Source organism: Eucalyptus grandis, chromosome 8 (assembly GCF_016545825.1).
Source record: "Eucalyptus grandis isolate ANBG69807.140 chromosome 8, ASM1654582v1, whole genome shotgun sequence".
Classification (NCBI taxonomy): Eukaryota; Viridiplantae; Streptophyta; class Magnoliopsida; order Myrtales; family Myrtaceae; genus Eucalyptus; species Eucalyptus grandis.
The window spans coordinates 64568749-64638058 of record NC_052619.1 but is presented as its reverse complement, the minus strand read 5'-3'; the positions used below and the strand labels follow the sequence as shown (position 1 = coordinate 64638058).

At 39.3% G+C, this 69310-nt stretch overlaps 9 protein-coding genes across 9 annotated transcripts; 5 read left to right on the top strand and 4 right to left on the bottom strand.

Moving 5' to 3' along the window:
* Window positions 1–2635: 2635 nt before the first annotated feature.
* On the top strand, window positions 2636–9115 carry LOC104414680 (importin subunit alpha-4). The gene is made up of 10 exons (XM_010025838.3): window positions 2636–3038; window positions 4831–4927; window positions 5011–5102; window positions 5208–5339; window positions 6708–6893; window positions 7008–7171; window positions 7384–7462; window positions 7534–7662; window positions 8038–8165; window positions 8452–9115. Exons 1-10 carry the CDS (start codon window positions 2802–2804, stop codon window positions 8834–8836), a joined length of 1629 nt encoding a protein of 542 aa, XP_010024140.1. The 5' UTR covers window positions 2636–2801; the 3' UTR covers window positions 8837–9115.
* A 1397-nt stretch (window positions 9116–10512) lies between these two features.
* Window positions 10513–26834, top strand: LOC104414679 (protein SUPPRESSOR OF QUENCHING 1, chloroplastic). Its single transcript, XM_010025837.3, has 28 exons — window positions 10513–10982; window positions 11693–11793; window positions 11907–11963; window positions 12053–12147; window positions 12540–12639; window positions 13439–13497; window positions 13673–13797; window positions 14122–14245; window positions 15074–15161; window positions 15286–15364; window positions 15553–15613; window positions 15759–15834; window positions 18014–18124; window positions 19310–19405; window positions 19888–20010; window positions 20173–20370; window positions 21127–21231; window positions 21441–21505; window positions 21742–21835; window positions 22001–22158; window positions 22659–22708; window positions 22801–22922; window positions 23035–23142; window positions 23935–24027; window positions 24828–24864; window positions 25028–25275; window positions 25430–25579; window positions 26314–26834. The coding sequence occupies exons 1-28, from the start codon at window positions 10610–10612 to the stop codon at window positions 26473–26475; spliced, it is 3258 nt and encodes a 1085-aa protein (XP_010024139.2). The 5' UTR covers window positions 10513–10609; the 3' UTR covers window positions 26476–26834.
* Window positions 26835–32590: 5756 nt separating this feature from the next.
* Window positions 32591–33940, top strand: LOC104414676 (transcription factor bHLH149). The gene is made up of 2 exons (XM_010025834.3): window positions 32591–32759; window positions 32977–33940. The coding sequence occupies exon 2, from the start codon at window positions 33025–33027 to the stop codon at window positions 33778–33780; it is 756 nt and encodes a 251-aa protein (XP_010024136.2). The 5' UTR covers window positions 32591–32759; window positions 32977–33024; the 3' UTR covers window positions 33781–33940.
* Window positions 33941–39212: 5272 nt separating this feature from the next.
* LOC104414677 (Werner Syndrome-like exonuclease) lies at window positions 39213–39689 on the top strand. Its single transcript, XM_010025835.3, has one exon. It carries the CDS (start codon window positions 39213–39215, stop codon window positions 39687–39689), a length of 477 nt encoding a protein of 158 aa, XP_010024137.2.
* Window positions 39690–39957: 268 nt separating this feature from the next.
* Window positions 39958–41595, bottom strand: LOC104414678. The gene is made up of 3 exons (XM_010025836.3): window positions 41379–41595; window positions 40690–40838; window positions 39958–40266 (listed from the first exon to the last, which is right to left on the bottom strand). The coding sequence occupies exons 1-3, from the start codon at window positions 41497–41499 to the stop codon at window positions 40189–40191; spliced, it is 348 nt and encodes a 115-aa protein (XP_010024138.1). The 5' UTR covers window positions 41500–41595; the 3' UTR covers window positions 39958–40188.
* Window positions 41596–44230: 2635 nt separating this feature from the next.
* On the bottom strand, window positions 44231–45007 carry LOC120286822. The gene has a single exon (XM_039299362.1). The coding sequence runs from the start codon at window positions 44847–44849 to the stop codon at window positions 44562–44564; it is 288 nt and encodes a 95-aa protein (XP_039155296.1). The 5' UTR covers window positions 44850–45007; the 3' UTR covers window positions 44231–44561.
* Window positions 45008–45755: 748 nt separating this feature from the next.
* LOC104414675 (FACT complex subunit ssrp1-B-like) lies at window positions 45756–47974 on the bottom strand. Its single transcript, XM_010025833.3, has 4 exons — window positions 47805–47974; window positions 47495–47626; window positions 46593–46801; window positions 45756–46398 (listed from the first exon to the last, which is right to left on the bottom strand). Exons 1-4 carry the CDS (start codon window positions 47926–47928, stop codon window positions 46072–46074), a joined length of 792 nt encoding a protein of 263 aa, XP_010024135.2. The 5' UTR covers window positions 47929–47974; the 3' UTR covers window positions 45756–46071.
* Window positions 47975–48284: 310 nt separating this feature from the next.
* LOC120287436 lies at window positions 48285–49210 on the bottom strand. Its single transcript, XM_039300236.1, has 3 exons — window positions 48986–49210; window positions 48518–48593; window positions 48285–48338 (listed from the first exon to the last, which is right to left on the bottom strand). Exons 1-3 carry the CDS (start codon window positions 49180–49182, stop codon window positions 48285–48287), a joined length of 327 nt encoding a protein of 108 aa, XP_039156170.1. The 5' UTR covers window positions 49183–49210.
* Window positions 49211–54512: 5302 nt separating this feature from the next.
* On the top strand, window positions 54513–62984 carry LOC104417303 (probable pectinesterase 55). Its single transcript, XM_039300235.1, has 10 exons — window positions 54513–54633; window positions 56977–57074; window positions 57786–57997; window positions 58080–58239; window positions 58793–59064; window positions 59179–59315; window positions 61791–61911; window positions 61997–62156; window positions 62416–62631; window positions 62736–62984. Exons 1-10 carry the CDS (start codon window positions 54513–54515, stop codon window positions 62982–62984), a joined length of 1746 nt encoding a protein of 581 aa, XP_039156169.1.
* The last annotated feature ends 6326 nt before the right edge of the window (window positions 62985–69310 follow it).

The window sequence follows — 69310 nt, the reverse complement described above, 5'->3', positions numbered from 1 at the left end:
GGGGTCAGGTGGGTGACGGTGGCGGTTCCGGTGGTCTAGATGGCGGCCTGATGATCTGTGATGAGCTAGACAGAGGCTCGACGGTGGCTAGGACACGCGGGGGACAACGAGGAGATGCGAGAACGGGCGAACAAGATCGCGCAGTCTGGGCGAGCGAGTGGATGGCGTGCGACGGTCCGGCAGCTTCGGGCGGTCTATCGACGGCAGGGGAATCCTCTCTGGTTTCTCTCTGGAATTTTTGAGCTTCTATTTGACAATAATGGAGAAAAGGGGTTGAATGAGGAAGAAGAGGCCAGCTGCTGAAGAGAGAGGGCCACCAAACCTTCTAGACAACACAAATGTCCCATGTGTTCATCCAACATGCCCCACCACTTCAACCTTGACCAGCAGCCTTTATCCACTCCAAAACTTCCCCAACAAGCCTTAGTTGAGGTCCCAAATGTTATACACTCCTTGGCCTGACTAATTCCCCCAAATCTACTTTAATTCCCCTCCAATTGAGCCCAATTTGATGTCCATAAATCTAGCCAATGTGCCATCATCAAATTCAACATTTTTTCTTGCCAATTGCACCAACTTAAATCCCAAAAATGCGACAAAAAACGGCTCTATAATTTTCCCGGTCCAAAATAACTTTACTTTGAATTTTCGCCAAAAATCTCAGTTCACAAAAAAATCATTCCTAAAATGACTCGTAACATGACAGAAATTTCAATTTTTGAAATCGTGTTTAAATTCGTGGTTAATTTCAACCGGGCGCGATTTTAACGTGACTTAACCTATTAGGTAGCTTTTAGGAATTTTTGGTACAATTGACCCGTTATTAATTATTTTCGAGCTACATTGTACATCTTCGACACATTGGCGACTCTCGATTGTCCGGAAAATCTCGAGATTTCAAATACGGACACAAGGCATTAAAATGATAGAAAAATTGATCTAATGTCGATCGACGAGAATTTTGCAATTAGGTGGAATCACCCACATTTAATCACATGGCTTTGTCAAATCGACCAATCTTTGATCTCTAATCGATTTTTAACTGTAGCATAACGACCATTATAGATTAGCACGGTCGAGCAATCGATTTCTGGTCAAATTTTCAAGTTTATTGCATTTAGATTCCTTAACGGTTTCATCTAATAGACTAGTTATCTCATGAGTAATCAACTTAATGAAACAAACTATACGCGTGTCAATAAAAGGCCTAACTTATTCAATTGAAAACATGATAAAAAATTCAAGATGTCACACTCGGCCTCGCCTAGGCTAAGTGAGGTCGGCTGGCCAAAAAGAAAAAGAAAAAGGAAAAAATAAGAAAAGAATTAAAAATTAAAAGAAATAAAAAATTTAAGAATTTTACCAAACGTATTTCTATCCCGGGAATAAAAATTTTGGGAAATTACCAGACGCGCTCTTTTGTTTAGAAATTATTAATTTTTTTTTTTTTGTAAAAGGTAAAATTACATTGACTTTAAACTAAAAGCTATATATAGCTATGTAACAAGAACTTAGCACCAAAAACTTACACTTACGAAGACAAAAAGTCAGAGTGAGTGAAAGGGTGCCAAGGTAAAAAAAACGAGGGCAAAGCCAAAACAACGACAAAAATACCCAAAAACGCTGTTAACGAGGAAAACAACCGGCACAAATGCAACCCTTACAACAACACAAGAGCATAGAAAGGATCCAACTCTAAGATTGTTCTGGAGAACGAAACGAAAAAAATCATTTTTCAAAGAAAATTGTTTTCTAAAGAAGCGCTCTACCAAACGGGCCTTACTTGGCTTGGGTTTAAGCCCATGAATGTGAGAAATATTCTATATTTATTTTTTTCTAGACAATAACATCTCATAAGATTTCCTTTTGTTTCCTAAGAAATTAAAAGTATGTTTCTAAAAATAATCATTTGTGTTACTAAAAATAGTTAGCGGAATAGATATATTTCTATTATTGGCAATATTCAAATATTTTTGTGGACGGTAAAAATATTTTTTGCCTATTAATTTTTGTAAGTAATATAAATTATAATTTTGAGGAAAATACATTTTTAATCATTGATCTCCCGTGAAACAAATGAAGTTGAGAATTCTTTTTATTTTGCTTTTTTTTTTTCATATTCCTTCCACTCTTTTCAAGAGTGAATTTGTTTAAGTATGTGCTTTGGAATGGGATCACTTATATAAGATGCAATGGCAATTTCAATCACAATTTGCGAGAGAAATCGCAATATATTAAAACATCAATAAATCTAGAATACTTGGTTGTACGTGTACACTACAACATTAGTAGGTCCACATTGTATGTCAATGATGGATCCGGTATAGTTATTATTACCAACACATCTTAATTTAATAACAAACAATATTTCGTGAATTCATATATATTGCCGATCAAATTGAAATTCTCAAGCAATGATATGCACGATCCGATCCGCTAAATTCATCTATGGAAAGAAATCCGCCAAATTCTCCAATTTGACATGTATGTAAACAATATCAAATGCAAAATCTAGTAAATAGTTAATTTTTTTTTTGTTTGTTTGTTCGAAAAATAGTTCAAATGAAAAGAATTTAGATTGGATCATGCATTTATGGGTCAATCTATGTATTGCATCCATCAGCAGATTAAAAAGATCACCACTACTTCCTCCTTCCTTCTCCGTTCTCTCTTTTCCTCCTCCCAAAAACCGCCTCGTCTCTCTCTTTCTCTCTCTCCAACCTGTCGCGCATTTCATCGAACACTTCGACGGCAGTGGGCGGAGGCGGTCCCCAGTCGGCGCCGGCGGCGAGGAACCCACAATGTCTCTGCGACCCAGCACGCGGAACGAGGCGAGGAAGAAGGCCTACAAGACCGGCGTCGATGCGGAGGAGGCGCGGCGGCGGAGGGAGGACAACCTGGTGGAGATCAGGAAGAGCAAGCGGGAGGACAATCTGCTGAAGAAGCGGAGGGAAGGCCTGCCCCAGCAGCAGCTCCAGCAGCAGCAGCAGCAGCCGCCCCAGCAATTCGTCGATGGATCGCAGAACATCGAAAAGAGGGTGCTTTTCTCTTGACCCATTTGGATCTTCTCTTTGGCTGCGTTTAAAGTGCGTGTCTTGATTCGTTGGCCGGGTCATTTGGATGTTGTAGTGCTCGATCTATCGAGTGAACTGCAGAATTGTGGATCTTAACTTGTCGAAGTTACTGTTTGAGTGCTGCACATTGAGGGTCGAACTGACCTCACCATTTGGGTGATCGATCCATTTTATGAGCGTGAGCTAACATGTATGATCAGATCATGAAGGCTAACATCTATGTGGGTGCATATTGATTCTTGTATGGGATTTGGGATTCGCGATTTCGTGGAGCTAAATGTGAAGCGACGTAAGATGAAGAATTTAGCCAGTGCAAATCTATCTTTGATCACGGTGAAGTGGAAAAGTGACTAGTCACCGGAGCACAACAAAGTCTACTGTGCTCTGCTTTTTTCCTTTTTCAGGCTTCCTGAGACACATGGGCATAATCGCCAGTAGTTTTGTAGGTCTTAAGTAAATAAAGTGCAGATTTTTTTTTTTTTTTTTTGTTATTTGTTTGTATTGTTTGTGGTTGTCGGATGCCCCATTTGCTTTGGAAAAGCCATTTCCGTTATCGGGATGTGTTCCTCAGGAAATATCTTAGATATTTCCTGCCGAGGCTTTTATTCAACTTAAGCTGATGAAAGTGTAATTTTATCATGTTTATGGAGTCAGATAAAGCCAACTGCAAGTCTAGAAATCAAGTAATCTTTTTATCCAAATAGTCACAGTCGCCTAAATAAACCTTCTTGTACATTGCATTATTATGCTGTATGATCCAGAGTCCAGTCACCGCATACTTCATTGTTTTACTCCATTCTGTTCAACTCTGTTGATAGCCTTTTAGCTACTTTTATAATGGGGAAACTATCTGTCAATCTGGAAAATGATCAGAGTAGTTTTAATCTTTTGCTTTTTCTGAAAAGTAAATATCAGATTTGCCTAGAAAGGAACATGAGAACGTTCGACATTGAAGAATGCTTATAAGATGAGTTGAAGTAAAAATCATAATGTTGAAAGCTCTGTTGGAGTAGAATTAAACCTGACCTTTTGGTCTTCATTCTCTTCCTAATCCTATAAATGCCATTTTTCAAATCCAAGCATAGTTGTGAGGAGTGTGAATGGATTGAGCTACTTGCAAGTTCTCAAGCTTGACTGGACTTAGTTCCTCTCGAGTTTGAGTTCCAAACTGAGTCGACTTAAGAAGCTTATGATTTTTGTCAAGTGGTTGAGTTATATATCTGATAATAGTGAACATAAGGATATATGAATCATGTTGCTATCCAAATTCTCATTGCACTTTGGAAAATTGAATTCTAGATCGACTTGAGTTCATATTATAAGCTTTTTTGGGGGAATCAAGCATGTGGAGTTGGGTTCAAGCACACGGAACGTGACATTTAGTCGAGCTTCTGCTTAGAAAAATTCAAGCTTGATCAAGCTCGAGTTGAGTATTGAGTCTAGACTTTCTAGTCAAGTCAAGTTTAGGATATCGGATTGTGTTGACTAGTCTTTGCATTGGCTCAACTTGGATCAATTATCCCCCTAATGGACATGTTATCTGAATGCATGTGTGCTGTTGTGTTCTTTAATGGAAATTTCTTTATTTTGGGCCCAGTCAACATATTTGTGTACATTTACCTAGCCCTCCAGGGGTCCTGTGTTTCTCAGTATGGTTGTGTGGGCTAACTATGATGGATACTGCTACTATGTTTGACAAATGGCAGATTATCTACTTATTGTTTCCATCTCCTTCTCTATTGTTTCTGTCATGCAGTTGGAAAGTCTTCCAACATTGGTTCAAGGAGTATGGTCAGATGATTCTGCCTCTCAGTTGGAAGCTACCACTCAGTTTAGAAAGTTGCTGTCAATTGGTGCGATGGTTGATCCTGGGGTGCTTTCTATTACGATAGTTAGTCCTGGCATATGTTGATTATGTTGGTGCCTTTATCTGCAGAGCGCAGCCCACCTATAGATGAGGTGATCAAAGCTGGTGTTGTCCCGAGGTTTGTAGAATTTCTACAAAGGAATGATCTACCACAGCTGCAAGTAGGGCTCTCTTTGCTGCTCTTGTTTCTCTATTTTATTTTATTGTTGAAGTATAGTGGAGTGCATGCCATAGTATCTACATAACTTACTTTCTTCAATCTGCAGTTTGAGGCTGCATGGGCATTGACAAATGTTGCTTCTGGCACATCTGAGCATACCAGAGTTGTCATTGAAAGTGGTGCAGTCCCAATGTTTGTGCAACTTCTTAGTTCTGCCAGCGACGATGTTAGAGAGCAGGTACTTCTTGCTAACTGTTTTTCTTTCTCTTCTTTACTTACTTAGGGCGCTTTTGATAACGTTTCTGTTAAAAAATTGTTCTAGGGAACAGAAATATATTTGTGTTCCGAGGAACAATTTTTGAACAGAAGAACGTGTTTGGTAATTGCACAAATTTTATGTTCCTGAAATAGAAAAAGAACATAAACACGTTTGGTAAATTTGTATAATTTTTTTGTTTCTTTTAATTTTTTAACATTTTTTTTTCTTTTTCTTCCTTTTGGCCGGTCGCCGGCCTCGGCCATGGCCGGCAATCGGCCGACGAGGGCCAGTGGCCTCGCCGGGCCACCGCCAGGCGGCTGGGCGAGCTCAGCCTCATCGGATCTGGCAAGCTCGAGCTCGCCCAACCAAGGTGAGGCCGAGCCTCGCTGGGGGCAAGCGACACTCCGGTGACCAGTCAAAGAAAAAAGAAGAAGAAAAGAAGAAGAAAAGAAAGAGAAGGAAAGAATAAGAGAGAGAAAAATTATTTCTCGAAAGTGTTCTCGGGATTCCAAATTTGTTCCCGGGAACAAAAGTATAAAGAAACGCGTTTTGTTCTTTTTTTGTTCCCCGGAACAAAAGAACAGAAATTGTGTTCCGGGAACAAAAAAAGAACACAAACAAACAGGCCCTTAATGTTCTAGCAGTTTTTATCAGAAGTTTGTTCCTTCGGATTTTATCGTAGCACTTAAGAAATACAGAAGGGACAATAGTTAGCTATACACCTTAAAATTAGTAGCCATCTCAGAAAAGTTAAAGTAAATCATAACAAAATAATCTGTTGACATAAGAAAAAGGAAATTGGGGAAGCATAAAATTGACAAAGAAGGAAAAAAGGTGTTATACAGTGTATTGGGACATACCGTCGCATATTGAGTTATGCTTTGGAGGGCATTGCCACCTCTGGGAATGAAAGAACTGCCTTAGAAGTATTTTCCTGATGGCGTATACCCATGCCACTGAAATTAGGGGTGCCTTTACCTTTACCTTTACCACTTCTACCCCTTCCTGTTGTATGCCTTGTTTATTAGAGATCATCCATGAAGTATGTTGTCCTATTTCTTTATTCTATTATTATTTCCTTTTTCAGTTTTTGGATTGGAAAGCTTCCCAAACTGTCGAATGACTTTTGAGTTATAGTAATTTTGTGTGCTTTTTACCCCTTCAAACTCGTTTTTTACCCCTACTTGAATCGTCATGTTGTCAGGATTCTGTCAATAACAATGCTGATATCATCTTGTTACATGTTTTTCAATTACAATTATATCATTATGCCTTTTTCATGCAATTGCAAACCTTCTAGGTATGCTTGCTGACACATACGGTGCGTGTTTTGTTTTGATGAACCAGGCAGTGTGGGCTTTGGGTAATGTCGCTGGTGATTCTCCAAGTTGTAGAGATCTTGTTCTGGATCATGGTGCACTTGTTCCTTTGTTATCGCAGTTAAATGAACACTCAAAATTGTCCATGCTGAGGAATGCCACATGGACTTTATCTAACTTTTGCCGGGGCAAGCCACCTACACCTTTTGAACAGGTATTCATGCTTATGTAGGGGCAGACTCTTTGTAAGAAGCCTTTTTGTAGCACGTGTTTTGCATGATTACTTTTGATAAGTTACTCCATTGTTGGTTGGCTTTGTTTAACTCAGGTGAAGCCTGCATTACCAGTTCTCCAGCAACTGATTCATGTGAATGATGAAGAAGTTTTAACAGATGCTTGCTGGGCTCTCTCATACCTTTCTGATGGCCCAAATGACAAAATTCAAGCTGTGATTGAAGCAGGTGTCTGCACACGATTGGTGCAGCTTTTGCTGTAAGATCCATTCTCCAGAATGTGCTAATAGGGCATTTGTTTGCTTTCTGACTTTTTTCCTTCTGATAGTTCTCTTGAATGCCATGGCATGTTGTCGAATCACGTGGTCATTTTGTCTCCAAGTCTACTTGCATGTGTTTGTTCAGTTATTTCTTCTGTAACTTCTAACACGTGCTAAAGCTTATGTTCTGATTAAAGTTATCTTTTGACAGTCATCCCTCAGCTACTGTTCTTATACCTGCCCTACGGACCGTAGGGAACATAGTCACTGGTGACGATGCCCAAACACAGGTATTGCTTTGGTGCCTAGATTTTCAGATTATTTTTTCTCCTCATAGTGATACTCCACATGTCTGTTGCAGTTTGTGATCGACAATGGAGCCCTCCCTTGTCTATATCAACTACTGACTCAAAATCACAAAAAAAGCATAAAGAAGGAGGCTTGTTGGACAATCTCGAATATCACGGCTGGAAATAGAGCTCAAATACAGGTATTGCAATGCGTTCATTGGAAGATTTTTTCTGCATGTTCAAGTGGACCAAATGTTTATAGTAAATCCACACCAAATTGATGATGGTGGGTTACTCTGCCTGATTCAATAATGACCATGACCAGCTTTTAAAAATAAAAGTTAGACATGACTGCTTTGAGTGGAGTGATTGCAAGCTACTCGATTGTGCATATGGTATGTTAGTCTTTCTCGACAGCTCATCAGGTGTTAGTTCTTTTGACAATCTCCTTTTTTTTAACACTTCTTAAGCGATGCAGGAGCTACTTGTCATGTACTCTCTGGATCATCTTATGAACTGTTATTTGAGTGAGGTGGCATGTTTACAGAGAAATTAACACAGTATGTTATGTGTAGGCCGTTGTAGAGGCCAACATCATCCATCCTCTCGTGCACCTTCTCCAGCATGCGGAGTTTGAGATCAAGAAGGAGGCTGCATGGGCAATTTCGAATGCCACATCTGGAGGATCTCATGAGCAAATTCAGTGCGTATCTTTTTGGAACTTGCTTTCTTATTCTTCATCTCATGGCCTGTTGAATGAATTTTTTATGCATAAAATTCAACTTTTATTTCCATTATCTGTCATGTTGTTTGTAAGACAGACAATGTCATACATAGTGTCCTCAAACCTGTGCTTTCTATCGGTTGCATGTGCTGATGATTAGTAGGAGAAATTCTAAAATCTCTATTTCAGCTATGGCTTTCTGAGGAGATATGTGTTCCCGTATCAAGATAACAAAAGCTAACACAAGCTGATTTCATTCCTGCAGATTCTTGGTGAGCCAAGGTTGCATCAAGCCCCTTTGTGATCTTTTGATTTGTCCTGACCCTCGGATAGTAACTGTTTGCCTCGAGGGGCTCGAAAACGTACTGAAAATTGGAGAGGCGGATAAAGAAATGGGACTGAATGGTGGAGTCAATCTTTATGGACAGATGATAGATGAGTGCGAGGGTCTGGATAAGATCGAGAGTCTGCAGACCCATGACAACAACGAGATATATGAGAAGGCCGTGAAGATATTGGAGAGATATTGGGCTGAGGAAGAAGATGGGGTAGAAGATGATACACAAGATGCTGTCAATGGAGATGCACAAGGCTTTACTTTTGGAGCTAATGCACCAAACCTTCCCAGCAATGGGTTCAAATTTGGGTGATCTAATAGTGCGGGAATTCTTTTTTTCTTCTATAGGAAGTTCGTGTCCGTGTCGTCATTTTGGCAATACCTTAAGGATACAATATTGTTTGGCCAAGGGTCAGGGTTTTTTGGTCTGGCATGGAGGCTCTGCTATGCACTTCTTTGTTTTCTCTTTAAACAAGCTAAGGCATTTTAGCTTGCATATACTGTTTGATTTGTGTCCTATAGTACAATGTGAAAAAAAAACAAGCTGCCTTTTATTTTATATTAGCCGATTATCGTGGCTTATTCTTTATCCCTTGACCTCTGTGTTAATACTGCATTTGGAATCTGCTGCTGAGGTCAGAGCAAGTGTTGTACCTGCAAGAAAGCTCTCCAAAAGTATAATGGACTTGAACAGCTTCATATTATACTTGTATGCACAATCTTTTATCAGCGTTGACGTTCAATTTAAGATCTGCTATTAGACTGCTCAACTGAAAATCATGATGTTTGCTCTCATTGCTGAACAGACCCACAACATATCATCAGCCTTTCATTCTACAAATGTATAATCTCACGTAAAGACCACAATTGATCTTCAGACTAACATTTTACCTGTTCCTCTTACTATTATAGTACGCCATACAAAGAAGTGTCATTGCGATACAGGTTAGAGACTATTATACATCGATACGTCATGTTTTCGAGACATTAGACTTGAGTGAACTCTAGCGAGTAAATTACTGATGGAAAAGCCATGCTGTTAATATTTTTCTTAAGCACATTGATCAGAGTTTGAGAAGTGTGTTAAGGGCACTCATAAACATTTCCTTAGTAGAACAACAGATCATGCACTGTTGGAGCTTCAAAGTGCCTGGGCTTGCTGACTTGTCCAGAAACTGTCCGGCCCATTAGCAACAGCCCAAGAAAATGAAGCCGTTGCAAAAGAGAGAAAAAAAAAAAAAAATAGTGGTCAGCAGAGTGGATAATGCAGAGCTATGTCAAGTGCCTCGCCATCAATCCAACTGGACCAAAAATGCTTCTCCACCACTTAAAAAAGGAATTGAGTTTTCTCATCCAGAAATTCTTCATTTAGCTTTACTTCCCTAATAACGCCACAGATCCATGCACTCCTTACATGAATGAAAAAGATGTCCAAGAAATCTACTCTCAAAATCACAAAAAGAGTAAGTTAGATAATCATTTTTAAAATGAAATTTAGTCTATTTAAGGAAAGAAAAAAATAGATTACAATTCAACAATATTTTGGCCACTTATCACTTGTCCAATTAAGTCCACTTTTATGTTAGTCTTTTCCTAATTCCAAACCAGGGAATTTATGAGAAGGGTTAAAAGAATTCTTCCATCTTGGTATTGCTAATTAAATATTTTGTTTTTCCAAGAGAATAACTCAGGTTCATATATTAAATTTGATGTGAGTAAGGTCATCCTAATAAAACAAAAATGGCTTTGTTAATATAACAGTCATTAGAGGTAACGTGAGAATAACAGCTTATTATTGAATCACTAATTCTTAAAAAAATGAACCTCATAATAACTTATAATAATTTATTATTCGATTTTTTATGATCTGAAATATATTGTTATTTTTCAACAAAAATCATATGTCTGAAATATAGATGTTTGGACAAGAGGAAAAAATGATACCAGAAAAAGAAAAAAACAAAAACAAAACCAACACCAAACGGCCAAAAATCGGAGTTCAGAGATTTTCTAATCATCTCCTTCACCCGCCATTCTCTCTCTCTCTCTCTCTACATCCAGTCGCCACTCTCCAGCAGACGCGGCCATGAAGCTCCTCTCCCCTCCGCCGCCTTCCCTCTCTCGCGCCAATGCCCTCTTCCTCTTCTCCGTCTCGTCCTCCGCCTCGAGGCCCCGCGGGCGCGCCGCCGCGGCGGCTCGCGCCGTCCGGTGCCGCCCGCCCCTCGCCGCCGCCGCCGCCCTCGAGCGGAGGAGGATGTCGTCCGTGCGCGCGTGCGCGAGCGTCGAGGAGAAGGCCGCGCCGGCGGCGAGCGGGTGGGGCAAGGTGTCGGCGGTGCTGTTCGACATGGACGGAGTCCTCTGCGACAGCGAGGAGCCGTCGCGGAGGGCGGCCGTCGACGTGTTCGCGGAGATGGGCGTCGAAGTCACCGTGGAGGACTTCGTGCCTTTCATGGGAACAGGTATCGACACGTTTGTTTGTGTATTTATGTGCGTAAAGGGAAGAATCACTACTTGGCTGCGGAAAAATGAAGTCTTGCTTTCATGTTGCTTCATGGTATAATACGATTTAGCTCAATTTCACGTATATTTGAAAATTCTCACGATCAGGATACTGAGGATATTTCTGATTTTCTTGTTAATTTTATCTTGAGCAAAAATACATGTACTCGTAGCTGAGGCATAGGAAGTATTCTTTTGAGTTCCAATTGTATATGAAGATGAGGCGGGTCATTTGTGAAGTTCTAAAAGGTTGGGCACGCAATGTGAAGATTGAAATTTTATCTGAATGTGAAGACGCGGTTATCTGGTACATAAAGTTTTAGCTCGAGCAATTGGTTGTGCACTCTCTCTGCCGTTCTATCAGAGTAGGCTGTCTCTTTTGGCGCTTCCGTGGCTATTCCATGTTCATTTGCCTCCAGTAATTTTTTGTATAATTGCTAGCGACACTCAGTTTTAACATGAATGACAAGTAGTATTCCATTCTGGTCTTTTTCTTATTCTTTGATCCTGTGCTAAAAGTTTTGTTTTGTTTGTTTCGGATTGTTGAGGAAGAAACTTTTGATATTGGAAATGGACGTTTCCATTCATATTATTGTTTCTTTACCCTGAGTCTATTGGTGCAACACTGGAATTTCATTCTCATTTGATCACTTGTTTCCTCATTGATCAGGTGAGGCAAATTTTCTAGGAGGCGTTGCTTCTGCTAAAGGGGTCAAGGAATTTGACACAGAAGCAGCAAAGAAGAGGTTCTTTGAGATATATTTGGATAAGGTAGTGCTTCAAAGTCCTAAGTTGAAGTTATGAACAAGTGAGTACAGTTCATGTGGACTTGCATTTGTGCCTGAAGAACCATTAACGCTTTTATAACTTTCTGCTATCGTCAGTATGCAAAACCGAATTCCGGCATTGGCTTTCCAGGTGCTCTGGAACTCATTTCTCAGGTTTGTGGATGATAAAGCTCAAGGCAATTGTAAAACAAAATTCATTGCTGCATCTGCTAATAAGTTCATTCAACGAAATGTCTATGCAGTGTAAAAGCAAGGGCCTCAAAGTTGCCGTTGCCTCCAGTGCTGATCGCATCAAGGTTGATGCAAATTTAGCTGCTGCCGGTTTACCCTTGTCAATGTAAGCTACACCAGTTACAACTGCTTGATCATAACTTGTGTCTTGATTCTTGTGTGAGCGAAATATTATGGCTAATTTCAGTTGTGCGTGGGATGGAATCTTCAATCAGTAGGAGATGGACAAATATAGTGTGCCAAGATATAAACCAGTTGAATAGCTTATTTATGAACTCTTTCAGTCATACATGCTCCCTTTTTCTTTCTCTAATGGTACTTCTCTCCTCGTTAAACAGGCAGTTGCTAACTTATGTGGTATGGACTTGAATGAGTTTTTTGCATTATCTTTCTGATGCAGTTGTCTCGACAACTATTCAAGCATTGAGAGGGCATGAGACTTTTCTTCTGATGTGAGTTTTAACCTTGTATTTTATTTCCTATTTTTCTTTTTCTCAGGTTTGATGCTATCGTGCCTGCCGATGCTTTTGAAAACCTGAAACCTGCTCCTGACATATTCTTAGCTGCCTCAAAGATCTTAAATGTGCCACCGAACGAGGTATGCATCCCTAAGTTCTTTAGATGCTTAATATGCTCACAGCATCTCAATCAACAGAAGATTAATCATGTGTGACCAATTATGGTTTCTCCTGGTAGAAAATGATCAGCACTCTAGAAAGAAAGCTCCTCTGGAAAGCCTGTCATATTATCAATTGCAGTGCTCAAGTATTTAAGAAAAATAAAAAAAGAAAGCTTATCCTACTGATTTGTTACCAGCTCAGGAGTGATATATTACTAGAAATTGCACTAGAAGGGATTGTTTCATCTTCATATTTCACTATTTATTCACAGAAAAAGATCTACTCTGTCTTGTTGGTCTTTATTAAATGGATTGCACAGACAAGCAAAATTTGAGATTCTCAGTTTTAGGGCAATTTCCAGAACGATAAGAAGTCTTACAGATGTATTCTGTGGTAATGGAGACAAACTCATGGTAGTGAAGATTGTTATGTGTCTGCACAGAAGGACATGTAACGTAGTCATGGTTATAGTCTAACATGATAGTGATACTTCACTGCAATCAGTGTTACATATATTATCGCTAGCAGTTAAATGAAAGAATATTAGAGGTTGAAGTTTGAAGTTGTCAGTTCATTGTTTCACAAAAAGATCTTCTATTAAGAGAAGATTTAGTAAAACTGGCCCACCAAAACAATTTGCTAGAAGAATTTTCAGGTGCTTTCTGTTTTCAAAATCAGAACAAACTGAAATGTTTGCAAAACAGCCATGCAGTTCAAATATTTCATGCAGCATTGGTGCTGTAACCAGAAAAACTGATCTTGCCTGTCCTGGTCCAGTGTATTGTTATTGAAGATGCTCTAGCTGGAGTTCAGGCTGCCAAAGCTGCACAAATGAGGTAGAAGTAATAGTTGCTTTATTCGTTGTAGCTCAATTCTGTTCTTTCTCAACTGACTATATCTGTCTTTTGATGATATAGTTGTCTAGATAGTCTACTGCTTCAGTTTCACTTGAAATAGCAATCATAAGCTATCTTCTCTTGCATACGGTAAATAAGTTTCTGTTGCTTGCAGATGTATTGCTTTGACGACTACATTATCTGAAGAAAGACTAAAAGTTGCTGGTCCATCCCTTGTCAGGAAGGAGATACAAAGTGTTTCGCTTGATGATATTGTCAGTGGTGGTTCTGGTGACCTTAGTATGTAGTCCTGAGATGCTACTGTTGTCTCTATGTAGCATCATTATGATGAACTTTGTATTGGGAACATATGTTTAACCTACTTGCTTGTAGTGGGCATTTCTTAATCAAAGACTTTTGAGATGCAAGTTGATCTGGCTCAGCTTTATTCTGATTTCTTTAACAATGGTTTTATTGCTTACTTCAATAACTTACTCTGGTTGTCAATTCAAAGCCATTATTAATTAGATAGGCCAGCATGTTGAAAGATTTTCTCATATCAAAAAAGTTACAGGCAATGTTTAAAACCCTTGACGTTACTCTAATGAGAATAAATTATTGCAGATGAGAAGATGCGGGAACCTCAGTATTATGAGTTGTCCACTCAAATCTCATCGGAACTGAAAGATCGAAGTGATAATATTCCAATACAGGATAATAACAATGGAAATTTGTCATCCGCTGTAGGGTAAGTCCCCTTGTATATGTTGAACGTTGATGATGTTGAGTAGAATTTATGTTTTCCACAACCCGCTAATTTTCTCAAATATGACCTACGGCTTTTATGTTGTGGATCGAACTTTATTTCTTTCTATGCTACAACTCGAATCTCTATTACTTAGATGTGCATCCATGTATTCATATCTTCTTCAACTAATCTGAATCACCATTTGAAGTGCAAAGACAAGAGAGTGGACTCAAGTGTGAGGAAGATCATTAAGATGATCCAAGCCTTAAAGAAAAATGTTCCAGTAGTCTCCATTCCTTTCAAGTTACTTGCAGTAGATGATATAATAGCATTTGAGATTTACTTGATGTCAGGAACCTAGTAAATTGTAAAAATCAAATAGGAATGCCTTCATGCAGTTTCTTCCTCATTTTAGATGCTAAGTGAAAGATCTCTTTTGGTAACTTCCGTGGCATAATTCCCAAGTGGAAAGTGAACAGATCTTCTTATATTGCTTCTCTTCACCGGTTTTCATAATACTAAATTAGGTACTACTTTGTCATAAGGTTTTCCTGCTAACCTGCATTACAAATCTGTATGCTACATCTTCATCTATGACATTCCACTCTGATTGTGGAGGTTAACCTATTATGTGCTCTGTGACCTCTACTGCTTATGCTATAATTAAAATTAAAATTGAGAGATGTTTGATTATCAGCCAAAGATCCTGTAGTTGTTCTTCTCTTGCATGTTGATGGGTGAAGTCTACTGGAACGCTGTCATAACTTTCCTCTGGAAACTTGCCTCAGTAACATTTTCAGCTTGAGGTTGGAGATAATCTTTGGACAGGTTGCAGGTTTCTCGCCGGGACTTAGTAAGATACGGAAGTTTGGGTGTAGCCTTGTCTTGTCTCGTCTTCACAGTTGCAAATTGGAAGGTACAGCTTCTGATCAAGAATGTCCTCTCATGCTGAATAATTCTATCATGAGCAATTTGGATTAACTCTGAGTGACTTACTACATAGCAACGTTTGCTTTATTGATATGAAGGTATGGTTGTAGGCAATGCAGTATGCATCCCCTAAAGCACTTTGGAATTTGCTATTTGGAGTTAATCAGCCATCTTTTCAGCAGCGTGAAGGTAATAACACGTCTGTTGTGATAATTTATTTGCATTTGCTCAAATTGCACCAATGTGTGAACAGTTGGTATTCTACATTATTTGCTGGCGAAGTTATTTGACTCTGTTCATCCTTTTATTTTCCTAGTGATATATGAATGGTTGATAGAGAGAAATGGTGAAATTGCGTACTTAATATATTTTTTCAGGTGACTCACGCTATTCAAGAGTTCGACAATTTGTGAATTACATCTCAGATCTGGAATCAAAGTGAGAATTTTGAAATTTTCTCTTGATCCTGATTTTTTTTCAGTGATTTGTCATTCATGTGACATACTCGTCATATGATATTTTTCTATCATGGTTATTCTTCATCGCTAGTTGAACTGACGAGGTTTTTATTATCATAATGAAGGGGATCTGCTCCTCTTGTGCCAGAGTTCCCACCTAAGCTCGACTGGTTAAATACAGCTCCCCTTCAGTTTGGCAGGGTAACTACTGCAATAGCAGACCCTTAACTCTCTTGTTTTGTCTTTGTTTTATGATTGTTCTATCACTTAGCACGGTAGTTGACATTACAACGGTTGCTTTTGCCAACCTGTTGTAAATTAATGTGGAAGATATTGGATCTTCCAATTTAATTAATGCAAAATCACTGGAAAAATAAATGATGAACAATAAGGAACACCAGTGATTTACAATTGTTAGAATCTACTCTACGAGGAGAGCTATTAGAATAATTTAAATATTAAACCATGCCTTCATCTAAGAGCTTAAACTTTTAGAATAGTTGACAGTGGTCTTACAAATCTCATATGGTATCAGAGCAGGAAGTTCTGAGTTTGAATTTTTCCTGGCCTCTATTTACCTCCCTAATTAAATATGTCCATGTTTAGTACTAAGCAAAAAAAAAAAAAAAAAAAAAAAACTAAGCATGAGGGAGAGTATTAGAATAATTTAAATATTAAATCATACCTTTGTCTAACAGCTTAAGTTTTTAGAACAGTTGGCAATGGTTCCACAAAATCTTACAAGAGCCAATAACAAATAATTCACTAATAATCGAAAAATTAGAGTTACAATTGCTCCTATGCTTGAGTGTTTGCTATACCTAGATTACACTCCCAAGCCCACAATGTTTACAAATAAACAATTTAATTTCGATGTAAAGCTCACAACGCAAATCACCATATGTTCAAGTTGCTGTTCATTAGCAAAACAAAAGCTCTTTGTACAACTGCACAAGAAACGTCCCTATATTGTGCACCACTTTCTTTTGTGGAAGGATCCACAACTTCTTTTTCCCTTTTATACGGCTGCAGCAGGTTTTGAAAAATAAAAGCAAAACCTGTTTTTTTATTATCTTTCCTTTGATTACTCCGTGGGTGTGCAAGTAAATATATTTTTAGAGAATATATGTGAGTCCCCTCCTTTTTTGTATGGCCAAAAGAAGTTCCTGTGCAGCAATTGGAGTCCAAGAAGTCAAGCCGGTCCAACTTAGATAATCTTCTCCTACAGGAAGAAAAATTAGGTTCCACCACCCAAGAAATCCAAATTTTATTCAGATTATAAAGAACACTGATTTGAACAAGCAAAATCCTCCAAACGGGGTGGGTTTTATACGTGCAAGATTTTGTGAGACCACGACCAACTGTTTTAAAAGCTTAAGTTATTAGATGAAGGCGTGATTTATTATTTAAATATTCTAACACTCCCTCTCACGTTTAGTTTGGTCTGTCTTTTTTTTTTTTTTTGCCTAGTATGAAGTGTACAATTTAATCGGGGAGGCAAATAGGGTTTGAAAATATTCAAACTCAAGACTCGAGCTCTAATACCATGTGAGGATTTATGGAATCATAACTAATGGTTCTAAAAGTTTAAGTTGTTAGATGAAAGTGTAGTTTAATATATATATTCTAATAATCCCCTTGCATGGGTTGATCTTTGGCCTAAGCCTAAAATGTGGAAATATATAAGTGGGGAGGCAATTAGGGGCTTGGAAAATTTGAACTCAAGACCTTCTACTTTGATATTATATGAGATTTTGTAGGACCACAACCAACTATTCTAAAAGTTTGAGCTATTAGATGAATGTGTGATTTATTATTTACATATTCTAACAATACATAGCTTAAACTCGAGACATAATTTAGCACAACCAATCAACTCTGCCACTTGTTCATTCTTTTTTTCCTGTATGCTGTACAAATAGTTTTAGACCTTCATTGACTGCTTGAAGTGGTCCATGACTCATGTCCACAGGACCCAAGACAAGAGTTCAGGTTGTAATTGACTATGGCAGCTATTTTTCTTAAATTTAGGAGCTCACCATTTATGGCTTTGTACCTGGTAATCTAATATAAAGTTGCAAATCCAATGTCCAAACACTGGAATATGATTTTTTTTTTTTCATGTAATGGACTGGAAAGAGAGAGCCATGTATATGGCCCACATACTGGGAACATTAATGAACTTTTGCAGAATTTTTTAGTGCTAGTGCAGTCCCAACAATAATTGTCCATAGATTCTTACTTTCTGATCCTATGATGTTGGATTCTGCTTGTGCTTTTAGCCAGTCAGCCTTCCCCACTGCAAGGTGGCAAGCATAGGCATATGTTGTGTTTAAATCTCTCTCTCTCTCTCTCTCTCTCTCTCTCTCTCTCATTGCAGGATTTGAGAGGAAAGGTGGTGGTGTTGGACTTTTGGACCTATTGCTGCATAAATTGCATGCACGTTTTACCAGATCTAGACTACTTGGAGAAAAAATATAAAGAGATGCCAGTAAGTTTCTGTTCTTTCTCATGTAAAATCCCACAGATGTCCAAAGACGTGTGTTTTCTTGTGATGAACCTTGCTGGCACAAATGTGCAGCTTCTTTGTTTAAAAATAGTCCATGTTAAATCCACTTCTTCCAAGATACCCTCAATTTATCGATCGTGAAATATAGGGATCTAAGTCTAGGGTACCTGATACTTAGATATTCCACAACATGTGTGAAGAAGTGAAAGGCTATGACCAGTTTTTCACCTTAGGATACTCAGGAACAATCCAGTTTCAGTGAATACTGAATAGGCACATCAACATGTAGCCTTTGCTTTTACTCCTCTTTTTCTCTATTTCTTTTCCCCCTCTTTGATTAGATCAGGAGCCTTTTCTTGATGAAGACTGAGGCAGGGAGGATGTGACCTGTTTCTAATTCTCAGTACAGATAAGGATTTTCATCTTTTACTAACTAGCCGTGTTGGATGTACCTTTTCCACTATCCTTAGGCCTCATTTCATTACCCAGATACAGACTACTGGAATAAAATTGAAGTAATTGGAAATTGGCAATAAGAAATTAAAATGTATTCTCAAATGATGATTTTTACTTATTATCAAGCTATTTCATTCGCTTTTAGTTCTCCATGTAATTTAAAAAAAGAAAAAAAGATACGGCTCATTGTCCTCCAAGAGGATTTAGGAATTAGTACCTAACGTCGATTCGGCCTGTAAACTATAGTTCCGATTAGTAAAGGGGTAGGAAGTGATGGACAAAAAAGGGAGTGGTGTTGATGGAGACCTAGCTAAAGCTTTGTCTCCACCTGTTTAGTTGTCTGTGCATTTTGGTTGAGTTGTCTGTGGACCTTTGAGAAGTCTACTCTATACTCTACAATTTATGAATGTAACCTGTTGTTGTTTGTACTTTGTCATTTGTTGATGTTAATATATTTTCTGCTGTGACACATTGCGTGCAGCTTGCTGGGCATGTGTTACGCTACTTATTATGAACTCACTACAGTGTTCTAGCAAGTCATGTCTATGGTAGTAACAATACATAATCTACACCGAATATTCTTAAAGAATTTCAGATAGTATTTGCATTGCGTCGTACTTCCTTGTGTAACTGTTGTTCCCACTTTATTTATTTGAAGAATCTAATGATAATATATTGCTCATTGACAAGTAATCATGTTTGACTTGGCAGTTTGTTGTCGTTGGAGTGCATTCTGCTAAATTCGATAATGAGAAAGATTTAGAAGCCATTCGCAATGCAGTATTACGCTATGACATCAGTCATCCGGTAAGTCCGACATTTTGAATTAAGATATATGACACATTATGGTCTCCCAAAGTAATTATGTTGTTGAGGAGTATAATGCCTTTTTATGTGTTCTTACACTTTTCTGTTGTGAGTTGTTAACATGTCGCTAGGTGTTTCAGTCATCTGCCTATGAAGAACTATTTATGAGCATGTGCATTATCAAGTTGTTATCTGCCCATGTGCAACCATGTTTCAGTCATCTTATCACAAAATACATATCACTCCCTCATACCAAATGATCTAGACCGTGTCTTATTATTTTTCACAATGTTGTGTCTTTCTTCAATAAAGGATTAGATTGAGCTGTTCAATGGGACATCCTGTGAAATGCATTAACTTTAAGAAAAATGTTAAATATCTGATTATGACTCAAACCAGTGTCATCAGAAAAACCATCTTTATCACGCAACTGTATCTCATGCTTTTCTCACTTGCTTGGAGTAAATATCTTGTCTGATTAGGTTGTCAATGACGGAGAGATGTATATGTGGCGAGAGCTTGGTGTTAATTCATGGCCTACATTTACTGTCATTGGGCCCAATGGTAAGATCCTTGCTCAGCTAGCTGGAGAGGGCCGCCGGAAGGTATTAATACCTAATCTCTGCAAATTCATCAGTACCCCTGAATGGTGTTTTTCTCTACCTAAAAGTTATGATAAGTTCAGGACAGTTGTTTGGTTTTGCTATTAATTTTCAGGAGTTGAAAGAATCCACAAAATATTAAAGTTTATTATTTGTTCCTTTTAGGATCTGGATGATTTAGTTGAGGCAGCTCTTCTCTACTATGGTGGAAAGAAGCTCCTAGAGAACACCCCTTTACCTTTGAAATTGGAGAAAAATAACGATCCTCGCTTATCCACATCTCCTCTGAAGTTTCCTGGGAAGTTGGCAATAGATGTCCTCAACAATCGGCTTTTCATTTCAGACAGTAACCATAACCGCATAGTACTCTCTCTCTCTCTCTCTCTCTCTCTCTCTCTCTCTCTCTCTCTCTCTCTCTCTCTCTCTCTCTCTCTCTCAAGCACAGAAGATCACATGCAATAAGAACACCGTACAAACAGCTACAAGGTGTTGAAATAGGAAGACGAAAATATCATGACAGGCATATCGTATTATCCATTTCCATAGCCCAAGTAATTAAGTGCATGGTATTTGGAAAGCTTTTATCAACCTAAATATTCTATTGTTAGAAAACCATCCCTTGATATTTATATTAGGTTTTCTTTAAGATATGACATGATAAAGCACAAAATTTTTGTGCTATTACTGGTCAAATTTCTTTCTTTCCTTCTTTTTCTTATCATAAGTTTTGAAGTGTTGAAAACATTCAAAACAAAGACACAGAGACAAAGCAAAAGCCAACAGACCATGTGTATACCTCGCGTTGCGTGGTTAATGTGAACAAAGTTTGTGATAACTTGTGGGGAATGTCTTTAGCTGACCATAATGCATTTAAATTGCTTAATTACTCTTATTTCACCCCCAAATTACCTAAGCTGCTTCGTGGAACCCATATCTTTGACGAGTCCAGTTTCAGTTATTTAGACTTGCTGAAGTCTTCCAAAAAATTGATAGCTTATTTTGCAATACTTCCATGACACCTTTGATTCCATATTTATGTCTCTCCCACTATAATGATAGCTTTGAAGTTCTTGACATAGGCAGAATAGCATCAAATAATATACCGTGCTTGATGTTCAGGTGGTGACCGATCTGGATGGGAACTTCATTGTCCAAATTGGTAGCACGGGAGAGGAGGGCTTACGTGATGGTAACTTTGATGAAGTCACCTTCAATCGCCCTCAAGTGAGGTTCTAGAATTTTTCATCACCATCATGCTTTCAAAAAAAGTAATAAAATTCATAACCATTCTATTGGTACAATAGCTCACTGTCTCCCAATCTTGGTGAATCTAGTGAGTTGATACTGACATTTCATGCTAAGGTTCTGCACTTATGTTTTACATTTGATATTGACTACTAGTGTGGCAATTTTGGGATATTCTGCATCTGCAGGGCCTCACCTACAATCCAAAGAAAAATATCCTATATGTGGCAGATACGGAAAATCACGCTCTAAGGTAAATGGAAACATCATAGAATTCATTAATCTTTCCAGCAGGAGTTAGACAATTTTGCTGATGTTACTGGTAATCAAGATTTCAAAAGACCTTATTCTTTAGTTAGACAGTGAGCTCTTTGCTAAACTTGTCTGGTTCTTTTATTGTAAAGAAGCATGGAAGTTACTTGTCTTGAAATAAAGAGGAGATTACCAATGTATCATACCAATCAGTTAGGTTTCATCCTGTGGCTGCAGGGAAATTAATTTTGTTAACGAGACTGTGCGTACTCTTGCTGGAAATGGGACCAAGGGTTCAGACTATGAGGGTGGAGGAAAAGGAATGGATCAGGCGAGTTTTAAATACAAATTTCAATTCTTTGAGCTACATATCACTGTGTGCATGCTCAAACTTAAGCTTTCCAGTGCACATTTTCTTTGGTAGACTATAGCTGAACATGACACCTGCTTTTAGATGCAAAACACCTTTTATGCTAAAGTTTACCGTCATTTTCAGCTTCTCAATTCTCCTTGGGACGTTTGCTTTGAGCCATCGAATGAAAAGGTTTACATTGCAATGGCTGGTCAACATCAAATCTGGGAACATGATACATTAGATGAAGTGACCAGGGCTTTTAGTGGCAATGGTTACGAAAGAAATTCAAATGGATCAAGGTACGGTGTAGAGAAAACATGATTTGTACTATTCTTTTGTAATTGGGTTAGCTTCAGCTGATTTGCTTTCTTGAAACTGCACTGGAGGATAAAGTTTTGAATTCTGATGCATTAGACATTTTTACATGGTTTGACAATCAGCTTCTTTCTTACTCTAGTTAGACTTACGCGATTTTTATGGTCACTGTGCTATAGAAAGCTCAACTATCATAATTTGAAGCTCGTTGACTGAACATGCTCTTTACATAATGTCATGAGTTTTGCATGACTTGACTTTGAATTGGACTCTCATTTCCAGAGTCCACTTTGCTTTGCTTATTAGAAAGAATATTGACTGTTTGTAATGTAGCTTCAAGTTTTAACATAGGATTTAGATGAACCTCGAATTAGCCTAGTGTTTACTGCTGTTCTTATGCTCTGCTTTGTTTAGTTCTTTCTTTAGTTTCTTTTATTGTAACACTAGAATGACATTTTCTTCCTTTTGTTTTTAATTAATTTAGCCCTTCAAGCACTTCCTTTGCACAGCCTTCTGGAATTTCATTATCTCCTGGTAAGATCTCACAAAAATTTCTCCACATAAAGCCCTTAGCACATAGATGTGAACATTGAGGATGATGGTCCAAAGTCCATGCTTTCCTGTAGATTTCAAAGAGGCCTATATAGCTGATAGTGAGAGTAGCTCCATCCGAGCAGTTGATTTGAAAACAGGAGGATCAAGATTGCTAGCTGGCGGTGACCCACTTTTCTCGGAAAATCTTTTCAGAGTAAGTCCTACCCTATGTCAAGAAAAGTATTCGGTTAGAACATCAGAGCAGAGATTTTCATCTTACAACTGCTTTTACTCCAGATTCTAGTCTGATAATGTGATTTTTACAGTTTGGAGATCATGATGGGACAGGTTCTGATGTACTTCTGCAACATCCGTTGGGAGTATCATATGCAAAGGATGGTCAAATATACATAGCTGATAGTTACAACCACAAGGTAGTTGAATTCCTTAAGAAATATGAATTTTTTTGACTTCAGTAAACTGACAAGAAGAGGGTAGAATGTGTAAATAAGCCATTATTGCTCTCATTCTTCAGCTGGGCTAGAAAGCATAATTCATATACATTGTTGTGGATCACCATTATTACTTGATCTGCATTACATGATGTTCTGTGGATCGCTAGTAGTGGCCTAAATGCTGGACTATGTACTCGACATACATGGCCAGGCCTACTGGCCAAGTTTGAGAGTCTCTGATATAGCAGATGCTGATTCACTACAGTCCTACTATTCTATTGCAACAACTTTTGTCGAGAAATCACTCTTGCAGCTTCCCTCAATCAGTCTGACTGGGAAAAGTTTCAAATGCCACAGTGTGTCTAAACACCACCCATGAGTGGACAAACCGCAAGATTGTCATGTTTTCAGGGTCAGATATGAACCCTAAATATGAGAACAAGCAGACACTGATGTCATAGGCAAAAAAGCTGCTCAATCTGAGAGCCAGCTGATCTGTCATTTATTTAGAAGAAGAGCTGTCTGATCAAAGATTACTTCCAGTCAATCTGCTAATGACTTTCATCACCCTCTAGGTGCTGTACACTCTAAGAATAGTTCAATAGTCTGATCGGATGTTGAGACTTGGGAGTAATGCACTCTTCACCCAATTTTGTGACTAAGTCTGAAAGGCTCCTCAAGTTATTTTTTAAGTAGCTGTTTACAAGAAAACATTTTTGAATATTCTTATGGAACCAATGTTCATTCCTCAAACTTAACTGACAATCTCAGATTAAGAAGCTGGATCCAGTTAGTAAGCAAGTTACCACTGTAGCAGGGACAGGAAAAGCCGGTTTCAGGGATGGCACACCACTGACCGCTCAGGTCCATATCCCTTTTCTTGCTCTAGACTTCAGATGATTGGCTCAATCTACTGTTTTATGAACTTCTGGAAGAAACTATGTTATATGGAACCAAAAGATTAGTTCCTGAAGTTCTCATCTTATGTAATTCTCTAAATGTTTTTATAACTATGATAACTAAATACGGCAATGACGTGTAAAGTATTGAGTCCTTCGTGCTTTGATTTACTTCCCCAGATTACTCTATAGCCTCTGGCAAAAGCTATATAGTCCATGGAGTCTAAATATGCATTTTGTTGCTCATGTCTTTGTCCTGTCTGTGGAACCTTGCTGATTTAAAGCATTTATGGACTTCATGTGCCATTTATTTTTGAATTAGCTTTGTCTTATTAGTCTTCATTTTGCTGTTCTTGTGTATTCCTTATGTACTTGAACAGTTTTCTCTATTGAACAACTTATTACTTGATCCAAAAATAGAAAAGTGCTATAATTGGTTGATAGATTTATTTGAAACTACTTTGCCTCAGTTTCCTAAGTTGTACTTCAAGAAAACATTTCTAGAAACTACAAATCACAAGTAAAATTCATGAATTTCCTCAATTTATCATGGTCATATTCTGCTGACCACGATATATCCGAAGAACACGAATTAGAATTAACAATAATGTGCTTTTCTGGCATTATTGTCAAGAAGAAATACTCTTTCCTCTTCACTTCTTCCACATGCTGTGTATAAATGACAGAGGAAGATATCTTTTCCAACTTCTGCCGGTTGACTAGTTTGTGGCTTAAACTATAGTGACTCTGTACTTGTTTCTACAGCTTTCGGAGCCAGCTGGAATTACTGAAGGCGGAAATGGTGATGTTCTTCTGGAATGATCTGTGCTCAATTCTGATTAACTGTTTTATAGCTTGTACTAGGAATTTTTGTCATGTAGATATGGTGCCCTTAACATATGAATTTGGGAATTTATTTAGAGAAGCAATCTGATCCAATATGATCCCTTTTTGTATTTTTCCAGGAAGGTTATTCATAGCCGATACTAACAACAATGTAATCAGATATCTAGACTTGAATAAGGAAGGAGCTGAAATTCTTACTTTGGAGCTGAAAGGAGTCAGACCTCCTGTGCCCAAATCTAGAACTTTGAAGCGCCTCAGGAGTCGAACGTCCTCTGAGACACTGACAGTTAAGGTTGATGGAATCTCGTCTAGTGAGGGCAATCTTGGCCTTAAGATATCATTACCTGAAGGATATCATTTCTCAAAGGTGCTGGCCCTCTTTCTGAGATACTTATGGCCTTGAACTGCTTTGCTCAATGGAATTTATTGTGTCTTTTGCTACCACTAAATGTTGAAAATCTGTATGAGATTAATACTCTCTTCTATTACACTACACATTAACTTTCAGTTTTCACATGCAGGAAGCGCGCAGTAAATTTTTTGTTGAAACTGAGCCTGAAGGTGCAGTTTCTGTTGAACCCTTGGATGGCAGTCTTGATTCGGAAGGATTGTGCAATATTCATTTTAAGAGGTCCTCCCCTTCAGCTTCGATGGGAAGGATATACTGCAAGGTACAGTTTCCCATAAAAGTTCACATTCAGGTTGATAACTGAAATTTAATGGCCTTTCTGATGGATATTCATACAAAGGCCTTGCGTGAAAGTGAACGAACTCATGTTTGGAGGTGCAACCTCCAGAGGCTTCAACTGCGCCAAAGGCCTCGATAGACATAGACTGCAACGTAACTCTAGATTTAGATTCTAAATGACGTTCCTCAAAATCAACTAAAGGGTCCATGATATTCCGACATTTCAGGAGAAAATAATTAGCTCTTTGCTGGTAGAATTATGTTGCTGCAGACTTGAGTAGTTTACTAAAGCATTTGGAAAGCATTTGGAACAATGTTAATCAATTGGTAGAGGTCAGAGTTGATGTTTGAAATATTTAATTCTGAAATACATTCTCTTGATTCATACTTCATTCAATTTTATACTTATTAGTTTACTGTGATTGCAAGAATAAGTTCCACCTGTTTTCCTTCTTTCGAACTCTTCATTCTATGAGGAGATTGTTCTCCTAGTCATTCCAATTTGCTAGCACTTTCATTCACATTGGCTTCTGGAAAATTTTGCATTTTGTTTTTCAGCGAAATTTAGAATGGAAACCCATATAATTAAACAGTCTGAATCCAAACCTCATTCAGGGAAGAGGCATTGTTGTTTGTTGGTGAAAATGGGATCTTTAATCACTGTCTTAAGTACTATCTGTCTAAAGAAAATGTGACTAACCCGGCTTTTTGCTGCAGGTCTACTATTGCAAGGAGGATGAGGTCTGCTTATACCAGTCTCTGGTTTTTGAGATACCTTTCCTAGAGGAAACGGACTCTAGCGTGGTAGAAAAAACGCTAACCTATGTTGTTAGGCCTAGATCTCCGTCAAACAGCTTACAGCTTCCTGCCACCACCTAAGAGTCAATATCAGGCAGAATAACACTGGAAGGGAAGCGGGAATTTCTCACTGCGACAAACTCAAACTGATTGGACAGGTAGAACAAGCATGCAGCTGTATGTTTTCTGATTGGAAGGATGGAAGAAGTCAAGTGACTCTAAGTCGTCCTATTTCTTGCTCATTTGATTTCATATTGCTGCAAAATTTTCTTTACAGACTCAAGATCAGAGTTAATTAGTAAATACAATTATTTCCTGTAAGATCACACTGTTATAGATCAATAAATCCCATTGATCGAGAGGATGATCTTAATCCCTCATTGTGATGTAACTTCCCAATATCTGACTTGAAACTCTGCTCTGCACAAATCTACCTCCAACCAATGTCAGGGTTGTTGTTGCCCAATAACTGCTTACGCTGTACTAGAGTTTTAATGTATAGATTAGGGAGCAAACCTGGTCAGTAGCATCCCTGATTTCCATTGTATGGTGGTTTGTTGTTTAGAATGATGTTATCATTATCGTTACAAGTTTCTTATCATCATTATCCTTATCCTTGTTTTCAAGACAAGCAAAGGATCAATTCCTTCAGGAGGCATACACTCGTGCGGCGTTTTCTTTCGATTGGGTATATGATGACCTTTGGATTCAATTATCAGGAACCTCTTAAACTAATGTTAATCCATTCTTGTTCTAGAGCTACAGATAAGTTCCCCCAGCGCCAACCACGGGTGATGTATTTTCTTAATGATTTCGATGCTTGGGCAAAGCCTTCACTTCAAACAAGGCGGCACTGACGCATAGTTTAATAAAATCAACTGACGCTTTAAGGTGGCTCTGTTGGGTGAGGAGTATTATATTAGCCTTTGACAGCGAAAAACGTGTTCGCTCCACCAAATCCCATGTTCATCCAATTCCCAGCATCTGTCTTTCTTTGATCGTGGGTGTGTTTTGGTTCACTGATCCTGATCATCTCACTTTAAAAATAGGTAGCTTCTGCATTCATCTGAGTAGAGAGAGAGAGACTTGGTCGCCACATTTCACACCGAGACCAAATCGCACTCAGGCGGCGCTTTATCTGTATCTGCCAAGTTGGTGTTTAATCAAAGCCCGGTTGAGCGGTCACAGCAAGCAAGAAAACAAAGCAAAAAACAATCATTCGTACCAAAAAAAGGTTGTAATTTAAAGTTCAGGTTGAAGTGAGACAAAATTCAATCATATAGTCCGGCGACGGCAGCACCTCATTGGTGCACAGGAGCATTTTTCTTCATTGCTGACAAAACAAGTGCCTTGCTCCAAGTCAAACCCCACCCCCATAATATAAGCATAAGCACCAATAATCAAAGAGACCCGTTTCCAGACTTGGTGCGATAATGACAAACGGACTTTAGTATTAAAGTAATTGAGGAACCCATGTGAGAGGGACCGAGACACCCCATTTTGTCTAATTGCTTCAATTAAAGACATCGCCGAATGAAACCTGACAGTCCTTTTTCCCATGAATGAGAAGTAACCTAGAGGAATGGATAAGGATGACTCTGAGAGAGAGAGAGAGAGAGAGAGAGAGGACTCAAAGATCAACTAGCATACAAAAGTTAATCATTTGCAGATTGCGTTAGTGTCTTGTTAATTCCATGCACGACATATTATTCTGCTATCATGGAAAGAATCCAACCCATGCCATTAGCTGTTCATGTATCCGAATCTCAAGAGCCCTATCGACTCCATTCCAACTTAAATATCGCACAAAGATCATGTGACGATTGTCTCAGAACCTCAATAATCCCACCTTCAGGATACTACCACAATCAATCGAAAAAAAAAAAAAAAAAAAAAGGAACTAATTCTGGAAAAAAAAAAAAAAAAAAAATAGTTGTTTCATTCACTGAAATCTACTAATTCTAATTGCATGTTTGGGAATTTATCTATTTACAGTTTAAAGGTCAAAATGAGGAGACCAAAGGTTCCATAAAAATTACCCCCAAAGTGCTGGTGTTTCTAGAAGATTAGGTCATTGTACATGATCCTTTCCTTGAGTGTATATATGATTTTGCACATCTATACACGACTAACATTGCATTAATTGATTATCAACCTTTAAAAAAAAAAAAATTGGGACTGACTAAACAAAAATGACATTTAAGCCCTGTCTCAAGCAAGGGGACAAGCTTTCTGGCCTGTCGTTGTCTGGTGCATGTGCTCATCTTATACTTTTCAACCTTATATACTTGTCCCTAGCAATCTTAATTTACTCATTTATATAATATACACCCTCCAAGAATATACTATTTGGGTGATTATTGTCCTTCTTTTGTGGCTCCGCTTTGGTGCACCCTCAACCTAGAGGCTTAACATAATCACTAAAAGCTCTATTATTGGAGATTGAAACATACAGAAATTATTCTAAGAATTTTCACCTCATTTCAACTCTCCCTTAGAAGAAATTGTTCATTTCTTTCTTTTTTAAATATGATGTTAGTAAATTGTGGACTCCACATGAGTAATCTACCAATGAAATATTCATCCTAGGTTCAAAGTGAATTGTGGACTCCACATGAGTAATCTACTGATGGAAGAATCATCCTAGGCTCAAATAAACATCAGAGAAAACTATGCAATGATTGTAGTGTCCATGTTGATTGATACAAGTGATTTTTCAAGGAGATAACCGAAAGTGTTCATGATTTTTCAGGTTCTTCTTTTGGTTTTTAATCACTTATGTGGATAACACATTCTCATTCTGGAAGGAAACTAATTTGAGAGAGAGAGAGAGAGAGAGAGAGAGTGATAATAATGGAGAGGAAAAAGGCAGAAGGTGGAAGCCTGCACTATGCAGGAGCAATGGGGATAAAACCTGTCCACACACAGCAAAAAATGAAAAATCAAGAATAATAAATTAAAAGGAAAAGAGGGCCGCATGAGTCCAAAACACATGCTTTATAAAAAGCCAAAATAGAGGCAAAAATGTTTGATAGAAAGTGTCATGAAAGCAACCCACATGCATTCATCTCCTTCCTCCTCTCTTTATGGTCTCTGTTTTTCTATTTGTTTCTTTGCCCTAATCATTGCCCACATAAATACAAAGCATCAAGCAACCCCACACACCACCCAGCCCCAATTAGTGCAAGCCACCACCACTTTTTCCATCCAATAAACCTTTTCCACATCATCAAAGTCCATTTTTTTCCCAAAAAGAAAGGACAAAAATTTAGGGGTAGAGAGATATGACATATAAAAATTTTCCGCCCCACCTTGCAAGACACGATAAGAGAAGTGAACACATGCTGCCCCATGATTGTGAACACATAGGTAGGTGCTTTCATGGGTGTCAAACGATCTGGTTTCCTGTTTAAGTTCTAATTCTTTTGATTTAGTCATGATTAATTGACCAAGTCAAGTAACCTGTGTAGCTACCATTCTCAACCTCACAGTAAGTACAACTTAGACGGTGGTGCGCAATGAATTTTCACTATTAGAAATCAAACATTTCACCAAAGGTGGGTCCAAGGTTGTGTTAAGTACAAAAACATGTTATTCATCTGCCAGGTGCCAGGGTGAGGTACATTTAAAAATGAGTCAACAAGAGAACCCGGAGTTCATAAGGTTTCACGAGTAAGGTAACAAGAGAACCCAGAGTTCATAAGGTCTCACGAGTGAAGTACCGTGAGTAAACTAACATGACAAAGTAACAGTTCCATCGGGTAAATTTGGAACGATGTTGGAGGGGGTTGCAAGTACTAAGCGCCATATTTTTCTCGCCTTTTTACTTGGCTAGAAAAGATAGAATAAAATAAAGTTTTTAATCCTTAGATAAGCCTCTTGGAAACGGATGGCAATAAAACCATTCTCCTAAAGTTCGTCGGTTCTAGCATCCTATGACTCGATCAAGTGATTATTGGTCCAGCATAACACATTGTGAATGATCGGAATGTCCCAAAAAGATAGTGGAAGTTATGATTTACAAGTGTAGATTTGGCCATCAACCTTCTTTTACTAAAATCTTGCTTGTCTTTGCGATGATTTGGTTGACCACATCCACACATAATTCTACAAGAACATTGATGGAGTTGGGTGAACAAACTATGCCTTCCCAAGATAAGTTATTTTATTCTTCTTCTTTTTGACTCTTCATTTTGAACCTTCACATTGAGAACATATTTAATCGAAGGCAAAAGAGGGTTAAACCAATTATGTCCGATTCATAATCTTATAACTCAGTAAGAGACTTTCAAAAGTTTACAAAGGGGTTGACCACATAATTCTCATAACTTTTTCTAGCACATGGCAGAAAATAAAAGGATCTTTATATCTCTTTATAGCCAAAGTTACCAGGCAGTATCCACAATGAGTAGATATAGTTAAGAAAGGCCCTACAATATTCTTATGTACTTATATTGTTTTATGAGCATATCTTTGTCTGTATCTGCATTGATAATTCATTGTATGTTTTGTTGGGGGGAAATTTACGTGGGTTGTTCCAACTTTCGAAAGACCACTCAAGGTAATCTGTCTGAAATTCTAACACCATTAGCTGATATGACCATATTAAAATGACACTCAAAAAAAGAGAGGAAATATAGATATGATGACCGGGGACAACAATGAGCAAATACTCTCTCTTCTTTTTTCTTTTTCTTTTTTTTTATTAAGACTCCATTTGTTTCAAAAATGAATTTTAATTAAAAAAAAATCCAAAGGAACTTATTTTGAAAAGAAAATGATTTCTCTTCCTATTTTTGGGTGTACTTTGCATGTACAATGGAAGTCGTCTTCTTATGTTTGTTATAGGAAAATGACGGAACACATTTATGAAAAAGTCTCTAGTGTAACCCTTAAGACTTGGGTACCTTTTCTAGTGGGTCAAGGTCCCGGACCCCATTTGCTATATTTATCCTGTGCCACGGATGAGATGAAAACCGTCGCATATAATTGAAGATGAAAATCACCGGAAAAAAAAAAAATAATACTCGTAAAGAGTACAAGTTAAACGCTTAGCTAATGACATTATTGCCCCTAATTTATCATCATTGCGACGAAATGCTAAGGACCATATCAGCAATTGTGAAGAGCGATACGAAACAATGTTCCGACTTTACAATATAAATAGATATCCCGTTAAAAACCAACTATTTAGGAGTCGATGTTCTTGGAAAATCCAAAGTGAGTAAAGAGTACAATAAATGCTCTCGATCATTAGGGCCATGTTTGTTTGTGTTTTTTTTTTTTGATTATGAACACAATTTCTTCTTTTTTTTGTTAGGTGAGCAAAAAAAAAAAAAAGCAACATAAACGCATTTGTTTGCGTTTTTGTCTAAATATATTTTTTTGTTTCCGAAACCAAATTTGGAATAGAAACAAGAAATAAAAAAAGCTTGTTTGTTGTTCTTGGAACACTTCTAAGAAATACTTTTTCTCTCTCCTATTTTTTTTTTCTTCTTCCTTTCTTCTTCTTTTTTCTTTGGCTGGTCGCGCCTTCGCCATGGCCGCGGACAGGCCAAAAAGAAGAAAAAGGAAAGATAAAATTAAAAAATTAAAAAATTAAAAGAAACAAAAAAAAAATTATATAAGTTTACCAAACGCGTTTACATTCTTTTTCTATTCCGGGAACAAATTTACCAAATGCGTTCTTCTATTTAAAAATTGTTAGAATGAAATAAATTTTTCTATTTTTATTTCCGAAAAAATTTTGAATGTAAAACATTATCAAACGCATCGTAAATTACCGAAATAAGTACACCTCACCTCACACGAAAACTTGCCAAATAGATTTTGGGATTTCATTTCGCCCTACCAATAGGAAAATCGAGCGAACTAAAAAAAACTTTGATATTCTTTCGAATATCCCCGTACATAAACAAAAAAGAAAAATTAAAAAAAAAAAAGGTAAATAGTGCGAGTAGTTCCAAACGAAATCCAAATCGATAGATCCACCCCGCAGTACAATTTCCCGCATGCACACACGCAAGCACGAACAGGCCCCCAAAAAAAAAACAAAAACAAAAACAAATTAAACTGAACTAAAAAAAAATCGAAAAAGAAAATAAAGAAAGAGAGAAAGATAAAAAAGAAAAGTAAAAGAAAAGTAAAAACCGAGAAAATCGAGAAAATCCGAATAAATAAGAAGCGAAGAAAAGCCCCCAAACTAAGATGTGATCCCTCTGTGGACGCGTGGTTTCTCGTGATTGTTTTCCCTCTCTCTCTCTCTTCCTCTTTCTCTCTCTAAACACAGAACAAGCCCACCACCTTCTTCTTCTTCTTCATCATCTCTTCTTCTTCGTCTTCTTCTTCGTCATCGCCTCCTTCAGGTACAAACTCTCCTCTCCTCTCCTCTCCTCTCCTCTCCTCTCCCTATTTATGCTCCGTTTCTCCCTCTTCATGCGCTTCTCCTTCCTGGGTCTCCCCCCTTCCTCCGCCCTCCCCGCCGCCGGCACCCGCCTCTCGGCTTGATCGACTGGCCGGACGTTGGGGAATCCCCAGTTAGATCTCCCGTCACCCCAGCTGTGTTTCCTTTTTTTGCCGCAGGCTTCGAGTCCCTCGGTGGGTCTTCGTTTAATCCGGAGGAGGACGTCCATGTCGTCGTCTTCGGGCCCCGCTGCCGCCGCCGCCGCCGCCGCCGCCGCGGATTCGCACCGCAAGAAGCGGAGGAAGATAGAGGCCGACGACGCGGAGGAGACGAGCCGGGGTCGGAAGACGGCCGGCGCGGGGGTTGGCGAAACCACATGGAGGTCCCTCCCGCAGCAGCGGCTCTACTACACCAGGCTCGTGGAGGCCCTCTCGCGATCTCGCCGCAGCTCCTCCGCCTCCTCCGCGGAGGCGCAGGATGCTGCGGCGGCGTCGGCGTCGGCGTCGGCGTCGTCTCCTCCTTCGTCCGGCGCCGGCGAGGTCCGGGGGATCGCGGACCGGGTCCTGGCGACGGCGGCCAAGGGGAGGAGCCGGTGGAGCCGGGCGATCCTGGCGAGCCGGCTGAGGATGAGCCGGCTCGGCAAGCACCACAAGAAGGCGAGGGCCCCGACCGGGCGCGGCCCGCTGAAGAAGAAGCCGCCGCCGCAGCCGGCGCTGGAGGGCGGCGCGAGGAAGAGGAGGCTGCCGGCTGTGGAGCGGAGGGTGAAGGTGTTAGGCCGGCTGGTCCCCGGCTGCAGGGGGATCTCGATGTCGAGCGTTCTGGAGGAGACGAGCGACTACATTGCGGCCCTCGAGATGCAGGTCCGCGCCATGACCGTCCTCACCCAACTCCTCTCCGGCGCACAGCAGCAGCTGCCGCCGACGACGACGACGACGACGAGCGGCGGCCAGATCGGCTCCGGCTCCGGCTCCGGCTCGGGCTGAGCCGAAAGCGACGGCCGCCGCCGCCGTCGGAAAGGTTGTCATTAGTTGTAATGTTTTTTCTCCTCTTTTTTCCAACTTTTGTTTCTCATGAGAGAATTTAAAAAAAAAATTTCATGTTATTCTATTCTATTACTATGTACATGGTCTTTTCTTTTCCTTCTCTCTCTCTCTCTCGCTCTCATCTTTTTCCTTAATCATTCTTAATTAGTGGATAATGTGGTGGGAGGGAGCTTGATTAATTGGGGGATAAGCATGCCACCTAATCTTGATCCCCCCCCTTCTTTGTTCTAGACAAGACTGGCCACCCCATTGCCCTTTGGCTTAGGAAAAAGCTTCATGATTTGTATCGGGGGGTCGCCCGGATCGCGCGCGCGGATTCACTATCGCGATGCGATGTCGTAATTAAGTACAAAAATGTCGTGACCGGGATCGTAGTAGTGGAGCGTTAAACGGTCGGTGAAAAAAAGAAAAGCGAGATTAAACCCGTCAAGGCGACACCTTTGGCCCCCACAATTTTAAGAAAACTAAACTAGGAAAGAAGGGCAAAGTGCACTCTTTAGATGGTTTCACATGTTTGAACAGCGTTTTGCCTAGAATAGCCCACATGATCAGTGTTTTTTCTTCTCAAAGAGCTTTTGGATTTGAGGGGGCAATGAGTGCGACCCTGGAAAGTGATTGTGGATTCAAATGTAGAATTTTTTTTTGCTGGCATGAGTAGTCAGTGCCTGGATCACCTTTAAACTCTGTTGAAAGGGGGTTTACATGTGATGATTAGTGCTGATGACCGACAAAGAGAAGTGGGCGTTTGTAGACCGGGGTGATCTGGTCTGATTCTGGTCTGTTGTTCGTGGCATGTCCTCGGCTGGGTGAGATGTGATTCATCTGTTTGGTCAGGAAAAATTTCGCATGACAGGGTTGTGCCTCGGGTTCACATTGTGAGGTCAAATCCCATGATTGGATCCAATGGAAACTATGGCGGTTTCCAATCCCACTCGGCGCGAAGCATCGGCTTTTTCGTGTTATGGGGTGGTCAATGCATCCAAAATCATAACTTTTTCTTTATTGCGCACACATTTAACAAGTGTCCTAGAAATACTCGTTGACAAAAGTCGTGTAGTTGGAACTTATCGGGAGAGTATTTCTCACGCTGGTCATAAAATGCTGTTGCCCTGTTGCCCTCGGACTAGCGGATTCTTCTCGAGAATCTCTTTCAAACATGGGTTCGAGAGTTTTGAGACAACTGTTGTCATGCCCCAACTCGAAGCAATCCATCACAGCATAAGATTACTAATGTGTAAACATCAGAGAGAGAGAGAGAGAGAGAGAGAGGCGAAAACAAAGACCCAAAAGATTACAGGGGGCGATTTTGAGTTGACAAAATCAGATTTTGGAGGGGAGCGCTGGAAAAGTGGAGAGGCGGGCATGTCATGTGGCAAGCAATTTGGCCCCCTTCCTTTATCTCTTTTTTCTCCTTTGTTTCTTGATTTTTCTTTTGGGGGGGTGTTTCGCCCTTTTGTTGTTTTGCATGAGTGATGACACAAACAAGCACAGTGGCCATAACATGTGCCTCCATGGCCCTACACTTCCATGTGCTCCTCTACCCCACCACCCTTCCTCCCCCAAAGTGACTTGCATGTGACTGGGAGGAAGATAGGGTGTTTTCAAACTTTTAAAAGTCATCAATTCATGATATTTTAATGCCTAAACAACCCATTATATGATTTCTCCAGTTAAATAAAGCATACATCTTTCCTTTTCTTTTCTCTCTTCTTTTACTTTACCCGACCGCGTGTATCTCAATTTGCAATTTACTAGTCGGGCGGCATGATTAATGCTGCGATCAATTTGGAAAACGATAAAGTAACTAAATATTTGTCGAGCGTCTGAATAGGGTTTGTTCGTTTAGACCACTGTTTAGGATTTGTCACACATCACTCCGCAAATCAATTGCTGTGTTCCCAAGGTGCCTCGCGCACCGGCAAACGTAGCAATGGACAACGATGTTCCACGTGGTTATAAACTGACTTCATCACCCCTAAACACAACGCGGTTAGAAGAGGACTTTTAAGGTAGATGCGTTAATTTGATGTTCACATGGCACGACACAAGAAAAGGTAAGGTAGGTTCATGCATTTTAGGCTTAGGATGGTTGAATATATAATTAATCAATGACTCTCTCTCTCTCTCTCTCTCTCTCTCTCAAATATGATACATAATTTACCTGAAAGCAGCTAATTTTCAAGGATAGGACAATTCTTTTTATCTTTTTCCTTAAAATATGATTACCATTGTATTTACTTGAAACCAAGTGGTACAAATGCAAATGACCCTTATTTATCATGGACAGCTACCACACTTGCAAAGGGCAAAAGTTGTCTCATTTTCGATTTAGGGTTGCAATATTGTCGGAAGATCTTGTCCTACCTCTGCCTTTACTCAGGTGACTTGTCCCCATCGCCACATGAACTTGAGAATAATGGGGTCGGAAAATAAAATAAAATAAAAAATCTTTTTCTCCACATATTTTTTTTATCTTACCTAGGATTTCCAACAATGCATATCGAAATTCAATTTTCACACGCCCTGCCCCTCTGGTGTTCCCATATCTGTACGTGGGACGTGTCCTACACGTGAAAAAATTGAATGATTTTGTCATAATTTTGTGTGCCGGCCGACATGGGGGATGGCGAAGAATATATATCTCCATTGAATGCGGGCGGAACTAACTGATGATGAGATCCTTGTTAGCCTTGAATCCTTAGACGTGTCTTTGTGATAATGATTCTTGATGTCGAAGACGCGGAATGATCTGAACATCATTTTCCCCCCTTTTGGCTCTTTCTCTAAAATAAACCCGCTTTCCGATATGCTGCATATGTTAAGCTCGATAGTCACGCAAAGTAGGAGTGTACATGGTCCGAGTGAATTAAAAGTAGGCAGGGTTCGATCGTTGAGAGGGTGAAACGTTGAAGAGTATTCTTGGAGGGTAACCAGAGGCCGATGGGACTAGATCCCGAGAGGCATCGAGAGAACTCACAAAACCAATTTGGCTATGCTTACTCCTCGAGTTGAATCGGAGCCAGTGGCCAGATCCGGAGAGGTATTTAGAGGACTCACGGAATCAATTTGGCCATGTCAGCTCCTCGTGTTGAATCGGGACCGGGGCATCAAACCTACATGGATGGAATAATTACGGCCAACCTAATAAGAGAAAAAGGGGATATGCATTTCCCATTATGGCAGAGCGATGACCCACATAGGTCGGGGAGAAGTGTTGGGACAAAAGAACAATAAACGTGGGTTGACACGAAATGATGTGGGGGACGACATTCTTGGCAGCGAGCGGCGACCGTCGTGGTGTGACGCACCAAACGTCGTTCGTGGCCTCTTTCATATGCACACGTTTTCGTTCCTCCTTGTCCGTCTGTCTTGTTCAATTTGAACTTTTCTTTGACCTCCCCCAGCCTTCACGTGGTGGGGCACCATTCTTTTCTGGTCGAGAGACATTCACATTGACCATACCAGCGATGCTTACTTAAGTATATCTTGGAAATGACAAGATAGGCTCGCGAAATCTGGCGTTACAAAGGGTTTATCTCTCGATAGATAGAGTTACAATCCCCTCCTTATGTTTTGATGTCGAGGGATTGATTGAGTAGTTGAGCGGCTATTAATTGGAAGCTTCAGATTTCCGCTTGGAGCAAATATTGCGGGGCTTGGATCACAAGGAAGGCGATCGGTCAAGGATAATTCTCTAGGCCTCATGTGGATGCATGATGCTTGTTTGATCGAGCTAAGCAAGATAAATTGATTTTGATGCATGGAAGGCCGGTCCGGATGTACCACCTAATAGCAAGATGTGCGAACCTAATTCGATATACCATCACAATGTGTAGCTGCTAATACCCCATTGGCTAAGGAGCTAAAGGAGAAATCCATCCTAAGAGGGGCTTGAGTCTAATTAGCCAGTTGGTGTTGTGAGCGGCACGAACAGGGCATGGTTTGGAAGAAATCAGACGGATTATCAAAATGCCTTTCTAGATATTCCGCTATTCACAAAAGGTGAGAAGGAGATGAAAAATCATCTGATTCCAGAAGAATTTTTCTTTATTAAGAAAAAAAGGGTCATTTGTATTCTTAAAACATAAGTTGGGTAATGCTAAAATAGCTCAAAAGAAAATCCTTACGCATTTAATTTTTTGAGCGATCTCTAACCCCTTTTTCTCTGTCTCATGTAGAATATATTTGGTGGGGAAGAACCCCCAAAGGATCCATTCAACTCTCATCCTTTTAAGCTCATGATGGCCCTGTTTGGTTCAGCTTTGGAGATGAGCATTTGGACTCTAAAGTCCCTTAGCCAAATGCAAATGTATTTGGTTCGAGTTTTTGAGCGACTTTGGCAAGATGCAATTGCATCTCCAAAGGGCTCTAAGGGCCCTTAGGCCTAAGGAGGTCTGGAGGTCCTTTGGAAACTTGCATTTCCGGAATGCAAGTTTTGGTTACTATTCACTTCGTGGTTACTGTTCATCTGCGAAGAAAACCACCGCACGGAGGCCGACGATCGCCGGCCAAGGGGGTTGTGCACGCCGATGACCGCCGCCGAGGGTCGCTTGACCCCCGGCGCGGACCGCCAAACCTACGACCTCGAACCAGCGACGGCCGCCGGGTCGCGCGACGCCCGTCGGGTTTGCGCGACCCGGGCGGCCGTCGTCCCTGGGTCACGCGACCCCGGTGACCCTCCGGAGGCCAGATCCGGCGGTCTAGTGGCCGGATTTCAAAAAAAAAAGTGTATTTTTGCTTTTTAATTTAATAAAAGTTAATTACAAATGCAAATTTTGCGGTATTTTAGCCAAATGCAAATTTTACCAAACGATATTTGCATTTCGGAAAACCCCCTTTACCAAAGGTATTTGCATTATTGCAAATGCATTCCCCAAAAGCCGAACCAAACAGACCCGACGTTGATCTTGCCGTCGACCTTCTCCCCTATAAGCAAATTGGTGGGAAGATAAGTAGGGCTGATGATGAGAACACTAAAAATGCAATTTCCTAGGAATTAATGATAAGCACAGGAGTTCGAACATACATAATCCCATCGATGACGTGAAGAGAGACACAGCTGCAAAATCGAAGAGACCGATTGACAATCACTGCTCACGCTTCACATCCCCAATCAATGCGAATGAAACGAAAAACCAAAGGTCCTTCTTGTGTTTCTTCCACAATCCAAAAGTTCATTATAAATTGCATTCCATGTCCAACCCACTGCATCTGCAAGGAAGAGCCTTGAGATGAAGAGAACGATGCGAACCGCTCGTATGAGACCCCATACTCAATACTGCTTTCGATCCTGCGACCTCCAAGTACAATGTCACCTGTGACAGTAGAACCATCGAAACGACCTTGACCGACAAAGTGGCTGCGGTTGAGCAATGGATCCGAGAAACCTGACCATTGTTGGGTTGGACATAGAGTGGAGGCCTGATGTGATCCGGTGGATGAGCAGCAAGACCGCCACCCTGCAGCTCTGCATTGACAAGAGATGCCCGATCGTTCAACTATTCTACATCGAGTACGCTCCTGAACTGCTGAAGGACCTCGGTGGAAGCCCTGACTTCACTTTCATTGGGGTGGAGGTCGATGGCGACGTGGACAAGCTCAGAGTTGAGTACGGCCTGGAGTGCGCAAAGCATGCAGATGTTCAGGAACTGGCGAAGCTGCGTTGGCCAGGGAGGTTTCGTAAGCCGGGCTTGAAGGATCTAGGGCTTGAGGTGGTGGGTCTTGTCATGGACAAGCCCAAGCATGTTAGCATGAGTAACTGGGAGGCGAGGGTGCTCAATGTGAACCAAGTGGAATATGCTTGTATTGATGAATATGCTTCATACGAGCTTGGCGTTTCACTTCTCTAAGAAACTTAGCTATGGAACCGTGAGCAAGATTGCTTTATGCTTAAGCAAATGTAGGCCTATGGAGAGTTTGTGCAGTGTTTAGAGCCATGTTTTGTTGGGTCATCATCTTATTAATGCAATAATAATGAACTGAGAACTTTTTGAATGCATCTCCACGCGACCTTGACAGAACAGAAAACACAGAAAGGAGACAATTTTCCAGCAAGATGCGTTCACTTAGAGATTCCACAGTCCATAGCACAAAAGAAGTTGGAAATGTGGATGCTTGCAGGGGCCATATCTGTACTTTTTGAAAATTATCACTGAGTGTGGGCAAAGAGAGTTAGAAATGGTATTTTCTCAGCAAAAGGCAGTACAAGGGGATGAAATTTTTCTGAACCAGTAAAACCCGTTTACGGCATTTTCACGTTACTACCAAGTGCAAGCACAGAAGGATTTCTGCAGGTGCACACTAAAGCGTAGTAATGTATATTTGATACTTTCACCAGGAATGCTGTCCTCAAGATTTGACAGGCTCAGCTCGAGGTCTCCACAGTCCGACCCTATATTTGTGGACGTACTTCAATATCAACTTCCTCTGCATAAACAAACAACAACTTAGTATGCTCTTCAGAAAGAGCGTAAATCATATCCTTATTTGCTTGAAGACTAGTCGCACGTTTGGATCCCACATATGGGGCTGGCACTTCTCAACATTGATTTAACTACAGTAAGAGTAATAACATGGATACTGAATAAAGAAACATCACAGAAGAGTGCAACAAAAGACAATTGCATTGCCAACATTATCCAGATGCAGAACTGTAAGGAATTAACCAGAATGAATGAACAAACCCATGATTCCACATTCAACACTTTCATTATCCAATGAACTTGCAAAATATCAAAAGCATGCCAGCAAGATCATCATCCACTAGCAAAATGACCCAAACCTATGGCGAGGGAAGAAAACTGAGGAGTTCCCTGTCTGCATTTTTATGTATCCAAGGGTTTAGCTTACGTGTTTGCAAGGAATGCCGAGCTTCTTGAGCTTGAGTGTGCGGGAGACAAGTAACTTGTTCAAATCACCAATCTCTGACTCAAGCTTCGCGACATGGGCTTCGACCCCTCCGCCAATCCCTCGCAAGAACTCTGGTATTCCCACCTTCACTACACAAACAATGCAGAGAAGACATGTCCTTCCATGTTAAACTGACGCTTCCCGGAAATTTTGCTTCGACAACATGACAACGAGAATCTTTTAAAGCTATAAACTTGTCATCTAATCCAGTATAAAGCGAAGACCTTCCTCAAACCCATAGCTACACAGATAACCACACCACATCAAAGCTATAAACTCTCTCCTCCCGAAGACCAGAAAAACTAAGTGCATCAGAATCAAACCACTCCCAAACTATCACGACAACAATCAAACAGCACAGCGCAACTGCCCATCATCACCACCGCCACCATCATCAAAAAGACATTGCCCTTTTCACTGGTTAAGCTCTGGAGCAAACCCATCATAAGTAACTGAGCTCGTAACAGATATAACTGAAAACCCATCTACAAAAACACATATTTCTAGCTCATTCCGATAAATTCGCCCGGAATTCCCCAGCCCCCGAAAGGAAAAAGCCTCTCTTGCGAAGACCTTCACGGAAAAGAACGAGAAAACAAGAATCGAACCCGCCAAGAAACAGGACCTACCGGCGTACGGAGGCGGTCCGGAGAAGAATCTCGAGAGCACGGGAACGAACGAAGCGGATGGCGCAATCGGCGAACCACTGCCGCCCAATGAGATAGCAGCCCTCCTCAAAGCCATCGCCATCCTCGGTCGCCAGGGAGAATTCCGCCACCCTGCGATGGAACGCCCTCCTCTGTGCTCCGTCCTTGCTTCTGGGTTTCTGGGTCGATGTTCGATCGTTGTCCATAGCCCAAAGAAGGGATCTTTTTGAACTGAAACGGGTTCATCTTGGGCCGAAGCTCTTTGGAATAGTTAAGATAAAAATATAACAAAAATGCTCCATCAACTTTAATTTAATATCAAATATCGCCTCTAAACTTTTAATTTTTTAGTATGATATCTAAATTTTTAAAAAATTTCATATAGTTTAAAGGCTATATTGAATATTTACTCATAATTTAAGAGCATTGAACAAATTAAAACTTTATGGACGATATTGTGTATTGGCTCACCACATTCTATATATTAAAGGTTCAAGACAACATTGCACAATAAATAAAAATTCAAAGACCATTTATGTTATTATCTCTATAATTTACACATGCTCATCCGTATTCGAACACGCAAATCCAATTGTCCCCAAAAACGAGAGAAAAACTCGGCGGAGCATCTGCATTAAATTGACAAGATAAAGTAGCTTTATCATCTTACTTGCTTTAATTTTAATGTACCATGGACAACATTTCAAGACCCATATGTGCAATTTATTAATTCAAACTATTATTGATATTATGATCAATAAAATTAATTTCTATTGTGTTGTGTGATTAAAATTGAACGAGATGGAATCTATTGCTTTGTCAATTTTCTCCAAATATTTATTTGTAAGCATTGTAATCTTGTCACACTCAAATTATTTAGGAAATATTTCAGGGTATTCAAACTCAAGAGTCGATTTTATAAATTAAAACTCCAAGTACGTATTACGGTATTACCACAAAGTTGGGTTACAAAGAATTTATATGGGAAAAGTATACTATCAATACTATAAGTTATGTATGACACCCACTTTGGTGCCAAAAATTTCTATCGGATCACTTAAGTGTCAAATCGAAAAAAAAAAAAAACAATTACTTCAGTGTCATCGATGAGAGATTCCAACTAAAATGATTACGTGACTTTTATATTTTAAAAAAAATCGAGAAGCCTTTTAAACGACGCCGTTTTTCATCCTCCTTAAGAAAACGACGTCGTTTTGCTGTCAAATGTGGATGGCCTCACAAAAACGACGCCGCGCAACTCATTTGGGATTGAAATTATGATTTTTTTTGTTCAATCATCGCCAACCTAGCTTGTTCAGCCATCATTGCTCAACCTCCGTCATAGTTGCTCGATTAGGTTAGCAAGGAGAGGCTAAGGTTGTTTCTTGAGCAAGAAGCGATGGGAAAATAGGAGGTGAGGGCGGAGGAGGAGGAAAAAGGGGGTCAAAGGTGCAGAGAGAGAGAGAAGACGAGGAGTGCAAGGGAAACAAGGAGAGCGCGGATGGAGATGGTGGATTGGGCTCTGTTCAGAGTGGCTGGTGCTGGTGTTGTTCGTTAGGAAAGAAGACAACGCTGCCATGCCTTCTCTCTCTTTCTCTCCCTTTATTTGGAGATTTAGGATTTCGACTTGAGGGAAAAACACCAAACTACATCATTTTGTGATTTACATGCTGATTGTACTCTCCGGCCAGCCACATTAGGTAAAAAATTAATAAAAAACTGTCACATTGGATTTCCGATCAATCAGATCGACATCAACACTGAAACAATCTTTTTTAAAAAAAATTGGCACTTAAGTAATCCGACAGAAATCTTTAGCACCAAAGTAAACGCCGTACACAACTTATGGCACTGATAGTGTACTTCTCCCGAATTTATACTAATATGATTTGTAAGGGAATTATAAAAATAAAATAAAATAAGCGGATTTTTAGAGATGACTACACAAATATGCACTTTACTAATGCAAACACGGATTGCTCTTCTATTCCCTTTTGAGATGAACTGATAATTTTCTCCATTAATTCAATATTCTAAGTTCCTTGGCTTTTACAAGTTGAAAATGACAAGAAATAGCATGCGAAACACGGAAAACAGCTATAACTAATGACATTTCCTTTTTCATGGGTTGGTTAGGTGGGAATTCAAAATCACACTCTACTTCTAAAATGGTCAGTGAGGATCTACCTAAAAGGTAATCAAATTGCAACTAGGGATAATGGCAAAAAATGTCGCCATTTAACGGACAATTATACAGAATACAACTCATTTCACAACATAAGAAAAACACATTGATAATAACAGTAATAATACGAGAAAAATCACGCGACGATTTCCAGAAAATTACCCGCCCGATTTCTAAATGCCTTCGCTATCGATCGATCAACCGGTCAACGGAGGGTCGATGCCAAACCATATCGTCACAATAGTCCTATTGGTGCCCAAATTGGACAAATTTCTATATCTTGCAATGGTCCCTCCATTAAAGCTCTCTTTCGAATTCCAGATTTGGAATCGTCATGCATGTGCCACGTCACCATCAGGAAGAGAGCACCCTTACGTTTTTCTAGCCAATGCGCTGTTCAAAGCTATGATGAGATGCTAATCACGATTTTCATGTAATTTTTTCCGTACTAATTAATGATCTTAAGCCGTTGAGGAAAGATTGGTCAACGGCCCTATTCGTCGCTAATTACTCCAAATTATATTCATTTCATAATAATAATAATAATAATAATAATAATAATAATTGTCCCTCGTTTTCTTCCTTCTAAAGATCACAAGTTCATTTTTTTTTCTTCTCACCAATTAGCAATAAAACAAAGAAAAGAAAATTATACTAAAAGGCAAGATTTAGATTTTCTCACGAGAACCCAAGAATATTACAAGAAGAAGAACACGAATTAAAAAAAAAAAAAAAAAAAAAGCAAGTGCAAAGGAAAATATCGAAAAGCAGAAACAAAGCAACCAAAACTTTTAACAGAGAAAATGGAGAAAAGGGGAGAAAAAGTAAAAAAATTAATCCCAAAAAGAAGGAAAAGACCGCACGTGACCCACGTGCTCCGGCTCATCTGCCGATCCCCGACCAAACCTCAGATGTCCTCCGGACCCGACCGCATCGTCATCCTCCGACCGCCGCCGCCGGGCCCGTCGCCCGCCGGTGGGTCAGATGGTGCATCCGCAGAAGAGGAAGAAGAAGCAGAGCATGGAGACGAGGGCCACGGACTCGAACGCCATCACGAGGCTCCACACGACGTCGTCCAGGATCGAGAAGCCCAGCCCCAGCTCCGGCCACCGGAGGAACCCCCACCCCAGGCCGCCGCCGCCGCCGCCGACACGCCGGGCCGCCGTGAAGTAGGAGGACACGAGCTGGGGCCACCGGAAGATGGAGGATCGGAGAGGGAACGAGAAGTCCAGCCACCGCAGCGACGTCACCGACCACCTTCCCGACATCTCCCCTCCCTCCCTCCGTCTCTCTCTCTCTCTCTAGAGAAGTGTGAGAAGCTTGATTCCTTCTCCTTTAAAATGCGAAGCGCATCTTTGTATACCCTCCTTTTGGGGGGCTCACTCTCTTTATTGTACTCTCTCTCTCTCTCTCTCTCTATAAAGGTGTTGTTCTAGCGTGTCCACGGCTCAAAGTTGGCATTTTTATAGTGGAGATATTTGATTATCGGAGAATTGATTGATGGGGTAGCTTTAGCTGCGCAAATGGAGGGGATCTGCTCCTTTTTTCTTTTTCTTCTTTTTTTTTCGTTTGGCTTCTCAAAACGACAGCTATGCCAGAACAGTTGTGCCTCCTGCATAAGACAAGAAAAATCAGGAAATGCCATTGCATGTATTTCAAAATTTGTCCTTCGGACAGGCATCCGAGATTTTGAAAATTTCGGCCACAGAATTCAAAAGTTTTGACATTTTGGAGGGTTTGGGTTTTGTGCCTTTCTTTTCTTTCCCACTACAAATTTTCCCTCCTGAAGTCAAATTGTCTCTCCAACACCATATTGACTGACAAACCAGATCAGGATGTGAATTCGGATGCTTGAATGGGGAGATAGTGTTTCATTTCAACGGATGAATTAATAATAAGAGACCGAAGTTAGGACATGGGGACCATGGGAGGGACTTGGGGAAACGTCCAGTGCAAATTTATTTCTGTAATGACGGGGAAAATACGGTCTTTCTTGTATTGGCAAATTGAGTTTTGGGACGAGAGGTCACAATCACAGATTTGAATTTCTTATCAAATAAGGAAAATGTCTATCAGCAACAGTTTATGTGGGCAAATTTGGAGATTCCATCCAAGTTTTCACATTTTCTCAATCACTTTAAAAGCAGATGCCATGTTAATTAGGGACTATCCTATTGATGCAAGCAAAGATTACATTGTTCCATGCATTTTTAAGCCTTCCGATGGCTCTATATGTCCAAACCTGTACAGAGCTATTTGACATAGTCCTATGCATCATATGAACAAGACAGAAACAGAGCAACTTAGGAAGTGGACACGAGAGTTGCATCTCCATCATCAACTAAACACACTCCGAGTTGGCAATAGGTGGGACCTCGGCAAAAAGAAAGTGTCGACCTCGTTGTTGACCTCGAAGCCGAACTAACGAGGTCACCCTCGGTCCCATTCTGAGGTCAAACTCCACCAAAAGATTGCTGCTTCTTAGTTCAACTACTTGGCTATATCAAGTGAACCGCAAAACTCGTCCCAGTTGAAGTGAAGCAGCTGGTCTGTCGGTGCATTCTTTGTCATCTCCATGGCTATTTCAACCACAGATTGATCTGCACGTAGAACTAGGGGGTCTTCTAAGGGACTTAGATTGACGACTTTGTAGACATTATCGAGGTGCTTCTTGTGAATGCCGTTCTTATATTGCGTTTTCTGGAAAATGGCTTTCTTTTTCTTGGTAATCTTATCGGGCTTTTTCCCTTGCTCAGCCAAAGCAGCCATCTCTTGCTCGTACCTTCCCCTATCCTTTATACTTTCCTCAGTAAATGGCTGCAAATACATTATCCAAACAAAGATCACCTAGTGTTTGAGAATGAACACGACCTCTAAATGAAAATTGCAGAATCATACCCTCCCGGAGTCTTAAACAAAGAAAAAACTTAAAATTGGACAGAAATATCAGAAGTGGTGTCATGCTGCAGACATGTGCAAGCTAATAAGACAACAAGATCGCAAGTTTGTACCTCCTTCTCTTTCTTGGTAAGTTGTCTCCATGCGTCAATTGCTACCCTCAGAATATTTTGGCCCTCCTGACTCTCTCCTCGGAGGGTTCTTAGCCGAGCGCATTCCTTGCTGAGGAAGAGCTGATATGCACTCCGTGCCGCAAGTGGAGATTTTGGGTTTTTCATGCTCTCCTTAAGCTTCGCTGCCATCTCCTGAACCGGTTTTTCTTCTTTTGTATTGAGACATGCACAAGCATGCAGATCAGAACTTCTGACAATTTTACTTCGAAAATGTGTTGAAATTCATCAGAGAGCAGAACATGCATGTTCTCCATTGTGATTCGAGTTTTACCATGATCATAGGTGATGTAAGTTCAAAATTCTACAAATTCCCCTAGGAGTTCAGTCAGATCTTGAAATTACCATTGAAAGATAAAGTCAACTAACAAGAAACTTATTCAAACAGTTACATGGCAAAGCATATCAGATTCAGCCATGTCCAATAATACCATAGCTCCACAAACTTAAACCCAATATAACAACAAAGGAACATGATTGAATCTTGAGTGAAGAAAAAACATGCTGAAAATGATTAGTTAAATTACTATAACAAACCTCAAATATCATTTACATGACTGCTAAACAGTTGCTTCTTCCAAAAAAGTAAGTTGAAGGAGTCACGAAAGTGGATTGCCATTGTAGATCAAGCAGACAAATATCCTCTAATGCCTAAACCAAGGAAATGGTTGCTTTCATATTGTTAAACTAGATGGCTTAATACATAGATGAATCAATCTTCCGTTATCGTTATATAATGCATAAAAAAAACAATAGGTTGTATTAGGATGCCTATTTTTAATGCAATTAATTGACAACCAAGAGTATGCAAGAGAGAATCTTGTGCAATTAAAAGATTGGTCCACCTATTGGCAATTTGATAGCCTCTGTGCGCAGCTTCTTCTCCCCAGGATGATCCTCTAAATCAATCAGCACAGGAGAACTGTTCTTATTGTTCCGCTTGAGGGCAGGGCTCTTGCTGTTCAAAGAATTAAGGCCTGCAAAGTCATTACACAACCCTATACATCACATGAACTCAAATCAATCTTTCTATATAGACAAAGGGAAGTTTTTCAACCATAGCTTCTTATATTTCGAATGCCCTCTCAGTCAATTACATCCATGTTATACATAATGCCCCGTGAGCCAGGTACATCCATGAAATATAGCAGATACCTGAGAATGAGTCTGAGACTGCTGGCGGTTTGGGAGCACCCTTAGTCCTAGCGATGGACTGCTCAAAGTTGTAAAGAAGATGTGCATAAAGCCTTTGAACTTGAGTAGCTATCGTGGGAGACATGCTTTCCAATTGAAGGGCAGAGACAATCTCGTCCCACTTGCCCCTTCTGTTAATCTGCGAAGCACAATGAAGAGTGAGTCGTGCAAAGTTTACATGCTAAAAAGCAATTTCTAGTTTGCATACAGGATCGACCTTTATAGCTAGAAATCCGGGGTTATCAAGACTTCAATAGTACATGCAGCAGCTAAACAACTGTAACTATGCATGCCTGCCTTCGCAGACAAAACTCCAAAATAAGCCCAATGTACTTTGGTCTTCATTGTGTTTCATCAGATTGTTTGGACGAGATGCACTAGCTCGTGACAAACTATAGATAAAGCACGTTAATTGAATACGGCCGTCTTTTCGTACAAATTTTAAGCACATTGCAAAGACAACAGCAACTTTTTTATTTCTTTCACAAGATTTAACTGATTTTAAACACAGCAGATACGTCAAATCAATGATGCTAATGGGAACGAACACTCGAAAGCCCCTTGAGAGTTAATGTGTTCCGATGATATCGAAAATCATGAGGCCGAACATATAAAGATAGCAAAAAAGAAAATGCCCAGAAATCAGACAAAATAGAAGAAAAAAAAAAAATCACCTGGCGAAATCCACCTCTTCTGGCAACTTCCTTGTGCAGCTGAAACAAGTCCAAGGTTGTTTCCCGGGCATTTAAGCTGCCGTCTCAAAGTGTTAGAATTGAGTTCACAATGCCATGCATTAAGTCGTACTGCAACTTCTTTACAAATTTCGAAAGGGAAAAGCAAAAGGAGGAACTTTACCCCCATTTTCAAGAAACAAGAAATGGGGGATGGAAAAAGGTTAGACCTTTTCATCCTTAGACGATTCGGGTCACTGCGAAAGTCGATACGGAGACTCTCTACGCCGATTTTCACACACATTTTCTCGGCAAAAGAGACAACCGACGCTACCCAGAGCACAGCTCCTATCTCTTCTTTCAATGTGCCTCAAAACCAAAACTTTCGTGGAACCCATATAAAGAAAATGAACCTTTTCTTCAGTGTGCTTCACAAGAAGAAGAAGAAGAGAGAACGAGAGTCGAACTCACATGAGGCTCAGTCCGGTCGACTCGAAGAACTGCGTGAGCTTCGCGTAGAACTTGTCCGAGTCGCTCAGCAGATCATCGTCGACAGATTTAGCGGCGGCGGCGGCGGCGGCGACGGCATGCGGAGATGTTCGGCCGTTGGGTTTGGAGCTGGTTTCGTCAACTCCGGCGGACGCATTCTGGTTGCCTTGTGCTTGCATGCTTGGAGCATCAGCGGAGTGTAAGTGACGGGAGGTTTTGGAGCTTCAATGGATTTATTCTTGAATAAAGTAGGATGAGCCAAGTTATATAATAAAGTAAGATGAGCCAAAATAATCCGCTCAGGACAGTAAAAGTGACAAAAATTCAGGTACCCATTTTAGTGTAAAAAATTTACGTTCATTCATTTAGGTGTCAGATTAAAGAAAAAAATCATTTAAGTCCCTTGCCAACAAATTCCAATTAAAAAAAATATTACGTAAGTCTTTTAATTAATGTTAGTGCTCATGCGGATTAAAAAAAAAAGGATAATTCAATAAAAGTTCTAAAACTTATTATAAATATACAATTTAGTCCTAAAATTTTTAAAAATTATAATTAAGTCATAAAAATTGTCAAATTAATCTAATTAAATCATTCCATTCATTATATCTTTTTAAAAATTTTAAGGTTCAATCACACTTTCTAACAAGTTTTAGGACTTTATTACATTTTTGAAAATTTTAAAACCCATTTACACTTTAGTAATAAGTATTAAGGCTTTTAGTGCATCTATCTCTAAAGAAAAAAAAATCCCACTTTCATTTATGAAAATTACAATTAAGGTACGTTTGGTAATCATTTTGAAACAATTTCCACTCGGAAATAATTCATTTTTTATTTTGTTCTTGCAAATAATTTTTGAAGATTTGAAGACATTTGATAATTACCCAAAATTTCAATTTTCAAAATAAAAATATATTTGATAAAACCCTTAAAATTTATAATCTACATCATTTCTTTTAGTCTTTTAATACTTTTATTAAATTTTTCTGCTTTTTTTCCTTTTTCCTTTTTCATCTTCTCTTTCCTCTGATCGCCGGCCATGGCCGAGCCACCATGAGTTGGGTGAGGCTTAGCCTCGCTAAGCCACTGCTAGGTTGGCCTCGCTCAGGGCTAACGAGCATCACTAGGGGCTAACAACACTCCAGTGAGATCGTTAGCCCTTGTCTAGCCAATCGCATGCTATGACCAAGGTCGGCGACCGAACAAAAGTAAGAAAAAGAAGAAGAAAATGAAAGAGAAGAGAAGAGAAAAGAAGAAAAATTCAGCTTGATTCTGAAATTATTCTAGAGAATAAAGAAATAATTCTTTCTGTTTCTTGGTTCTATTTTAAATCTAATCTCAGAAACCAAAAAAAATGGATTTTCATTCTTGAAAATAAAAATTTACCAAACGGATTGCAGTTTTAAATCTACTTATGAGAACAAAAAAAATAGAATAAGTCACTTAGCTTGTTAACAAACAGGCCCTTAATGATGCAATCCCCCTTCTCTTCTTCCTCCCGACTATCCTCGTTGCATGCTGGCGGGCCTTCCTGAGTCCTTCTATGACGTTATGCTCAAACTCAACACGTGGAACAACCGCGAGGTCGACTGCCATCTCACCGCCAGGAGGCCCCTTTTTCTTCGTCGGCCTCGTGTGGCTCGAGATTCTATTCCTGTGGCTACTCTTGATCCTCAATCTTATATGAGATTCTTGCCGCCGAGCCCCTTTGCTTTGTTATACTTTGTAGAGCATGGTCAGGATTGGGAAGGAAAAAAGAGTGAAAAAAATTCCAGGCCACATTTCAAGACATGGTTGGCCGAGTGCCCTTTCTAAATCACGATCATCACCACCATCAGCGCACGCTCATCAACAGACGTTGCAAAATAATGTCACCAATGTTGCGAATCCCCTGCTCAACCACCGGTAATCGCTAGCGTTAACCCTGGCGAGCTTGGTCGAGAGGCCATGTTTTCGTTTTGCAAGCGCTGGCCTGTCCCCCCTTTGTTCACCCATTCCTAACGCTCTAATCGCTCGTTCCATGCCTCAGCGACGGCCATAGAAGCCCTTGTTTTCCCTAAAATCGCCCTTGGCAAGGATTCGAGAGACCCTTGTTTTGCACTTTTTTTTGTCTTTTGTGTATTTTGTTGGTGACCCACTTCATGGCAGTGCTTCACCCTTGCGCCCCTATCGATGATGACACTCAAAACCTCTCAGAATCGTCAAATTTGCCTTGAATGGCCTCGAACTCATCCTCCTTTGTTTCGTTTCGTTTCGATTAGGGAGGACATACAGTGGGTCACACCAAGGAAATCGCGTCGTTTGCTAAGGAAAGCTATGCATTGATGGACAGGATGAGAGGAAGGGAGTCCTTGCTCTATTATGCGCATGTTTTTAGTGTGGGAGGGTGAGAGATGGACTGCGAGTAATTGCCAGAAATATGAAAGAGTGGCTTGTGGGTGCTAGATGAGCGGTGGTGGCTGGTGATGGCGGGTGTAGTGATGAAGAAGCTTCAATGAAGAAGCAAGAAAAGTCGAAGTACTCAAGGTTTTCTCCCTCTTCCCTTTTTTCGTTTGATTTATAAGGGCGGTGAGCTTCACGGCTGCCTTATTTACTTTTACATGCTAGTACACGCATGCTTTGCACCCCTAATTCCCTATGTACTTTTGTTTTCTCTAAGAGGAGGGAATACCCTCTAGTTGTTTTTCATTCCAGTCATCCTGAGATTTGGACGAGAACTAAGATGAAGACTTTGTCTAAGTAAGAAACATTTGGCTTCTTTCCTTTATACACTTCATATGGAGTTTTATCTATAATAGGCCTCAAGAACATTCTATTGATGATGTTGTAAGCTGTAGAAACTGTTTTTGCCCAAAATCAAAAGGATATGTTGTTCTCAATTAAGAGGGTTCTGGCCATCACTCATATCCACCATGAAACCCTAATTAAAAACGTACCCATTGGTGTTTGTCGCACTGTCGCGGCCCTAGCCATGATGTAGCTTGTCCATCCACCTAGGATATCCCTAGTTGCATTTATCTTGTAGCCCTGCATATAATCATGCTTTCCTAACAACATTTTTTCACTAATTCATGCTAATGTATGAGGATCATACCATACTCTAAGGTTATGTTTGATCGTCCGGATTTTTAATTGGGATAAGACCGGATAGGATAGGGGAAAAGCACCAAAAAAGTCTTAAACTTATTGCATTAATACCAATTCAGTTCTAAACTTTTCAAGTGAACCAATTCAGTCATAAACCTTTTTACATCAATACCAATTCAATTCATGTGGCCAATTTTGGCCTACCGACACTGACGTAGACATTGGCCGGTGACCGAGACACTAACGTGGCAATTTTTTAAATATTTTTTGAATTTTTTTATTATTTATTTATTTTTTCCTTTTTCTTTTATTTTTCTTTTTCCTTTTCTTTTCTTCCTTCTTCCTCCTTGGACTTGTTCGGCGGTGGCGGTGAACCTCCGGTGAGGCTCACCGGCCACCGGGCGAGGGCCTCAAAGCCCTCACCAGCCGGCAAGGGCCACGACCCTCGCTCGGCCTCGCCCTAGCCTTGCCGCAGGTGAAGGCGGCCTGCCCACGCCGGCAAGGCTAACATGGCCCTCACCAGGCATTGCCGAGGCGAAGGTGGCCATCGCCAACGGCAAGGCCAAGGCGAGGCCAAGTGAGGGCCACAAAGCCCTCATTTGGTGGTGGGCAAGGGCTTCAAGGCCCTTGCCGACCACTACCAAAACAATCCAAGGAGGAAGGAAGAAAAGAAAAAGAAAAGAAAAAGAAAAATTAATAAAAATATTAAAAATAAAAATTTCAAAAAATATTAAAACATATTTTAAAAATTCCCACGTCGGCGTCCGGTCACCGGCCGATGTCCACGTCAGCGCCGACAAGCCAAAATTAGCCGGATGGACTGAATTGGTATCAATGTAAAAAGGTTTAGGATTGAATTAGTCCAACTAAAAAGTTTAGGACTGAATTGGTACAAATGCAATATGTTTATAATTTTTTGATACTTGATAAGATATGAAATCATGTGATTTATATCATATTTATTGTTTAGTGAATCCCAAAAGTATTAAAATCGGATATATTCACATCATATCATATGCATTTTTTTGATATAAACGGCATATCATTATAAATGAATCTAAATGTTTATAAATGGAGATGGTGAAAATCTCTCGTAACACTATTCCTTAATTTATTTTTACTTTATTTTTATTTTATTTTTCCTCTTTTTACATTATTTTCTTTATTATTTATTTTTTCCCTTTCATCATTCTTCAATAAAATTTTATCAATAGTAAATTGTACTAACATACCTAAAATATATAATAAATATAAATATTTAATTTATAAATTGAATTTTATTATAATATAGAATTAAAGTTGAATATACAAATTAAAATAGGATTAATTAAAAATAAAATTGTATTTTTTATTTTTAATTTCTTAAATTAGAATTCAAATATGATTTATATTGAAATATAATTTCAATTTTATTAATTTAATAAGTTTGTTATTCGAGAAAAATAATTTTTCTATTATAGACATTAGAAATCCTATCCACCTTTATCTCACCTCCCCCATGGGATAATTTTATTTTATATATATCCCCCTTATATCCGACTTTATCATGTCCTGAGCGAGCACCAAATGTAAGATAGGACAAATCATATCATATCCCGAATTTTATCTCGATTGCCAAACGCAACCTAAATCATGATGGCTCTCGTATTTTTCTCACGATTGTAGATGATTTTTCCCATGTCACATGGATTTTCTCATGCAATCAAAAAGTCAAGTCCTCCATTAGTTAAGAATTTTCCTTTCTCTATGTAAAAATCTATTTGAAAAATCTATTCAACGGACCGATAATGGAAAAGAATAATTTAATAGTGAATGCCATTCACTATTTTCTTCTCAAGAAATCATTCACGAAAGTTCTTGTACCTATAACCCTTAGCAAAATGGGATTGTAGAGCAAAAACATCGCCATCTTTTAGAAATTGCACATGCTCTTTACTTCCAAGCCTCTATTCCTAATACTTTCTAGGGAGATTATGTGATCACTGTAGCGTACCTAATCAATTGCATGTCGACTCATGTTCTTGATGAGCGAACTCCATTTGAGTTAACATTTTGGGAAGAAAACAGAAATTCATCATCTAAGAGTTTTCGATTGCTTATGTTATGCTACCACTATGGGATCTTGAGACAAAATGGGTCCTCGTGCACGTCAATGCATTTTCGTGGGATATTCAAATCTAAAAAAGGGGCAATGTGTTTATGAACCACCAACAAGTGAATTCTTTGTAAGCAGGGATGTTGTTTTCATGATAAAGAATCCTCAGTGGACAATTCTGAACAGACAATAGCTCCTTATCAATCATTGCATGATGAGGATTTATCTTATGATCTTCCATATATATCCACTGTACCTCCAGCACATCCTGTGTTATCTCCGGTGGTAGCTCCGACATCTAATGCTCCAAACGAGTTGTCTGAAATGACCATCTTAATTGAGGAGCCTGTCATGCTAGTGGATGAAGCTTCCACTCAAGAAGTTCCTTCAGATGTTAGTCAACCATCTCCTATGCCTCAGCCTAATGCACCAAGGCGTTCTAATCGTATATTTCATCCACTCGCTTGAACTAAAGACTATGTTTGTGTTGCTATGGATAAACCAAGTACTTACTATCCCATTTCCTCTTACGTTTCTTTTCATTGGCTATCATCAGACCATATGTGTTACATTAGTAGAATATTCTAGGAGCGCTGTTGAAAAAAATGTGGTATTTCATTCCACTAAGCTAGCTCTTGAAAAATTGTGCTGTTGAATGTTTTCTGCTGAGAAAAAGTGGTTATACCTTGATACCTGCAAACAAGCCATGCATCGTCCTTCAAGAAAACTCGACAAGTGACATGATTGGGGGGGGGAGGTGGGGTTGTGGTTGGGGAAAATTTGAAAGCTAGAGATATAGGATTCGAGGGAAGACTTGGACTTCATTAGTGTTTTTTTTTTTTTTTTAAATAAAAAAAGACAAGCCTGTCTTTCGTTTTGTATGGACTACCGTGAATCTATTGTTGGAATTTTGTTTGTTAAAACAAAATGAGTGCTTTTTACTTTATCCCATGTAGAAAATGTAAGAGCAAGTGGGTCAATTTAAAAATATGGGAATTCCTTTTTGTAATTAAAGGAATGATTTGGTGGGGCTAGACCCCACCATACCCGCTCGCGAGTGCGCGATTAGTGGTTTAATAAGAATTAATCCCTTGCTTTTTTTTTAATTCAAATGTTGCCTTTTAATTTGAGAATTTTCGGAAATGAAATATAAAACGAAAATTCGAAATTCGAAATTCTATTTAAAAATAAAAAACTATTATTCCGAATTTTATTTGTGTCTTTTCAAGACAACCTTTGAAAAAATTACTTATTCGGTTTTGCATTTTTTTTTTAAAGATTGCAATTGTTCGGTTTTCGACTTCTTCCGAAGAGTCGCATTTGTTTATCCGAACAATTTTCTAAAAGATGTGTTTGTTCATTCTTTGGCAATTTTCACGAAGAGTTGCAAGACTGTTTCATATATATACTTGTCATTTTTCGGAAAGTAAAAGTGGTCATTTTTCAAGTTTTCTTTCTGAAAAACTGCAGTCAATTTTTCGATTGTTTCCTAGAGAGACCCTAGAAAAATACTATAATTGCTATCTAGTATTCTCATTCGAGACTTTGTTGTATCCTGAAGGATTTTTGCCGGTGACCATTAGCAACGTTGTGAGGCAAATAAATCCTTAAAGAAAATGATATCATGCCTCAAAGTCCGAGTTGTTTTACTCGATCCGATTTCATTGTTCAACTCATTTCGAAGCCATATTTTTCCAACATCTATCGACCTCGTGGACTTCACATTATGATTGGTTGAGTACAAACTCAATCGATTCTATAAAAACAATTACTCCGTCCTTTGGAGTTCGCGAAATAACTTGACTCCCCAAGAATTGCTGGCAGAACACCTACAACAAAATGATTGTGCATGAAGATTGGAATTCAGTCAAGCAGGCGCTGGCAGCCCAAAGACTGTCGGACAAAGTCTCATTCTACTAATGCGCATTCAACAGCATGCAAGGGCGTTACTGCTTCAAGTCTTGTTACATTGAGGGCGATAGACTTCCATGGCATTACTACTTCAAGTCTTGTTACATCGAGGGTATGGCGGATTTCATCTAGGACAATGGCCAATCCAACTATTAGGTCAAACACAAACATGATACAAGCAATTCCCGTTAATTTTCCATAAACTATAGTCACAGCCATGAATTATTTCAAGACTTAGGAAAGCATGATTATATGCAGGGCTGCAAGATAAACACAACTAGGGATATCCTAGGTGGATGGACAAGCTACATCATGGCTAGGGCCGCGACAGTGCGACGAACACCAATGGGTACGTCTTCAATTAGGGTTTCGTGGTGGGTACCGGGCTGTCTACCTCGCAAGGGCATACTGGCCGTACTCAAGAGTTGTGTTTTACAATACAGATCTCTCAAACATTGAGGTGCCAGAGGGATGGAACTGCAAGAGATATGCTAGCCAAGAGTAAGAAAGATTATCAAAAAATGCTTACGTGAATCTATTAAAAGCAATGATGATTAAATTAATATATTAAACGGCAATTAATTTGCTTTATTTTCTTCAAAATGATGAACACGAGGACAATAACCTACGCAGAAATGAATGCACTTGACAAGGAGGTGATATGTCCGGGCGAGTCAAGTGGGAAAAGAGACTACCAAGGGAGGATTTACATAGGTTGACCGATGTCAACACATGCATAAATCAAGATGGCTGGTTGGAGAAGCCTTTCGGTCTCCGTTTTATTTTTCTCATTATATGATTTACTTTTTGGAAGAGGAGTTTACAAAAAGAGTCGGTACTAAACTAAACTATGATACTGGTTTTCTTCGATGGACAGATGGAGAGTCCGAGATAACGGCTCAAACTTTGAAGAAAATGTTGACATCTTCCATTGTTGACTTTGGTGGCTCTCAGGACAAACACTTGCATTTAGCGGTAACAATAGCTATATTGCAACATTAAGATGACTCCTTTTGAAGTTTTTTTATATGGCTGAAAATGCAAAATTTCTATTTATTGGGATGATATTAGTTGAAATAGACGAGTTTATTTGGCAATCCGAAGAGAAAGTCACGTTGATTTGAGGCAATCTCAAAATAGCATAATATTGTCCAAAAAAAATTATGCAAACCATAAAACGCATAGAGTGGAATTTAGTACAAGAATCACGTGTTCTTTAAAATTTATCCATCACACAATTAGTATCTTTGACGGACAACATCCTCTAGGTTTCTAAATTTGGTTAGAAAAGATTGTTCTCTTGCCACGGCCGATAACAAGGCAGTTGGAAACCACAATCTTTGACACACAATATTCTCTAGTTGTCTAAATTTGGCTTGAAAAGAATGATTCCTTGCCACTTTCGAAAATAACAACTCTCTCATTTGATACAACTGGCTCTTCTGTAAACAAAACTGCCGGTTGATTTCTTACCGACTATGGAATTCATTCTTAACCTAATCTGGGAGGTAGTCATTAAGCATTTGCTTTATAAATGATAATATCTTGCGATTTGTGCCAATTATTGATTTTGTGAGTAACGCATATTGCTTCCCTAAATTTCTAAATATAATACTATACATGCGCAGCTTCAATTTGCTTCAAGTTTCTTTGATCTTTGAATCATTTCTTTACTTCAAAATGCAGTATTCATTCCTAAGTACTCTCTTATTGGCTTTGCTGAGCCTGTCAAAGGTTAGCTTTAGCCAGGATTGTAGCGATCAGACTCAAGATTCAGAGACCATCATCGTCGATCAGTCAGGCGAGGGACAGTTCACCACGGTGCAAGAAGCTATCGACTCTGTGCCAGCAAAGAACAGCATCTGGACTCACATCTTGGTCAAGCCCGGCATTTATAAGTAGGTTAAATAAGATCAGATATTTCACGTGGCTAAGCTAGCTCTTGGAAAAGAAATGTAGTGTTGAATGTTTTTTTTGCAGAGAAAAGGTTGTAATACCCGCAAACAAGCCATGTATAGTCCTCGAAGGGAACTCAGCAAGTGACACTATGATTGAGTGGGGCGATGGGGGTGAGGTTGATGAAAGTGCTACCTTCACTCTCTCTGCGGAAAATTTTAAAGCCAAGAATATAGGATTCAAGGTAAGAGTTGCCCCTCATTAGTATTTTCTTTTATATTTTTTTAATCTTGAAAAATAGCTAATCTCTTCCATTTCCCTATTCTGCAGTACATCGTTAGACCTGATGTACTTCATGTTATAAATTTTCTTCTTTTTTTTTTTTTTTTTTTTGGTCTTCTTCGTGTTACAATTGATTGAGTACAAATTTGATCGATTATTCATAACATTTACTCCGTTTATTTCGAGTATCGAGAAATATTTGACGCAGATGGAATTCTTGGCAGAACACCTATAATGAAAACACACAACGTGGAGATCGGAGTTCATTCAAGCCAGCCTCGGCGTTCCAAATAACATCAGACAAAGTCTCGTTCTACCAATGCAGGTTCATAGGCGTACAAGACACACTGACAGACTTCCAAGGGCGTCACTACTTCGATTCTTGTTACATTGAGGGTGCCATTGATTTTATTTGGGGCAACGGCCAATCCGTCTATCAGGTCAGACTCAAAACTAATATAAGTAAAATCTGTTATATCTCTATAAACTATGATTGCAGCCATAAATTATTTTAGAACTTAGGAAAGCAAGAGAATATGCAGGGATGCAAGATAAACGCAACCACGGATATTCTGGATGGACTGCCGGGCTATATCACGGCTCAGGGCCGTAATAGCGCGACAGGCGATACCGGGTACATCTTCAAGGAGTGTTCCGTGGAGGGGACGGGGACCGTCTACCTCGGAAGGGCGTATAAGCAATACTCAAGAGTTGTGTTTTACAAGTCAGATCTCTCAAGCGTTGTGGTGCCAAAGGGATGGAATTCTTGGAGATATGCTGGTGAAGAGTAAGGAAGTTTATCAATAAACGTTGATATGATTCTATTTAAGAGCAATGATGACTGTATGAATTGATTCAAATGTCAATTGATTGCCTTATTTTCTTCGAATTCAATGAACAGGGGGTCAATAACCTTCGTAGAAAACAAATGCACCGGGGCTGGGGCAGACAGGTCCGAGCGAATCAAGTGGGAAAAGACTCTGTCAAGTGAGGAGTTGGATAAGTTGACCGATGCCAACACATTCATAAATCAAGATGGTTGGCTGCAGAAGCAACCCTTTTAGTTTCTGCGGCAACCATGCATCTCTCATTTCATTTGGTTATGATCTGTTTAGCCTATTTGGGCAACTGAATCTACCTATCTATCAATTTCATGCTTTCATTGCCAATTCGGAAACTGCAATTCATTTCATGTAATAACTATGGGTTAAGAAGGATTGTACTTGTCATTGCCAAAATTTATTGATTCATTTTCTTATTCCATAACATTAGTGGAGTAGGTCCATGGGAGCAAAATGGCCATTTCAATTTTGCAAACAATAGAGAATAAGCAGATGTGACCCGAACCCAACGAAGTCCATGATATCTATAATTCCACGAATTGGACTTCTACTTCTCCAATAAATATGAGTATAGATATCTTCCTTTCTTTTAAAGAGGAAAAAAAGAAGGTAACCATTGAATTTGGTAGGTGCATGTATTATCATAACGATAACTTGTAAATGGGGCAAATTAGATTCTTGTCTAATATTTGGAGTTTACAAGAATAGTCAGATTCTAAACTCAAGTATATAATACATCTTTTCACCTGCATACGAGGGACCACTCTTGATTTTAAAGAAATTACATGCAAACATGTCGTACCACCAGTTTTGTTTGGAGCACATAATGTGTTTCGTGTATTTTTATTCCAAAAAATATATGTCAAATCTTGAACATGTACTAGATCTCCACTTTTGAGGTTAAAGAAGGACTTATGAGATTGAACTTGTTCATATCGTTGATAAAAAGTATCGATTGCTATGTCGCCCAGTTATTCTTTATGTGAAACTCTAACCACAAAAGCACATTGAGAGAGATGCCATTTGAGGGCTCGAAGAAGAGGTAAGGCGCAGATACCCATTGTTTAATCACTCGTATAAGTTTCAAATTTTTGGGACATTCCTATATACAATGTAACAGTAACGAGCGGTCATTTCATTTCAGTCCCACCAAACAATGGCAACGGCACGGTGTTTGGGAAAGTTTCGATGGCAAGCGTAAGTTCGAGATTTCTTCTTCTTCCTATGGAATGAGAAGGTCCATATCTCGAACGAGAGGAACAACCCATTCCATATTCTCGAACAATCTACAGGAAAAGTCCACTTTCCTTGTGATGATTGCCGCTTTTGAGCAGTAGATTTCACTTTTTGGTTAGACGATAATCAAATTACATACCCAAAAACAATCACTATCTCTGTTGATACGGAAAAATTATCAAATGAGTCATAAACCTATCACAATTTTTAAAATTCAGTGTTAAACCTTTTTTTGAGACAAATTCAATCCTAAACCTTAGCACAATTCAGTTCATTTGGTCAATTTTGCTTTGCCGACACTAACATAGATGTTGATCCTCAAGCCAAGAATGATGTGAATAATATTTCGATAATATATTATTTTCTTTTGAATTTTCTATTATTTTTTTTTCTTTTCTATTTCTTTCTCCCTCTTTTTTTTCTTATTCTTCCTCCTTATTCCTTCCTATAGCCAACGATGACTAGAAGTGAGCGCCGGCGAGGTCAGCCTCACTAGCCAATGGCAAGGTTCACCCCCGCCAGCTAGTAGCGAGGGCAACCCTCACCCGATGATAGTGAGGCCAACCTCACCATGGCCAAGCAAGGGCTCACCGAATTTGGGGAGGCTTAGCCTCACCCAGGCATGGTAAGGCTGCAACCTGCCCATGGCTGACAAGGCTCACCCAGGCCAAAGGCCACGCAAGGTCAAGGCCTCTGGTGAATTCAGGGCTCACCCATGGTCGACGACGGCGAACCTCTCTAGCCCAACGGCCAACCTTGGCAAGGTCGCCTAGCCACGACTAGCCTTCCCCAACGACCTCATCGACCCTGCCTTTGGCTGGTCGTCGATGGGAGAAAGAAGGAGGAACTAAAGATAAAAAATAATAATAATAATAATAATAATAATAATAATAATAATTCAAAAAATAAAATAAAATATTGTCCACATCATCATCGGTTAGATGGCCACGTCCACGTCAGCGTCAGCTGGCCAAAATTTGCTGAATGAACTAAATTGATATAATTACAAAATGTTTATGACTGAATTGGAAAAATTGCAATAAGTTTATGACATTTTTTGTAATTTCCCCTGTTGATACGACTAACTCTTTTGTAAACATATCTATCAATTGTTCTCTTACTGAGTTTGGAATTCATTCTTTACCATATATAGGAGCTAATCCTTAAGCATTTGCTTTATTACTGATTAAAAAAAAATCACGATTGTATTAGGATTCCTAGAATAGCATAAGTTTTGTGGTCAACGCATAGTTGCTTGCCTAAGTTTCAATATAAAGCTCCACAGGCACAGCTTCGATTTACCTCAAGTTACTCTGGTCTTTGAAATAATTTATTTAACTCAAAATGCAGTATTTACTGTTAATTACTCTCTTATTGACTCCGCTGAGCCTGTCAAGGGTTAGCTTTAATCAAGCCTGTAGTAATCATGATCCAGGGACCATTGTTGTTGATCAGTCGGGCCACGGACAATTCACCACAGTGCAACAAGCCATCGACTCTATCCCGGCGAAGAACAACGTCTGGACTCGTATTCTGGTCAAGCCTGGCATTTATAAGTAGGTTGAAAAAAAAAATGTGACATTTCATGTGACCAAGCTGACTCTTGAACAAAAATGCAATGCCGTATGTTGTTTTCTGCAGAGAAAAGGTTGTGATACCTGCAGACAAGCCATGCATAGTCCTTCAAGGGAGAACGGCAAGTGACACCGTGATTGAGTGGGGCGACGGGGGTGAAGTTAATAAAACTGCTACCTTCACGCTTTATGCAGAAAATTTTAAAGCCAAGAATATTAGATTCGAGGTAAAAGTTTATTTAGCTAATCTCATATATTTCCCTGTTCTTTCGGAGAATTTGATGTGCATACATATTCTATGGCTAATGTGATCACCCCTGATGTTATATTCGGAAAAATGAACTCGTTTTGTTTGGATTTCAGTACAGCTATTGACCTTTTGCACTTCGCACTATGATTGGTTGAGCATAACTTTTAATGATTCTGCTTGATGATTGCTCCGTTTTTTTAGAATTCGTGAAATACTTTCTTCGGAATCCTTGGCAGAATACCTACAACTTAAAGACACCACATGGAGATCGAAATTCGATTAGGCAAGCCCCAGCATTCCAAATAACGTCGGACAAAGTCTCGTTCTATCAATGCGCATTCATCGGCGTGCAAGACACGCTAACGGACTTCCAAGGGCGTCACTATTTCGAGTCCTGTTACATTGAGGGCGCCGTTGATTTCATCTGGGGCAATGGACAATCCATCTATAAGGTCAAATACGAACATAACATATGCGGAATCCATCATTTCTCTACAAAATTATAGTTGCACCCACGAATCATCTGTCGGACTTATGAAAGCAAGGTCATATGCAGGGATGCACGATAAATGCATCGACGGCTATCCTAGGTGGATTCACAGGTTATATCACGGCTCAGGGCCGCGATAGCGCGACGGACACTACCGGGTACATCTTCGAGCAGTGTTCCGTGGTGGGGACGGGGCCCGTCTACCTCGGGAGGGCTTATAGGCAATACTCAAGAGTTGTGTTTCACAAGACACATCTCTCAAGCGTGGTTGTGCCAAAGGGATGGGACCCCTGGACATACGTTGGGCGAGAGTAAGGAAATTTATCAATAAACGATAATGTGATCCTATTTAAGAGCAATGATTACCACGCCAATTGATTCAAATGCCAATCGATTGCCTTATTTTCTTCAATATTGATGAGCAGGCGGGCAACAACCTACGCAGAGAGTGAATGCACCGGACCGGGGGCGGACAAGTCCAAGCGAGTCGAGTGGGAAAAGACTCTGTCAGGTGAGGAGTTGTATAAATTGACCGATGTCGGCACATTCGTAAATCAAGGTGGGTGGCTGTATAAGCAACCCTATTAGTCTCGTGCGGGACAGGCACCGAAGAGCAAGACATTAGGATCCACCGAATTTACCATATTCAAGGTTAGGCCGCCATTGCGTAGGTTGAGCAAGACATTAGTTATCCACCTGATCTTTTCATGAGAAGACTAAAGGTCGAAGCTTAGCCCGTTGGGTAGAGTCACGGCACTTGTCATTCCTTCGATACATGGTCTTTGCAATGAAAATGGTCTATTGGGTATCTTGTTTATGTTACTTTCAGGCATCATTCGTTTTTAATTCGTGAAAAAAATGGTGGCTAAAATGCAATTACTAATTAGTGGGAGGTGGTGTTGTGAAAACAGGTCATCCCACACGTACCAAACCGCGCGTACCTGCCGCGCTTGCGCTCTCCTTCTCCAAGAGACTTCAATACTGAGATGTCGATAAAAGTATCAATTAAGTTACAAATTAGACTTCACTTTTTTACTAATTATCAATTGAGTTATTTCGATCAATTTTAATGAAAAATTACTGACGTTGACATAGGTTATCATATGTAAAACAACCGATACTAACCTAGATAATTTTTGCAAATTAAAAAGGGAAAACCCCAAATAAAGACTTACAAGGTTCTTATTTTCTCAAATAAGGATCTATTTGACTTTTTTTTTTGCAAATAAAGGCCTAAAATAGCCATGTCAATTTCAAAGAATGGCTTGACCTAAAGTCAAGGGTATTTTCATCCTTTTCTTTTCTTTTCTTTTTCTTTTTATCTTTTTTCTATATTTTTTTTCTTTTCATCAGTGATCAATCTAAGGCGATGGCCAACCACTAACTATGCGTAAAGAGGGCTGAGCAAGGATCAACCTCACTTAGGCACGCTGGCTCTTGCCAGCCGTAGGCAAGGCAAGTCCAGCCCTTGCCAAATATGGGTGAGGGTCGCCTCACCCTCGACTAGTGAGAACCAAGGTGAAGCGACCCTCACCAGCAATTTGCGAGGTCTTGTAGGATCTCGTCAAATCAAATCATTCTACTAACTCTTTCCAATTATTTTTTTATTGAAACTCCGTCAAATTTAATTAACAAAAGAATGTTGAGGTGTTTTTTTTTATCTATCACACATTAAGGTTTACTACAACATTAAAATGATGTCGTTCTAATTGAAATCCAAGTTTTTACTCAAAATATTTAATTAAATTAGATTAAAACTCCAATTTTTTTACATAAAAAAGATAAACTTAAAAAAAGGGAAAAAAAGGCTAAAACTTAAAATAACACCCAAAAAAAAAAAAACACTAGGCCCACCAATTGTGGCTAACCCCTATTTCCGATGGTGTTGGCAACACCCTAGTGAGGGCTAACGACCTTCACTAACCAAATGCGAGGCCCTTGGCAAAATCAGGAGAGGACCTTGACCCAATCCTAGATCCTCTCTTGGTTTTGGCAAGGGTTGGCGATCCTTGCTGAGGTGCCTCATGCTGGCCATTACCAATGCCTCATCGGCAATGTAGCAACGTCCATAGGCAAGAGGCTAGGGCTAACCCTTTTGCCTATATATATTTTTTCTTTTTAAAATTTGTTTAGCTTTCTTAATTTTTAATCTAATTTACCTCAAATTTAGGTTAAAATAGTCTTTTTGAAAAAAATGCACTTGACTGATCAGAATATTTAATGAGTCAATGAAGTAAGACCTAATAGAAACTATCATGGCCATAAACTCTTAGGGTGTGCATGACAATCATTTTATTTCTGTTCCAAAACTATTTTTCTATTCTAGACTATTTCTAAAATAGAAATCTATTTAGCAATGTAATTTCAATTTTTTACTTATGGAATAAATTTTTAGTCCAAAATTAGGTTTGCAACAAAAATGAGAAGTAAGGTTTTCTACTTCTTTATTTATGGAACAAAAATGAAAAATAAAAACTTTTCTTATCGCTCGCCCTTGCTATTAGCTTATTGCCCGCCCGCCGCTATTGCCTGTCATCTGATTGTCGCCATCGCCCCCTGCCATTTGCCGCCGCCCTCGACCCCCGTTCGTTGCTGCTCGAAAGGGAGAAATTTTATGTCGTTATTAAACGCGTATTTTTACTCAAAAACTCATCCGAGAATATAGAAATAGAAATGCTATTTTTGTTTCAGAAATCAAATTCTAGTTAAAATGGTTATCATTCGCACTCTTATTTGGAGTTTTTCCTTTTAAAAGAAAATTTAATTTTTCTTTTTTCTTTTTTCTTTTTTTTTTCTTTTTCTTTTTCTTTTTTCTTTTTAATTTCATTTTGTCCCTCACCAGCTAGGGTTGTTCCCCAGCCACTTTTCTCGCATTTTCTCAGCAAAGAACAACTCCTTTCTCTTCTTTCGATGTGCCCCAAAACCAAAACTTTCATGAAACACATATAAAGAGAAGAACTATTGTTCGCAAAATTCTAAATGCAAGTGCACATGTCGAACAAGTAATATAATGATGAGAAAAAGTATTGCCCACGGAGATCGATGATTAATAAACCAATTAAATACTAAAATAGACTAATTCTAAAATTTATCTAATAGATCAAAATATAATTAAGAATAAATTAAAAACAAAATTTGTAGACTAAATGTAGTAAATCAATTAGATAAATATGTTAGAGCATCCGATCACCATAACCACTAGATATGAATTTCAGATTATTGTGAATACAATAACGATATCAAACATATGATAGCGGAATTTCCTAATCTATTTACTATCCTATCTCTAGGTATAGCAAACCTACTTAGCTTATTAATCCATTATATTTCTATGTAAATTAAAATAAACATGTGTATATTAAAAATTATGAATATTCCCGACTTACAATGAGTCTTTTTTATCACATTATCACCGAAAGCTACACAAATAATGCGTATATCTCTATCCACGTTTAATTCATGGTTATATATTATAATGAGCAATTGCATATTATCACTTCTCAGTCTCAAACATGCACATCATATCATTCAAGTGGTGGACAGTCACTCAAAAGCATTAAGCACAATAATATATAACTCACATGAATGAAATCAATTGTAAAACATAAAAATCATGAAATTCACATCATCATGGTTAGGCTACATCGTAGCCCTAACAAAAGAAAATTAGAACATAATAGATGAATAAATAAAATTATAAATCAAACCCAGTATCTTGAATCAAAGAACAAGAATTCTATCACAACTTTTGTCTTCTCTTTAAAATACTTTAAAAACTTTCAAAAGAATGAAAAACGATCTCTCAAAAAAACCCTAGCTGCTCTCACTCTCTCCATGTTCTCCTATTTATAGGGTATATCCAAGTTATCTATCTCCGAACGCTTGCAGATAACATTATGAAACAAAATCAAGAATTTCTTGATTTGATATTCATCTTCCATTGCTTTTTTTATTTGAATTCCTGATATTTGTCATTATTTTCCTTATCTTCTCCATATCTCATTATTCTGCATAAATAAGGAAAATTCAAATAATCAGAAGGAAATCCAAATATTTTTCTCATAAATATTGCATTAATTGTTGCCTAAAATAGGTAAAATAACTCTATTTTTATAGAGTTATCAACTATTTCTTCGCCGCACATTTCTGGGGAAATGGGTTCATAAGAAGAAGAACAGAGAATGAGACTCAAATTTACATGAGGCTCAGTCCAGTGCGCTTGAAGAACTGGGTGAGTTTCGAGTAGAATTTGTCCGAGTCGCTCAACAGATCATCCTTGACAAATTTAGCAGAAGCGACATCATGCGGAGATGTTCGGCCGTTGGGTTTGCAGCTGCATTCGTCAACTCCGGAAGATGCATTTGGTTGCTTTCTGCTTGCATGCTTGGATCATCAGCGAAGTGAAGAGATGGGATGCTTGGGAGCTTCAATGGCTTTATGTTTGAATAAAGTAGGATGAGCCAAATTATATAACAAAGTACGATGAGCTAAAAATTATCTATTACTTTGCAATTTTTCCTCTAAAAGAATAAATTATGATGAAAATCATTTGATTTTTCACGCAGATTTTAAGTGGAGAGTAAGAAGATGAATTTCTCCTTGTAAAGGATTGTATTGGTAGGAGACACAGATATGAAAATTACTATAATGTAGTATCCAACTTTTTTATTAATATATAGAGCCTACAAAATCTTTTTCTTACACAAATTATCTAGCTAAGAAAAATTTTAAACATTAGCATGTATGTTCAACACTATGGGTAGATGATACGTGTATTAGAAGAGCATTACGGATTCAATCCTCCGTGCCCTTACAAATTAAGGAATTCAACCTTCCAAGATTTTTAATTTTCACTTTCTAAAGTATTTTTTTTATAGTAGATGAATTATGATATTGATCTGTATGAACCGGGTGTATGGAATTTTTTTCGTGCAAAGGTAAATTGTTGAGAGGCTGGATGGACATGGGGCGTTGGATTAGTGTGGGAGGGTCAAGAGGAGTTGAACTTCAGGAAATTTTCTGCTCCTCTTGTAATTTTTACCGAAAACATATTTCCGCTCCAAAGACGAACTCGACTATCAGACGACGCTGTCTTAATTTTGATGCTACAACTATCTAAATGGGGCATGATTCGAAGTACATCACCTGAAGGGAAAGGATACAAATGTTTCCTTAAATCGCCATCAGTTTTGTTCAAAGTTCTAACATTGCTATAGCAGAGCACAATAAGATGGAAACATTTTTGGATCCAAATTGGTCCTAAAACTTGCCATAACTCTCCCTCTTTCTTCTCTTTGATCTCTCTGATTACACTTTGCAATGCACCTATAAAAGATGTGATTCCTTGGACCCTTCTGAGTACACAAGTTCTTCACCATCTTTACGCATTTCCAACTTCTTTGTGGTTTTTGGGCTCAATATCATTCGCTATAATCGATATAAAATGTGTCATCTCCTCTATCACGTTTGTTGATTGCTCTACTGGTATATTTCGATGCGTTGGAGGCGCGAAATCACCCATTGAAGTTTAGGCCGGAGTCCTTCAGGGCATAGAGCACAATCACGGTCCACAATTCCAGCGGCGGAAACTTCACTTCAGTTCAAGCGGTAGTCAATTCCGTTCTGCACAACAACAATGCCTAGAGTAAGAATATGTCCTCCGCCTCCTTTTCTCTGGTCTTTGAAATAATTTCCTTAACCCAAAATGCGGTATTCACAGCTAAGTAGGTCACCCATCCTGTAATGTTAAGGCAGACAATAAGGTTATTATTGGTGCCAATGACAGTTGGGCTTAGGGAGGCTGGGCGAAGCGAGTTCTTTCTCATTGGCTTTGCTGAGCCTGTCAAGGGTTAGCTTTAGCCCAAGTATATAGAAAACAAAATCAAAGATTCAGCGGCCATCGTCGTTGATCAGTCAGGCCATGGACGATTGACCATGGTGCAATGAGCCATCGACACCATCACGGCGAAGAACAGCGAGTGGACTCGGATCCTAGCCAAGCCCGACATCAACAAACAGGTTGAAAAAATGTGATACTTCACGTGACTGAGCTGGCTCTTGAACAAAATGTAATTATGTATGTTTTCTATAGAGAAAAGGATGTGGGATGGTAGTATAGTGGACAAAAGTGTTACCTTCTAACTTTATGCGGAAAATTTCAAAATGAGATATGTAGGATTCGAGGTAAGAATTGCCCATCATTGGTGTTTTTTTTCTTTCTTTTTGGTTGAAAAATAGCTAATCTCGTAAATTTTCCTATTCTTTCTGAGAAATTGTCATGCATACACATTCTATGGCTAATGTGGTCAACCCTTGTGTAATATTAGGAAAAACGACCACATTTTGTTTGAACTTCAGGACATCGGTGGACCTCGTGCACTTCACACTATGATTAATTGAGCACAAACCTGATTGATCGTGCTTAAAAATTGCTTCATTTTTTATAATTCATGAAATACTTAGATTCTATCAAAAAACCTGACATAATACCTACAACGAAATAACACGATGCGAAGATTTGGGTGATCAAGCCGACCCCAACAGTCCAAATAACGTCGAACAAAGTATAATTCTATCAATGCGCATTCATCAGCGTGCAAGACACCCTGATGGAGTTCCAAGGCATCACTATCTTGAATCTT

Bases quoted from the DNA above. Each gene is read 5' to 3' on its own strand.
- LOC104414680 (XM_010025838.3), top strand. From the start codon at position 2,802: ATGTCTCTGCGACCCAGCACGCGGAACGAGGCGAGGAAGAAGGCCTAC. The intron at 3,039-4,830 runs GTGCTTTTCTCT...TCTGTCATGCAG, and splicing joins CGCAGAACATCGAAAAGAGG to TTGGAAAGTCTTCCAACATT. The intron at 7,172-7,383 runs GTAAGATCCATT...ATCTTTTGACAG, and splicing joins CGATTGGTGCAGCTTTTGCT to TCATCCCTCAGCTACTGTTC.
- LOC104414679 (XM_010025837.3), top strand. From the start codon at position 10,610: ATGAAGCTCCTCTCCCCTCCGCCGCCTTCCCTCTCTCGCGCCAATGCC. The intron at 12,148-12,539 runs GTAAGCTACACC...TCTTTTTCTCAG, and splicing joins GCCGGTTTACCCTTGTCAAT to GTTTGATGCTATCGTGCCTG. The intron at 23,143-23,934 runs GTAGTTGAATTC...TGACAATCTCAG, and splicing joins CTGATAGTTACAACCACAAG to ATTAAGAAGCTGGATCCAGT.
- LOC104414676 (XM_010025834.3), top strand. From the start codon at position 33,025: ATGTCGTCGTCTTCGGGCCCCGCTGCCGCCGCCGCCGCCGCCGCCGCC.
- LOC104414677 (XM_010025835.3), top strand. From the start codon at position 39,213: ATGGATCCGAGAAACCTGACCATTGTTGGGTTGGACATAGAGTGGAGG.
- LOC104414678 (XM_010025836.3), bottom strand. From the start codon at position 41,499: ATGGCGATGGCTTTGAGGAGGGCTGCTATCTCATTGGGCGGCAGTGGT. The intron at 40,839-41,378 runs GTAGGTCCTGTT...TTGTTTGTGTAG, and splicing joins CGGACCGCCTCCGTACGCCG to TGAAGGTGGGAATACCAGAG. The intron at 40,267-40,689 runs GTAAGCTAAACC...TTGTTTATGCAG, and splicing joins TCGGCATTCCTTGCAAACAC to AGGAAGTTGATATTGAAGTA.
- LOC120286822 (XM_039299362.1), bottom strand. From the start codon at position 44,849: ATGTCGGGAAGGTGGTCGGTGACGTCGCTGCGGTGGCTGGACTTCTCG.
- LOC104414675 (XM_010025833.3), bottom strand. From the start codon at position 47,928: ATGTCTCCCACGATAGCTACTCAAGTTCAAAGGCTTTATGCACATCTT. The intron at 47,627-47,804 runs GTATCTGCTATA...ATGACTTTGCAG, and splicing joins AGTCTCAGACTCATTCTCAG to GCCTTAATTCTTTGAACAGC. The intron at 46,802-47,494 runs GTGGACCAATCT...TCAATACAAAAG, and splicing joins GGCTATCAAATTGCCAATAG to AAGAAAAACCGGTTCAGGAG.
- LOC120287436 (XM_039300236.1), bottom strand. From the start codon at position 49,182: ATGCAAGCACAAGGCAACCAGAATGCGTCCGCCGGAGTTGACGAAACC. The intron at 48,594-48,985 runs GTGAGTTCGACT...TTGAGACGGCAG, and splicing joins TCGACCGGACTGAGCCTCAT to CTTAAATGCCCGGGAAACAA. The intron at 48,339-48,517 runs GTGATTTTTTTT...GTTTAAAATCAG, and splicing joins GAAGAGGTGGATTTCGCCAG to TTAAATCTTGTGAAAGAAAT.
- LOC104417303 (XM_039300235.1), top strand. From the start codon at position 54,513: ATGACCATCTTAATTGAGGAGCCTGTCATGCTAGTGGATGAAGCTTCC. The intron at 59,065-59,178 runs GTAAGGAAGTTT...TTCAATGAACAG, and splicing joins TGGAGATATGCTGGTGAAGA to GGGGTCAATAACCTTCGTAG. The intron at 62,632-62,735 runs GTCAAATACGAA...GGTCATATGCAG, and splicing joins ATGGACAATCCATCTATAAG to GGATGCACGATAAATGCATC.